The 69,950-nt window shown below is 45.3% G+C and overlaps 2 protein-coding genes and 1 pseudogene across 2 annotated transcripts; all 3 read left to right on the top strand.

The window, feature by feature from the left end:
* Window positions 1-16,052: 16,052 nt before the first annotated feature.
* LOC142076611 (E3 ubiquitin-protein ligase RBBP6-like) lies at window positions 16,053-19,237 on the top strand. Its single transcript, XM_075138897.1, has 4 exons — window positions 16,053-16,098; window positions 18,111-18,199; window positions 18,320-18,416; window positions 19,103-19,237. The coding sequence occupies exons 2-4, from the start codon at window positions 18,162-18,164 to the stop codon at window positions 19,235-19,237; spliced, it is 270 nt and encodes an 89-aa protein (XP_074994998.1). The 5' UTR covers window positions 16,053-16,098; window positions 18,111-18,161.
* Window positions 19,238-40,050: 20,813 nt separating this feature from the next.
* On the top strand, window positions 40,051-44,080 carry LOC142076610 (E3 ubiquitin-protein ligase RBBP6-like). Its single transcript, XM_075138896.1, has 4 exons — window positions 40,051-40,096; window positions 42,109-42,197; window positions 42,318-42,414; window positions 43,101-44,080. Exons 2-4 carry the CDS (start codon window positions 42,160-42,162, stop codon window positions 43,233-43,235), a joined length of 270 nt encoding a protein of 89 aa, XP_074994997.1. The 5' UTR covers window positions 40,051-40,096; window positions 42,109-42,159; the 3' UTR covers window positions 43,236-44,080.
* Window positions 44,081-60,193: 16,113 nt separating this feature from the next.
* LOC142076608 (E3 ubiquitin-protein ligase RBBP6-like) lies at window positions 60,194-67,339 on the top strand (annotated as a pseudogene).
* The last annotated feature ends 2,611 nt before the right edge of the window (window positions 67,340-69,950 follow it).

Raw genomic sequence — 69,950 nt, 5'->3', positions numbered from 1 at the left:
ATTAGGGTTAGGGCTTATTAGGGTTAGGGTTAGGGTTAAGGTTAGAGTTAGGGCTGTGGTTCAGGGTTAGGGTTAGAGTTTGGGATACGGGTTAGGGTTTGGGGTTAGGGTTAGCATTAGGGTTAGGGCTTATCATTAGGGTTAGGGTTAAGGTTAGAGTTAGGGCTGGGCTTCAGGGTTAGGGTTAGAGTTTGGGATACGGATTAGGGTTTGGGGTTAGGGTTAGGGTTAGGGTTAGGGTTAGGGATTAGTGTTATGGTTAGGGGTTATGGTTGGGTTTATGCTTATGGGTTAGGATTTCAGTTTGGGTTAGGGTTAGCATTAAGTATTAGGATTAGGTTTAGGGTTAGGGTTGCAGTTTAGTTTTAGGGTTAGGTTTCGCATTAGGGTTAGGGTGAGGTCTCACGGTTATGGTATTAGGTTTGTGATAGCGTTAGGGTTAGGGCTTAGTGTTATGGTTAGGGGTTACATTGGGTTTACGCTTATGGGTTAGGATTTCAGTTTGGGTTAGGGGTAGCATTAATTTTTAGGGTTAGTATTTAGGTTTAGAGTTGCGGTTTAATTTTAGGATTAGGTTTCGTATTAGGTTTAGGGTGAGGTGTTATGGTTACGGTATTAGGTTTGGGGTAGCATTAGGGTTAGGGTTAGAGTTAGGGTTAGGGTCATTAGGGTTCAGGTTGGGGTTCAGGGTTAGGGTTAGGGTTCGGCATTACGGTTAGGGGTCGGGGTTAGGATTAGCATCAGGGTTAGGGCTTAAAATTAGGATTAGGGGTTAAGGTTAGGGTTATGGTTGGGGTTAAGGTTAGGGTTATGGTTGGGGTTAGGGTTAGGCCTAGGGTTATCGTTGGGGTTAGGATTATGGTTCAGGTTTAGTGTTAGGGATAGGGTTATGGTTTCGTTTTAGGGTTAGGGTTAGCGTTAGGGTTAGGGCGTAGGGTTACAGTTAGGGATAGGCTTAGCGTTAGGGTTAGGGTTTGGGTTAGGGGATAGGGTTAGGGTTTAGTTTTAGGGTTAGGGGTAGGGGTAGGGTTGTGGTGATGTCTTAAGATTACGGTTTGAGGTTGAGTTAGCATTAGGGTTACGGTTAGAATTAGGGGTTCGGTGTTATGTGAGGCTTAGTTTTATGGTTCCGTTTAGGTTTAACGTTAGGGTTATGCCAAAGTGTTAGTGTTACGGTTTGATGTTAGGGTTAGGGTTACGGTTTGGGGTTAGGGTTAGCGTTAGGATTTTGTTTTAGGGTGAGGTTTCGCCTTAGGGTTAGCGTTAGGGCTAGGGTTAGCTTTATGATTCAGGTTAGGCTTAAGGTTAGGTTACGGTTAGGGTTAAGTGTTTGGTTTAGGGTTAAGTGTTAGGCTTAGGGTTAGGTTTAAGTGTTAGGTTTAGGGGTAGGGTTAGGGTTAAGGTTAGAGTTAGGGTTAGGATTAGAGTTAAGGGTTAGAGTTAGGATTCAGTGTTAGGGTTAGGGTGAGGTCTTAATGTTACGCTTAGGGTTTACAGGTAGCGTTAGGGTTAGGTTTAGGGTTAGTGTTAGCGTTAAGGTTAGGGTTAGGGTTTAAGATTGGGTTCAGGGTTAGAGATAGGGTTCGGTATTGGGGTTAGCGTTAGTATAAGGGTGAGGTCTTAGTGTTACAGTTAGGGTTTACGGGTAGCATTAGGGTTAGGGTTAGAGTTAGGGTTAGGGTCATTACGTTAAGGTTAGGGTTGGGGTTCAGGGTTAGGGTTAGGGTTTGGGATTAGGGTTAGGGTTCGGGGTTAGGGTTAACATTAGGGTTAGAGCTTTATGATTCAGGTTAGGCTTAAGGTTAGGTTAGGGTTAGGGTTAGGGTTAAGTGTTCAATTTAGGGTTAAGTGTTAGGGTTAGGGTTAAGGTTAGAGTTAGGCTTAGGACTGGAGTTAAGGGTTAGAGTTAGGGTCCAGTGTTAGGTTTAGGGTGAGGTCTTAATGTTACGCTTAGGGTTTCCGGGTAGCATTAGGGTTAGTTTTAGGGTTAGTGTTAGTGTTAAGTTTAGGGTTAGGGTTTAGGGTTAGGATTGGGGTTCAGGGTTAGAGTTAGGGTTCGGTATTGGGATTAGAGTTAGTATTAGGGTGAGGTCGTAGTGTTATGCGTAGGGTTTACGGGTAGCATTAGGGTTAGGTTTAGGGGTTAGGGTTAGGTTGGGGTTCAGGGTTAGGGTTAGGGTTCAGGATTAGGGCTAGAGTTCGGGGTTAGGGTTAGCATTAGGGTTAGGGGTTAACGTTAGGGTTAGGCGTTAAGGTTAGGGTTATGGTTAGGGGTTAGGTTTAGGGTTAAGGTTAGGGTTATGTTTAGGGTTAGGGTTAGGCTTAGGGTTAGCATTAGTTTTACGGTTGGGTTTAGGATGGTTCGGGTTTAGGGTTAGGGATAGGGTTAGGGTTAGAGTTAGGGTTAGGTTTACGGTTAGGGTTAGCATTTGGGTTAGGGTTCGGGTTAGGGTTGGGGTTCAGGTTTAGGGTTAGGTTTCAGTGTTAGGCTTAGGGTAAGGGTGAGGTCTTAGTGTTATGCATAGGGTTTACGGGTAGTGTTAGGGGTTCGAGTTAGGGTGAGGGTTTGGTGTTAGTGTTAGGATTGGGGTTCTTATTCTTGATCCTCTCTCCCTCTCTTTCTCTCTCTCGTTTTAATTACAAATTATTATTATTATTTTTTTATTATTATTATTATTATTATTGGTGTTATTATTGTTATTATTACTATTATTATTATTATTGGTGTTATTGTTGTTGTTGTTATTATTATTATTGTTTTGTTATTATTGTTATTATTGGTGTTATTATTGGTAATATTATGGTATTATTGGTGTTACTATTATTACTGTTACTAGTATTACTATTATTGCTATTATTATTTTATTTCAAGTATTAAACTCTTCTTATCTCTACCCGTGAGTTTTCTTGCTTTTGCTCTTCTGATTCTCTCCCCCATCCCATTGCTGGGGGGAGGGCGAGTGAGCGGCTGTGTGGTGCTTAGTTGCCGACTGGGGTTAAACCATGACAGGGGTCCACCACAAAGATGGTTGCCATTCTGTCACATCCTCTGAGCTAAAACTGGCTCATCCTGGGACATGGTGCCCCCCACGCACGCAACCTGCAGTCCAGAAGTACCCCTGAAAAGACCTCGACGGCCTGCATTAACACACCGGCATGCACTTCAGATGTAAACACTGCCAAGTCATCTCTTATTTGCAACAGATACGGAGGACCAAATTCTGCAAATCTAGCCTTACTTCTACTGAAACTTTCCTTACAGACAGCTCATCTTCTCTTTTTGTAAACTGTAGTGAAGACCTGTTCTAGCGCAAAGGCTTGAACCCCGCCTACGGTGAAGAAGCCCCAGTTTTCTTTCCTCACTGCTGTCTTGCTTCCCAAAAATCAATCAATACCAAAAGCTCTGTGTGAACATTGCATAAAAAAGCCAATAGCAAATGCTTTTACTTGCTACTAGTTTTGTCAGGGAAGGAACTAGCTTCTCCCGCTAGTTTTGCTACAGTTGCATGACCTTTAAAGACGCCACTTCTTACCTTTGCTACGCCAATACAGCCTCACAGCTCAGCAAAATCATACTGCAGGTAGGAAACCTTCACCATACAAAGACAGGCACGCTACAGGAATACGTCACTCTCAAAGAACAGACTCTTGCAACCACTCCTCCCTTTGCTTAGCAAAGTTTAGGGCGTGTTAGAAAACAACAACAACAACAACAAAGCAGGGTTCTCTCTCACATTTTACGGAGCCCATGATATCAGCTGTTCAACATTAAGTCCAACTCCAGCCTGAACCCCAGAATAAGAAATGCCATCTTAAAATTTCTGGAAAAAGGGAGGGCTTTGAAGCGGCAAGACCAGAGAACGTTCACGAAAGCACCGTCATGGAAGTACACATCCCTTATCACAGACCAACTGCACGGTGACCTAAGTGAGTGACGTTGTCTGCTCATTTGCAGCTCAGGGTCTCTTTTTTCATTAGCGCCGAGCACGTAGGTTGGAGTTGGAGCTGAGAAGAAAACCATATGCAGTCAGTCTGGTCTCGTTCAAGTTCACATTTACTAGGAATCACAGCAGGTCCCATCTGTCTCTCCAGACCCCACCACCACTTCTGTGCAGCGTCCCGAGGAGCAATAAGCGCAGAACAAGAAACCTTCCTTCAAAATAAGGCCCACAGCCTGCTCTTTCAACAGGACGCACAGAGCACCAGCTGAGAACAACCTCTGCTTTAACTATGCCTAGCTCCGCTGCCTACGTAAGGAGACCAGCTCCTAAATGATCCCTAGCCCTAAAACCACAGATCTTCCCTAGGGCAATGCTAAGGAAATACCAGAGCCCAGGGAAACCTGGTCACTCAGCTTCAGTTGTCGGGGAGAAGGACAGTGGACTAGAAAGAGAAAAATATGATGAGAGAAAAGATAGAGGAGCTGAGAGAGAAAGAAAGGTATGGGGAAAAGGCTAGAGAGCTGGAGAAATCAAGAGAAATAGGGATGAGGAGCCCTGCAGAGAGATGGAGGAAGCAGGGAGGGGATGGGTCAGGGAGCAGCAGAGAGAGACAGAAGAGAGATGAACAGGAAGAAGGACAGGGACAGTGGGATACAGAATGGAAAACCGCAGTGACAGTGAGCAGGGCGGGGGGGGGAGGCAGAGAGAGAAGCAGAAGGAGGGAGAAGGGAAGACAAGGACAGGGAGCGGGACATACAGGCAGAGAGAGACAAATCACGACAGGGAACAGGCCAGAGAGACTGTGAAAAACAGAGCGGGATGCAGACCAGGACAAAGAGACAGAGAAGAAACAACAGCAATGTGCTGCAGGGCAGAGACAGAGGAAGGCAAAAAGAGGGACAGGGAGCAGGAGGGAGGGGCAGCAAGAAAAAGACAGGGGCAGGTAGAGCGACAGGGAAAGAGGGACTTGGAGAAGAGAGGACGGGGAGCAGAACACAGCAACAGAAGAAGAGAGGTATGGGGAAGTGAAAAAAATGACACAGAGGGAAATGGGAGGGGGGGGCTGGGAGGGACTGCGATGCAGAAGAGGGGTGACACGGCCCCGAGGGGCTGGGACTCACCGCAGCTCCCGCTCTCTGCACTGCCAGGCAAATGTTACAGTTCAAGCACTTCTTTCTCTGTCCGTCTGTGCTCTCCTCCCTTCCTCTTCGGTAGCTCCACCTGCGTGCCTGTCCTCACCTCAGCTGGGCCGCAGCTGGAGCAGAGCCCGCACCTCCCAAGACCAACATGGCCGCCCAGCAGCCCCGTGCCCCAGGCCTACAGCTCCCGGCATGCCCCGGGAACCAACATGGCCACGCGGCAGCCCGTGCCCCGGGCCTACAGCTCCCAGCATGCCATGGGGCGCGGCTTCCTGCTGCCTGGCCTGAGAGGCGGCTCAGGGCCACGCCAGGGCTGGGGCGCTGCTTCCTGGATCCCGTGGCAGCGATGGGCACAGGGACAGGCTGCCAGATCCCGGGGCCAGGTACGTGTGCGGGCTGTCAGGGTCACCCCTGCCTGGTTTTTCCCAGCGAAGCCCCAGGAGGTGCCGAGGCTGCAGCCCTGGGGCCGAGGCTCCAGGAGCCGGGCATTTCTGCGGGCGCTGCTCCCTGCCAGGCCCCACCGCCAGCTGCCGGCTGCCTGGGGCTTCTCCCCGTTGTCTCCAGCTCTGCTTTCCGCCAGCGCTGGGGGCTCCGCAGGACATCTTGCCCACTCCCCGCCACCGTGCTGACCCACGTCTGCAGCTCGTCTGTGGTGTCCACGTCAGACAGCTCATTTGGGGGTGGCAGGTCTCTCCTGAAGCACCCTGGGAACGGGGACAGAGCAAACCCCATCCCTCCCTTCCGATCTTTGTCCCCAGGGACACCCAGTGGAGACGGACCGTGCGCTGGAGAGCGTCCTGCAGGGAGGTGACAGCCGTTGGCAGAGAGGTGCTGAGAGCCCCCTGACAGCAAAGGCGTCCGGTGGCCGCAGAGCAGCCCAGGTGAGCTGTGAGTTCCCCCGTGAGAGACCCTGCTCCCAGGGAGCACCTCCCCATAGAGCAAAGGCCGTATCCAGCCAGCTGGTGCTGGGTACGGCTACCCCAAGGGGTCTTTGCAGGGGGGACGGGGTCACCTGCCTGGTGGCTCTGACACAGACATGATGAGCTGAAGCCCTGTGGCCATGGCTGGCCGGTTCAAAGTCTCCGAGTGCCTCCGCCTTTCTCCCCAGGAGTGTCCAGCCTGGGCACTTTTTCAGGGCGTGACGGATGATGTGAAGGTGGATGCTGGTGCTGTCCTGGTGGATCTTCCACTTGGGCACGGTGGGCACCCCCACTTCAGAGTTGTGGTGTCTGGGATCTGGGGCCACCTGAAGAGAGAGACCTCCAGGGAGTTTGTGTTCAATGTTTTGATATCTTGGGGCTACAATGTGCTAGGGATATGGGGCGCTAGGGTTCCAGCGTGCTAGGGTTATGGGGTTTGAGGGTTATGGGAGTTTACGCGACTTAGGATTAAAGCATGTTATTGTTATGGTCAGGATCTGGGTTTGCAAGCGCTGGGTTCCTGGGGTTAGGTTGGTTTTGCCTTATGTTGTGTTCTGGGTGGTCTTTTTTTTGGAAAGTCCTTTTGTAGCTTGCTTGCATTTTTAGGGTTTGGATAGGGGTCTTTGGTTTTTGTGTGATGTGTCTTCTGCTTGTTTTTTTGCCGTCCTTGTGGTTTGTGTTGCATTTTCTGTCTTGTAACCACCGTTTGTGGTCTAATCTGTGTGACCGGGCCGGGCAGTGTCACTTCTGTTGTGGTCCAGCTCATTTCCACTGAGTCACTAGGGAGGTGGTTAGGTATGGAGGGCTTGCAGTTTGTGGAGAATGACTGCCAGACGACCGACAGCCACTTCTGGGGTGTGGGAGGAGTTCGGGTCCATAGGTAATGACTGCCGGAGGACTAAGTGTACTTCTGAATTTGTGTGGACTCCCAAAGAAATGGTGGGATGCCACCAGCGGCACAGAAGGACAAGGGCTTCCCCAAGGGTACATGGCTTGTTGGTTATTGCTTTTGAGTAAGCAACTGAGTAATTTTGAGTAAGTCTTGTGAGGGGTAGTGGACTCAAGGGGAGAGCTTGTGTTCCTCATCAGTGCCTCAGGGGTTTCCTGTCATTTTTTGTTTGTTTGCTTTTTGTTTGCTGTGCTGAATTTAAAAGGCTTATTGTAGCTCTTTGGATTTCTGTCCTTAAAGGAAGTCTCTAGGATTTCTACCCAGGAGCGAGATGTCCAGAAGGGACTGTCCTTGTACACTGATGTCAGCCTTCCGTCTAGAGCACTGTCTGGTGGTGGTGTATTTTAATGGTAAGGTAACTCAAATGCATCTTAAATATACAAGCTTTGCCGTTGTTCCTGCTATGCCTGGGGGACGATTCTCAGCAGCTCATGAACAGTGTGTTCTGCTGTGCTTTACCCGTTAGAAATAATCTGTCACCAGAAATGTCTTCCTTAGTGCCTGCACAGAGCAAGAACCTCCAGTAGCAAGGGCATGCTGACCCTTGGGCAGCTTCAAAGCGACGGATAAATGTAAATAGGTTAAAAATCCAGTCCTATGGTAGCAGTGTGTGCGTCAAAGTTCACCTGACTCTCCACGCTGACTCCGCCTGTCACAATGTTTTGCGGGTAAGGGTGGATGAAGTCAGTATAAGCAGGTGTTGTAACTGGCCAGGCAGTTCATCTAAAGAAACGAAACGTTACCTTTGCTTGGAGTGCCATGCCTTTAGATATGGGGGTGTATTGCCTTTCCTTCCCTGGTGTGAGCACAGAGAACTGAGAGGTGTTTCCATCGGGGGGAGGGAAAGCCATCCAACAGTCATCACAAGCCTCAGGGCATGTGGTCCTTGATGGAGGCGTAAGTGCTTGGGACAGTTTTACTTCTAAGCCCTAAGCCTAACCCTAAAACGAAACCCTAAGCCTATCCCTAAGCCTAAACCCGAACCATAATCCTAACCCCGACCCTAACCCTAACCCTAACGATACCCTAAGCCTAAGCCTAACCCTAGCCCCTAACCCTAACATTAAGATAAGGCCAGGAAGCAGGACACGGCGATAGAAAAAAGAGAAGGAGAGGGAGCAGGAGAAAGAGATGGAGAGAAAGGAAAAAATAGCAGCAGGCTATAGGACAGACAGGGAGGAATTAGAAACTACAGACAGGGAGAGAGACAGAGAAAGAGAAAGCAAAAAATAGTGATGGGCTAAAGGCAGAGAGGGAGGAGTTAAAAAATGGGGGCAGGGGACTGGTCTGTGGCCATAAACATAAATGGTCATTGGCTTCTTTGACTGAACTTTCCATGAATGCCACAAGATACACTCAAGCACCCTGAGATGTCCCCTCCCTTTGCCGGCCCTGCACCGCGGGCAGCCGAGCGCCACACGGCCAAGCCCGCTGCATCTGCCCCAGGCTGTCTTGCCCTGGCTGGCTGCTGACAGGAGGGGACACCAGGTGGTGACCGCCTGGGGGGTGACAGGAGGGACACCAGGTGGTGACAGCCTGGGGGGTGACAGGACACCAGGCGGTGATGGGCCCGGGGGGTGACAGGAGGGACACCGGGCAGTGACAGGCCTGGGGGGTGACAGGAGGGACATCAGGTGGTGACAGCCTAGGGGGGTGACAGGAGGGACACTGGGCAGGGACAGGCCTGGGGGGTGACAGGAGGGACACCAGGCAGTGACAGGCCTGGGGGGTGGCAGGACACCGGGTGGTGACAGGCCAGGGGACAGCAGGGAGACCAGCGGCCCGGGGTGGTGACAGGCCCGGGGCTGACGGGCCCCCCCTCCCCTCGGGGGCGCTTGGTGTTAGGATGAAGAGCGCGGGGCCGCCACGCCCACGTGACGCGGGCCTTTTGTCATAATGCGCTGGGTCACGTGAGGCGCGGGGGGTGGGTGCAGTGTGCCGTTGCGTGTGCACAGTGACACGCTCGCAGCGGCCCGTGCGGTTGTCGGCCAGGAAGGCCATGGCGGAGCGCCGCAGCCTCTGAGCGCCGCCGGCCCGCTCGAGCTCAGCCCGCGCTGCTTGCCCTGGCCTCCTCGGTGGAGGAGGAACCGCCGCGGGCCCTCACCTGGCACAGCGGCCGCGACGCTGTCTGCCGCGGTAGACGCCATCACGGAGCAGGCACCTCCTGGCCCCAACTACAAGTTCGCCTCCAAGCTGAACCATGACATGGTCACCTTCAACGGCCTCCACATCTCCCGGTGTGACCTCAAGCACCAGATCATGGGCCGCGAGGAGCTGAAGGCGGCCAGCTGCGACCTGCAGATCACCAACGCCCAGACCAAAGAAGGTGCGCGGGGGCGGCGGGCGCGGGGCCTCGGGCACCGCCCGGCTGGCGGCGTCGCAGACCACCCTGCGTCGGCCGTGGCCTGTGGGAGCCGCGCTCTGCTCTTTGTGGGTCATCCCCACGTAGCGTGAGTCAGGCTGGGGCCCATGCCGCCAGCATGCGGCAGGACCGGGAGGGCAAGCGGCGCTGGGCATTAAGTGGGGTGGGAAGCCATAATGCGATTCGGCCACCATCGGTAGCTGTGACTTGTGTTGGGGGCCTCACAGAGCTGTTCTTCTGTAGTTGCTGTTCTGACAACTACCTTCAGATCTGTGTTGTAGACATGGAGCTAGGCGTAGAAGAGTACGTGGTTGATGTGTGACATACGGCGCTTACAAAAGCTTTGGTTTCCTGGAATTCTTCTAGGTAAAATGAGAAGGAAATGTGGGAGCATATCTTGTAATAACCAACTTGCCAGATTTCTTTGAAATGTGGTGGAGAAAGCTGAAAGTGATAGAAATAAAAGAGATGGCTAATTTGAAGAAAAGAAACCACCTGGATTTGGTGAATTTCGTGACTTAATTTTGACTTCAACTTGTTTTACTCCACTGCATTGGAAAATGGGTTTTGCGGCTGTTGCAGAAACTGCCCACTAGCAACATTTTGGATCAGGAGCGTATCTGTGAGTTAAAATCTGTGCAGACCCTTGAAAGCCGTCTTGCGCATGAGTGTTCTCCGTATCTAAATTATACTTTGGAATTTCTTGTTAATATAACTTCTTTTCCACACCAAAGACATGGTCATTCAGATGCTATTGAGCATCATTTCATCATTCGTTTCTAAGGGTGGTTTTTTTTCCTGTACTACATGTTAACCGTATCAGGGCAGTACTGAAGTTTTATGGCAGAACGTTTATGGTGGATATACGTAAGAAATGTTCTTAGAGACATCATAAATTCTTTTAAATCTAACAAATGGTGCTTGATTCTTAGAGATGATAATGGTTTCGTATTACTTAGTAGGATATTTCAGTTTGGTAATCTGCCATCTCGATAAGTTTGAATGTGATTAAAGACTTTGGGATGTGACTTTTCAGAAATAAAAAGACTTGTAAAGTGTTTTCATTCCTTAAACATTACATTTCTTTTTTTTTTTTTTTCCCCCTGTGGTTCTGTGACACTCTTACAACAGGCTTTTCTTTAAAATGTGTACTAGTGTTTTTTTTCCTCTTCCTGTTTCATGTCTAAAACTTAAAGAGAGTAGTATGTACACTGCGGTAACTGTAACTTCAGCCCTAGCCTTTAAAGTGGTTGGACCTAAAGCTTGCTGTTTATCTGCAGATACTTAAACTATTTTCAGGAGAGTGTCTGTGAAGAGCCTTAACAGCACAACGTTAGGGGTCTTAGGGATGCCACCTGACAGGGCTTGACGATGTATACAGTATCTTTGGTTTTCAGACCATTGTTCTGATTCGCTCTGCAAAGGTAAGGGCTTTGAATATTTAAAACTGTAGGCAGATTACAGGGGATGCCTGCTGATAGTGCTTTAAAATATTCAGTCCTATCCAGCTTGTGTAAGTACAATAGAAAAAGCATTCTCCTTGGAGAGATCTTTGCATTTTAAGCTTACTCAGTCCAAGTGTCTCAGGTAGTTGGTTTTTTTTGTTTGGGCCTTATGTAAAAGGTCAGAAGGCTTTCCTCCTCTTCAGAAGACTAACAGGGTGCAAGCCAAGGCAAAGCATGGAGAGCTTCAGGCACACGCTGTTCCTGAAAGGCTTTTCAAGGCTGTCTTCCTAAGTAATTTCGTTTGGGCCTCTCTGCTCTGCAAAAAGGGAATGGATCGAACGAATTCACGTCCCTTTGGTTAATTCAAACTAGATGATTAGCTTAAGAGGGGAGATACCACTTGAGTTTGAGCCAATTCTGCCCTACTTGTGAAAGCAAGCTCAAAAAAACCCCAAAATGTCTGTGATCCAAATTCTAGCACTGCCAGTTCTGTTTCCATTTAAACGTAAAGCCCTGAGCAGCTGAGAAGTGTGGTTGTTGATGGATTAAGCTCCAAGAAACAGGCAGAGGCGGCAGGCTCTCTTCTGTGTTCTGTCAGGCTTGAGCACTGGCAGCACAGGTGACTGGTTTTTAGTTAACAGCTATGAAAGCAATGGCGCAGAGTTCTCGTGCTTTAGCTAAGTGCCTGTTTGGTTGCAGGGCAAGCTAGTCAGACTTTAGAATCTGGTTTAGGCAGGTGAGACTTTGCTGTGGTTTGTTTTTCTCCAAAGATCTATGGGTTTTGTAGCCTAACGGAAGCAAAAGCAACTTTAAGCTAGGTCAGGAAAGAACCTCGTGCATTAGCAGACTCTCCTTTAGTGACCTTTGAGTCCATTTTGCTGTTGGCATTCAAACTGTTTTAAAAAAAGGAAAAAGATTTTGCTGCTTGTGTTTGATTCTCAAACCCCAAGATTTCTTGAAATATACTGTTAGTGTGTTGAGACGATGAAAGCGTGATGTTACATATAAAATTTTGCTTTTGTATCTGTAAAGGGATTCTGCGAAGTGCTACGTAATTACATATGAGCATGCATTCTTACGAATTGACTGATGTTTTTCTCTGTATTTATGTTGTTTTCAGAATACACAGATGAGAATGCCCTGATTCCTAAGAACTCATCGGTAATTGTTAGAAGAATCCCTGTTGGAGGAGTTAAAGCTACCGGCAAAACCGATGTTATGTAAGTATCCATAAAGCATTGTATTCTTTGTTAGGGGTTTCAGTGTGTTAACTTTTTTTATGGATATTAGTTTACAGAGGCGTTCTTTCTTGTTAAAGCTGCTGTTAATTTTTGTTGGCATGGGGTAGATTTTAATGTATGTGTCCGAAAGTGGACTTACATTTTTAGGCCTGCTGGGACATGGGGTTCGAACTCCAACCATGGTAACTTTTAAGATTATTCTATTGGGTTTGTTCTTGGGGTTGATTGTTCTGAGACCCAAGTTGTAGATCCTGTTTCCTCGACGTGCAGAGATTCCTTATTATATGTGTTGGCTTTTATGGCTTTTATAGTAAAGACAGATACGCATTGTAGCGTAAACGCATACTTTGTTCCCGTCTCAGAAGAGCCTGATTCTCAGTGTTTGACTATTTCTGGCATTTGGGGGGGATATGGCAGGTATTCTTACGCCCCAAATCTGGGTTTTTTGCATACTAGCTATAGAGGAAAGACCAAGGTTTACCAGTTGGCGAACGATGCAAACAAGAAGTTCCATTCGTAAGCGATTCCTATGCGTTTCCTCAAGACAATGTCCGTTTCAGGCAAGAGAAAAAGAACAGTATCCTAAAGTGTATTGCCTTTTGTGCAAGTACGATGAAGGAATAGTTAATCCTTTCCAAACTTGAAACTCAGTAAGCAGTTTAGCACATTACCAAATGTTACTAGTTATCTTGCTACGTCTGTTTTTACCCTAAGCTGGTATCTGTGCTCCGGGTTTTGGTTCTGTATTCCTAAGATTTACGGAGGACAGAGAATCAGGTGTATTGATTAAAATTACAGCTATTCCAATGCAGTGCTGACTAGAGGATTACTGCTGTCATTTATGTATTCATACAGTCCAGTTCTATATCAGCTACATTAGCATTGTTTGAACGGTCATGTTTTCCAGCCGCCTTAAAGATAGGTCTCTCCACCACAATTAGTAGATATTATTAGCTTGTGGTTTTGCCATGTCTTTCTAATGTTGGTTCTCAATAAATCAAGTAGACGGATGAGTTACACTGTGTCTCGAACAAAGAGTACAGCAGCCTCCCGGTACCCACGAGGCATCTGCAAGCAAAAAACCCTGAATTTATGTGGCTCTGCATCTCAACTTTGGGCGTATTCCTGCAGTAGTTGTTGCAGTGTTTTCAGGCACCCTCTAGTAATTCTGGACACCGCAGCACTGTGCTTATAAACATGGCCTTGTTTTGGGGGTTAATTTAAACACGTCTGCTTAGTGCTGTCTTGTCAGTGCATCCTCTGTTTCGGGCACCCTCTCCTGGTATTGTAATGCTGCCCTAAAATGAGAGGATAGATGCGGCTAGCATCAAAGGTCAGATACATACCTGTATGTATAAGGGGATAAGGAAGGAACGGCACCGCTATTCTAGCGCTGAAAATTAACCAGGCAGATTAGCTTTCTAGTCTTTCAGCTGTGAACATTGCAGAAACAACTGGTAGAGTGGTGGATGTTTGGGAATGATGAATGTATGCTGTAATGGTGGAGAGGCCTTCAAAAATGCGTTACTCTCCTTTTAGTACGCTCTTGAAGGTAAATGTATGAAGAATCCATGCTGTGGTAATCTAAAGGATGTCCTTGTCCTTCCTCAACTTCAGGAGGTACGTGGCTGTCGTTGCGAGCCTGGTGGTGTTCTAGCAGTGGCAGGGAGCGTGCGCCTTTCTATTTGTACACCAGTTGCACAGCAGCCTTTGAATTGCCTCTGCTCATGGGACACTTTGGATGATGTGTGAATTGTTTGTTAACGACATCAATGGTTGCATGGCGGATTCATGATGAGTAGCGTGCAGATACAGATCAATGAGTATGTGGAATCTCAGCAAGTTTTCAAATTTAATAAATATTTCCTAAAATATCGTAGCATTTTCAAGATTATCTTGAAGCAAATTCTGGCAACCAAGACCTTTTTTTTTTGTCACAGGTCTCCTAAATCGCACAAAGGCCTAGGACCTGCTTTCAGGTGACATTTCTACTACTGTTTTTAGTCCATATAGCATATGTAACACATTTAGTGGTTTGGCACTTTCATGGCTAAGATATCTGAACACAGTGCTTGGGCTTCCACAGAGAAACACTGTTCTAAAGACGATGCTGCTGACATTGTTGTCATTTGTCAGATGACTGATTTTTTTCACTTAAGTAAAGGTGCACTTGGAAGTGTCTAGACTATCACTGTTCTTTCTTAGAAACTAAAGGACTCCATCTGGTACCTATTTGTAATACTAGCGATACACAGATTGGCTAAAGTTACCTTCGTATTTTGATGGTTGATTATTTATGAACACAAAACTGTAGTACAGACTTCCTGGTTTTGATACTTATGTAGCAGAGACAAACTATCTGAGGACTTCCCCTTGCACGGTCGTGTTCTATATCCGTAAGCCTTAGAGTAATTTGTGACAAAGTAGAAATGGGATTCTGGGGGGTTTTTTTAGTTGCACTGAATGTACCAAGAGACAACGGTTTATGTATATGAGTAAATTTCCAGATTCACTCGACTATCAGAACATAAAGTTTTGATGTTCAGGTTTTATAATCTGTTTTCAGTGCTTTATGTTTTTGGTACAAGTGCTGTATTTGAAGTTCTGATCACCTTTATTTCTTCTTCTAGAAGTCAAACTGAGCCAGTAAGTGGAACATCAAAAGCAGTATATAAAAACACAGTCTCACACTTTTTGCTGCACGCTGCACTTAAGGTAGCCTTGGATTAATTTTCCAAACATTAACTTAATAGCTTTTCCAGTAAAACATAGTATATGTTGTAAATACAATGTATTTGATTCAGCATAGTAGAAACGGAGTAATGCCATCATTTGCACAGTTCTATCTAATGTGAATATTGGTGTTTGTGCCTAGTAATGCATTGTATTTCATACTGGATATGCTAGACTATTTCCTGAACGACTTTGTGTTGTACAGATAATGTACAATCGTTTTTAGATCACGTAGGTTCAAGGTTTGCACAACTGAACATGGTTTTTGAAAATGTTATCAAAAACCACTGAGAAACCATTATTGTTAAACATGGTACTGTTTCTTACTTTTGACTTGGGGGTTCAAACAAATACCAAAACCAACATGTCCCACACGTTTTGAGGACAGTTCTGTGCAGCTAAATGCTTCCTTTTCATGTCCTTAAAGACTTGGGTATTTGTTCCTGAAACTGTATAATTGAAGCGATATTGTTTGAGTGCATAACTGAGTGCATAACTGTCTTTAATAGATTGCTGTGAATTTAAATATCGTTGCTACACAAAGTGGTATTCTAAAGTTCTACATTTGACCTTTCCGCTTTATCAGATGAAGCAGTTCAGTTTAATAGTTTGTCTGCAAATGAAAATACGTAAAACCCAGTGTACAAATTTTGGCACAAGGTTAGAGCCTGGTGCATTTGTAAAGGGTAAAATCCCTGTCATTTTTCTTAACCTCCGCCTGCAGTACGTTTTTGGATCTGGGTGACTTCAGGGCTGGATGCTGCTTTAATTTCCCAAAGGCTAAGCTTTTCTTTAGGATACTGCCACTTTGAATTTACATTTGGAAAAGGGGCAGCGTTTTTCTTCAGGTTTGAAGACACTGTCGTTCTGCTGCTAAAACAGAAATAAGTAACACAAGGAAATACTTGGCTGATTAGTTTACAAACCACACTGAAAAGAAGTTTCCTGTAGTGATGCTTCCTTTTCAAATAAATATTTTTTAAAAATCCTTTTTAGCTGAAAATTGATAGCTTCCTTACCCCTTCGACTTTTAAGCAGCTGTGAGCATTTGACAAGGGTCCCTCTCTGAGATATTCTGGAGCAATAAGTTGATCTCCAGCGGGTTTGGTTAGTTTAGCTTCTTCTCCTTAACCACATAGGCACTCTTAAGCTGTCACAGGTTTGGACTTTGTTTTGAACAAATACCAACTACACTAGGTTGGAAATGGCTCTTTCAGTGACACTCGGAGGATATAGTGCAGACTGTCAGACTACAGTAGAGGTTAACTATTGCTCTGTTTTTGATTGTAGAACTTGAATGTGAGTTTAATTTTTTGTGAACAGATTGATGACTCTTCTGCATCTATTTCTCTGGCCCAGCTGACTAAGGTACATATATATTCCTAAAAAAAAGTGTTTGCTTTGTATTTTTAAATCTTATACTGTGATCTATAGCTGGAGAACTGTTGTCATGTGAACAAACCTTTAATTTAATTTTTAATAATTTAAAGTATTTCTTTTAACTTTAAAATGTGTGTATATTTTGATACTATCCTGGTAAAGAGTAGTTGCCAGTTTGGGAAGATAGAAGGGGGAGGACCTTATCAGCCGCAACGTAATGTTGCAGTATTACTCATCTTCAAGACACAAAGAAGAAGCACTTCAGCAGCTGTTTACCGTTTTTCATACTTTTCGTTCATTTTGCATTGGAAACTAACACAATTTTCACAGAAGAATTTAATTGGCTGTAAGTGACGGACATTTCAGGGGGGTTTGCAAGAGCCAAAATAGAAGCGTTTCTGGAACACGGACAACTGCATGGCTATTTTTGAATTTCTAGGCGCTACAGTTATAGATCCATGCTTTGAATGCTGCACAATTTCATACACTGTAGTATATATACAGTGGACAACACAATCTAATTTGTTTGATCGCAGACTGTGTAAATTGTGTAAATGCACCTAATTGTTTACAGGAAAATACTGATGCGTATGGGTGGCATATTAGCAAACGTGACCTTCTGAAACTGTTGTAATGCCATGTTTTGCTATGGAACTGCTTGCATTTTTTGCTCAACAACATGTAACTTTGTCTGGGAAAGCACTAGGGATTGCACTTTGTGAAAAGGCGTAGTGCTAGCCAATTAAATTACTAGTCTTTAAAGTTACAAAGATTAGAGAAGGCAGGGCCTAATGCAGAGGAGCTAGTCCTTTCTTCTGAAAATAAAGGCTGGAGTTCCTTTCCCAGAAAGAAAAATCTCTTCCCACTGGTAACTTCTTCCCTCTCTCACTGCAGAAATTAAATTGTGGACATTTGGTAAGAAAAAAAAAATAGTTTGGAAGGTAGCCACCAGGAGAAATTGGTCTCTGTTAGCGCTGTCCCTAAACATGTCCTTGGTTCTGTAAACTCAGGTGAAGTTTTACTCTAAAATGTGAAAAACTGTCCAAGTGGTGTACACATTTAAGCTTTTGAGAAAATGTAAGTATTTCAGAAAAATAGAGGAACATAGGATAAAGCAGCTCCAAACGGTTCCTTACTCTAACCTCCTCAGTGCAGACTGGCTTAGCATGGAGGCAATGTGTTGTAAAAAGTTTTCTGTTTTATTATGCATTAAATGCCATCTTGAATTTTGGTCTATTCCTAGTAATGTCTTGTGGGTTTTGGATGTGTTTTGTAAACGGCTTGGGTTCAAACAAATTAGTCAAGTATCTGTAAAATCTTCTGTAAATGTTAATGGAAATGACTTCATAGATGTCCATCTGGATTATGTTACAGTTGAGAAAAAGCTGTGTATATGAAACAGCCCTTTAACAAAATGCTGAAACAAGTTGGTTGCTTTTGTGAATGAATGCATCTAAAACCAAAACCATGAGTGGTTGATCTGAATGATAGGTGCTTGAGGGTCCAAATCATTTACAGTCACTCCCTTAGACCCTGCTTGTATCTGTACTAGTGTGTAATAAAAACATTTGAACAAATACTACTTTAAAAAAATCAGCTGGCTTCAATAATTTGAAGATCCAGTTCTGCATAACATTTATATTACAATTTGTATGTTAAAAGGACACGGTCAACTGGAAAAAAACTGCAGGTTTTGCTTATTGTAGTTAACTTGCTTCCTATGAAGAAGTTAGTGGGGGGGAACATGAAGAGCCTAAGGTTTTGAGTGGCCAGGAATGCTCTTTTCAAGTAGGTTAACAGGCACATAAACATCCTGTGATGACGTAAGGACTCCCCAGAACATCTTTTGGACAACTCTGTTTCATATGAGCAGCTGTTTTCATGCAACCTCAGCTGGCGTTGTGCTGCTCTTTACAGGGTTGGGTGAGTGGTGTTCTCTTTGGCAGTGTGGGCTTAAATGTGTTTCTAATGTATGTGTCAAATAATTACCTGTTAAACAGAGTGCCAATCTGGCTGAAGCCAATGCTTCCGAAGAAGATAAAATAAAAGCTATGATGCTACAGTCTTGCCAGGAATATGATCCAATCAAGTAAGTCAAATGATAATGTCAAATCTGTTCTTTGAAGATTATGGAAAAATTGTAGAGAAGTTTGTTTTAACGAGAGAGACACGTGCATACCTTTTTCTTCTTTGCCGCAAACCCTTTTAGTTACATGAAGAAACCCTGGGGTCCACCTCCACCATCATCTGCTTGCTCTCGTTGCGGAAAACCTGGCGACTGTATAAAGAACTGCCCAACAAATGGGGTAAGACTGTGGGGGACTTCTGGTGTTCCTTAGCTTTTCAGTTTTTTACCTTGGCAGTTACGTAACAAATCCATGAATACTCATATTAAGAATTGTTTCTCTTGGGGTGAAAGACAGAGGTTCATAGGGCAATGTTGCAAAGCCCTTCAAAATCCAAGGGAAACCTGGCATTATAAATGTAAACTTTTCTTTTTTCTAGGTCATAGACATTAAGTATGTCCACAGATCTTGCTCTGTGCACTTTCATGCATATTTTTATATATTTCAATATTACTGGAAATGTTTCTGGTTTTAACTCTGTTTAATGACAGTTCACAGTTTTTAGTATTTCATGTAAAACCAAGATGTTTCTGTTGACCCCATCTATTGAATATTTGTGCTCTGAATTGCGCTTTGGAGGAGGAGCGGGTTTGTATCTCTTTTCTGAGGGGATGGTGAGCTAAGGGATATTTCACCCTTAAAGAACCTGAACTTAAGCCAAAGAACGGAATGAGTTCAAAACACTGCTCAAGCCTTTGGAACATCCTGGCTATATTCATTTAGGAAAATAAGTATTTTAGTCGAGCAACCCTTATGCTGGGTAAAAGGAGAGGATTAAAGGCTTTTGCTGCTTAAAATAATCATTGAAATGTCATTTTAAGTGTGGGTCTTAAAAGGAGATATGTCTGCATTTCTTTTCTTAACAGGACAAAAATGTTGAGCCTGTTCCCAGAATTAAAGAGCACAGGAATTCCAAGGAGTTTCATGATGGAGGTGAAAGACCCCAATACAAAGGGTGCTATGCTGACAAACACTGGAAAATACGCAATACCAACTATTAATGCGTAAGTATGGAATTAATTGGACTGGCCAAAAAGTGAGCGAGAGAAACCATGCGTGCATGTCTGAGTGGCTATGCAACCAAGTTGGCCAGCATCTGTAATTACGGGGCAGGAAGCACTGTCATTGTGCTTAACCATAGAATCTGGGATACTTTTGAATATTAAAATAGGGTGGTCCTGCTGTTCGTGCCCCTGGAAGTTGGTTAAACGTGTGGTATGCTAAGAATCTGTATTTCTGCAAAACATTTCAGTAGTGTTTGCAGTGGAGTCGTTCTCTCTGAAAGCTCGTTTTGCTTTTGGTTTATGTTTCAAAGGCTTCTTGCAAAATTTAACAAGTAGCTGTTGGACTGAGATTTCCGCCCCCTCTGACTTTTATCAAATCCCATGTGTGAAACAGACTGAAGTTTTCCTGTTGCTATAAACTAAGAAAATACTGCTGTGTGCTGACAGGAGTGGCTGTTTTAAAATGCACTTGGTAGCACTTCTGTGTTTCTGTCATGGATCTCGTTTTGTAGGAAATAGACTTCTTCCATTTATAAAATGTAGTTACTCGGAGACGAACTTTACCCTGAGCCTGCAATTTACATTTACCCTCTGGCAAAGGAGAGGTGGGATTCATTTCTCTCATAGAAAATGATATAGCCAACTCTGGTGACTTACTGTGGTCTGCAACAAACGGATAGTTAGGCATTTAATCCACATTCTTCTCCACGGGAGAGTTGGTTAAAACCTTCAGAACTCAAGCCTACTAATGGTTTTTTGAGATGTCTATCAGGTTCCCGTACAAAGACAACCAGCATTACCAAGTCTTCTGGGCCCCCAAGGACAAGCAATACCCACAACTGGTGTCCTAGTTTCGGCAGGGATAGGGTTAAATTTCTTCCTAGTGCTGTGTTTTGGATTTAGTATGAGGAGAATGGTGATAACACACTGATGTTTTCAGTTGTTGCTAAGTGCCCTCCTAGTCCAAGGACAGTTCCCGTGCCTACTGACTGAGCTAGGTACACAAGATGGGAGGGAACATAATCAGGACAGCCAGCCCAGCTGGCCAATGGGGTATTCCATGCCATGTGACGTCATGCTCAGTATATGAACGGTAGGCGTGATCCAGGAAGTACCGATCGCTACTTGGTTATCGGTCAGCGCGGGTGGTGAGCAATTGCATTGTGCATCACTCATTTTGTATATTCTATCATTATTTATTATCATTATTCTCCCTTTTCTGTTCTATTAAACTGTCTTTATCTCAACCCACGAGTGTTTCTCACTCTTACCCTTCCGATTCTCTCCCCGTCCCACTGGGGGGCGGGGGGAGTGAGTGAACGGCTGCATGGTATTTGGCTGCCTGCCAGGTTAAACCACGACACTGGTAAGTAACTGTAACTTCAGAATTTCTTTAAAAAAATTACCTTCAGAGGAACTGAATGGGATTTCTTTCTTTTTCCTCTCCCCACTCCAAAAGGTCATCCAATGAGAGCCAGTCCAGTTCGCTCAGCAGGTGGCAGACCAGGCTGGGAAGTGTAAGTATTCTACAGAAATTCAATAGATGACTCCTTGTCACCTGTTAAAAGAGGCTGTATAACGCATAACTTATACAACAGCTGATTTATAATGAAGCAAGTATGCACAGATAGTTGTGGAGAATCCAAGTGGTAATTAATTTTTAAATGGCTTCATTTGAATTGGCTTTTACAAAGGGCATCTGTGCTTCCACTAAGGTTATTTAAAATAAAACTCCGGTACATGACTGAAAACAGGACTCTGAGAAATGAACGCTTTTTGAGGAAACCATAATTGCCTATAAAAATTAAAGATAATTAAAGGATCAGATGGAAAGCCACCTTTTCCATTACTGGCTGAATAGGGCTGAAGAAATTGATTTCCCAATAGGAATCAGCCTCCAACATTCTTTTTTTAACAACTTAGTTGATACTGCATGAGCAAATGGTTGGAAAAGTCAACACTGTTCTTTTATGACAATTTTGAATTTCTTCAATTTAGTCATCTCACATAGCCAAGACGCTTTCTCTCAGTTGGAGAGAGAGGAGTCTGTTTTACCTATTACTGCAGCGTCAAGCTAGTCCTTCCTTTCGCTATATGTTTGTTATAGACAGATTGTAAGAGTGCATTGTGTTTATAAAATCTTAAAGGTAAATCAAAAGAAAAACCAGGATCCATCCCACAGGTTGTCTGATATCTCCAATTCAGTCAGCAAGAAAACAACAATTCAGGGACAGGACCAGGCCAAATACCTCATGATGAGGCAACAACATAGGAAGCGTATGTGGAAGAAGTTAAAAGAAGTTCCAGAGAAGATTAGTTAATATCTGTGCAGTACTTGGAAGATCAGAAGTGTGATGTATTAAGTGTATCAAGGAGTGGCAGAGGAGCAGTGGGCACTTGGCCCACGGGAGATGGGAGTCTCTTTCAAGTGTGGGCAGCCTCCATCCACAGGTGCAAAGCTGAGTATAAGGAGAGAAGACTGAATGAACTGTTGGGGGTGAGGATGTGGAAGGCAAGTATGAGGATCAGGAAATGAGCGTAGTCTCTAATGAACAGAAAGCAGGGAGAAAAATGCTTAAGTTGGCAGGATGCCATTGGCCTCCCTTATCTAGGGAGGAGTTTTACAGAGAACAGCGGAGACTTAAAGAGGAGGAAGTATTTGGCTCAATGAAGTTGCCTTGTTTTTCACGTTTGTATTTCAACAGCATATCGGACTGCAGTTACACTAAAGTGCATCTGACATAAGGAAAAATGACAGTGTTTTTTCCAATAGAATTTTTTGTTGCAGATAGTAAGCATGCATAACTAAAACAAGACAAATGGAATTGAAAAATGTTATCAAATTCCTCAATTTGCAGTAGCATTATGTCAGCAGCTGAAAGAAGCTTTGACATAAGCGTATGGAGAGGAGAAAAAACCCAAACCAAATTTGGGAGGAAAAAAATTGGGGAGAATGACTGTTTTGAATTAACTTCATTTCTTTTTCTGTGTGTTGTGGTTTTTTCCAGGTCCAAGTCTCCTTATAGTGCTTCACCTTACTCTACAAGTTCGTCTACCTGCTCCACATCAAGATCAGGTTCTTCCCGCACTCGCTCCTACTCTCGCTCATTTAGTCCTTCCCATTCTCGTTCCTACTCGCGATTGCTGCCGTATCCAAGAAGAGGCAAAGGGAAGAGGCGTAACTATCGTTCTAGGTCAAGGTCACACGGTTATCAGCGTTCAGGGTCAAGGTCACCCCCATACAGAAGATGCCATTCACGGTCAAGGTCTCCAGTATTTAGAGGCCAGTCTCCCACTAAACAGACTATACCTCAAGGGGAAGGAGGAAGGGAGTATTTTAACAGATACAGAGGAGTTCCACCATATGATCTGAAAGCTTACTATGGCAGATCTCTTGACTTTAGAGATCCATTTGAAAAGGCAAGGTACAGGGAATGGGAAAGGAACTACAGAGAATGGCATGGAAAGTTTTACAAGGGCTATGCTGTTGGCGCTCAACCTCACCCTCCAGTAAACAGAGAGAACTTTTCTCCAGGTAGGTTTGGTCCACCTGGGACCAGACAAGAGAATTCACCATATGCTCGGGGACGTAGGGAGGATTATCCTGCTTGGCAGAGCCACCAAAATCACAATATAGCTGGAAATTACTCTGAAAAACCTTCTGAAAGAGAGAGCCATGGCATCAAGGATCCTACCAAATCAAAAGAGAAGGAGGTGAAAAATCCACTAGGAGATGGCCAAGGAAATAAGCATAAAAAGAGAAGAAAAAGGGATGAGGATGAAGGATTTCCCAATACTGAGTTGTTAGCAGGTGCGAGAAAACCAAGAGAGCCAGTTCCAGCAGAAGACGTTAAAATGGACTCCCTGTTCATGGCCCAAGCAGAGATGATGCCACCCCTGTGAGAGATGAGCCTATGGAAGCAGATTCTATTGCTTTCAAACCGATGTCTGAAAAGGAGAAAAAAGAGAAGGATAAGCCAAAAGCAAAAATTGACAAGACAAAGCGGAAAGTAGAAGTGGCTGTTCCTCCTAAGACAGACAATATAATAAAACTAGCTAAAGCTTCCTCGAACGGAAATCTCGAACGGAAGAGAGAAAGCAAGAAGAGAGAAGGGAAGAGAGAAAGCAAGGATTTAAAGAACCTGACTTGCTGCCCTGATATTGCTCATTTACATCAGTTATAGTGTTTGTGATTAAGTTTAGGGTTAGGGTTAGGGTTAGGGCTCAGTGTTACGGTGAGGGTTAGGTTTAGGGTTAGGGTTAACATTAGGGTTAGGGCTTATCATTAGGGTTATGGTTAGGGGCAGGGGTTAGGTTTAAGGTTAGGGTTAGGGTTAGGTTTAGGGTTAGGCTTAGGGTTATCGTTAGGGTTAGGGATAGGGTTGGGGTTAGGATTATGGTTTGGGTTTAGGGTTAGGGATCGGGTTAGGGTTTCATTTTAGGGTTAGGTTTAGGGTTAGGGTTAGGGCTTGGGGTTACGGTTAGGGTTAGGGTTAGTTTTAGGGTTAGGGTTAGGGTTTGGGTTAGGGTTTAGGGTTAGGGTTTAGGGTTAGAGTTAGGGCTGGGGTTCGGGCTGGGGTTCAGGGTTAGGGTTAGAGTTCGGGATATGGGTTAGGGTTAGGGTTAGAATTAGGGTTAGGGCTTATCATTAGGGTTATGGTTAGGGGTTGGGGTTAGGTTTAGGGTTAGGGTTAGGTTTAGGGTTAGGCTTAGGGTTATCGTTAGGGTTAGGGAGAGGGTTGGGGTTAGGATTATGGTTTGGGTTTAGGGTTAGGGATCAGGTTAGGGATTCATTTTAGGGTTAGGGTTAGGGTTAGGGCTTAGGGTTATGGTTAGGTTTAGGGTTAGGGTTAGCGTTTGGGTTAGGGTTTAGGGTTAGGGTTTAGTTTTAAGGTTAGGGTTAGGGTAAAGGTTAGTGTTAGGTTTAAGGTTAGAGTTAGGGCTGGGGTTCAGGGTTAGGGTTAGAGTTTGGGATACGGGTTAGGGTTTGGCGTTAGGGTTAGCATTAGGGTTAGGGCTTATCATTAGGGTTAGGGTTAGGGTTAAGGTTAGAGTTAGGGCTGGGCTTCAGGGTTAGGGTTAGAGTTTGGGATACGGATTAGGGTTTGGGGTTAGGGTTAGGGTTAGGGTTAGGGTTAGGGATTAGTGTTATGGTTAGGGGTTATGGTTGGGTTTATGCTTATGGGTTAGGATTTCAGTTTGGGTTAGGGTTAGCATTAAGTATTAGGATTAGGTTTAGGGTTAGGGTTGCAGTTTAGTTTTAGGGTTAGGTTTCGCATTAGGGTTAGGGTGAGGTCTCACGGTTATGGTATTAGGTTTGTGATAGCGTTAGGGTTAGGGCTTAGTGTTATGGTTAGGGGTTACATTGGGTTTACGCTTATGGGTTAGGATTTCAGTTTGGGTTAGGGGTAGCATTAATTTTTAGGGTTAGGGTTTAGGTTTAGAGTTGCGGTTTAATTTTAGGATTAGGTTTCGCATTAGGTTTAGGGTGAGGTGTTATGGTTACGGTATTAGGTTTGCGGTAGCATTAGGGTTAGGGTTAGAGTTAGGGTTAGGGTCATTAGGGTTCAGGTTGGAGTTCAGGGTTAGGGTTAGGGTTCGGGATTACGGTTAGGGGTCGGGGTTAGGATTAGCATCGGGGTTAGGATTAGCATCAGGGTTAGGGCTTGAAATTAGGATTAGGGGTTAAGGTTAGGGTTATGGTTGGGGTTAAGGTTAGGGTTATGGTTGGGGTTAGGGTTAGGCCTAGGGTTATCGTTGGGGTTAGGATTATGGTTCAGGTTTAGTGTTAGGGATAGGGTTATGGTTTCGTTTTAGGGTTAGGGTTAGCGTTAGGGTTAGGGCGTAGGGTTACAGTTAGGGATAGGCTTAGCGTTAGGGTTAGGGTTTGGGTTAGGGGATAGGGTTAGGGTTTAGTTTTAGGGTTAGGGGTAGGGGTAGGGTTGTGGTGATGTCTTAAGATTACGGTTTGAGGTTGAGTTAGCATTAGGGTTACGGTTAGAATTAGGGGTTCGGTGTTATGTGAGGGTTAGTTTTATGGTTCCGTTTAGGTTTAACGTTAGGGTTATGCCAAAGTGTTAGTGTTACGGTTTGATGTTAGGGTTAGGGTTACGGTTTGGGGTTAGGGTTAGCGTTAGGATTTTGTTTTAGGGTGAGGTTTCGCCTTAGGGTTAGGGTTAGGGCTAGGGTTAGCTTTATGATTCAGGTTAGGCTTAAGGTTAGGTTACGGTTAGGGTTAAGTGTTCGGTTTAGGGTTAAGTGTTAGGCTTAGGGTTAGGTTTAAGTGTTAGGTTTAGGGGTAGGGTTAGGGTTAAGGTTAGAGTTAGGGTTAGGATTAGAGTTAAGGGTTAGAGTTAGGATTCAGTGTTAGGGTTAGGGTGAGGTCTTAATGTTACGCTTAGGGTTTACAGGTAGCGTTAGGGTTAGGTTTAGGGTTAGTGTTAGCGTTAAGGTTAGGGTTAGGGTTTAAGATTGGGTCAGGGTTAGAGATAGGGTTCGGTATTGGGGTTAGCGTTAGTATAAGGGTGAGGTCTTAGTGTTACAGTTAGGGTTTACGGGTAGCATTAGGGTTAGGGTTAGAGTTAGGGTTAGGGTCATTACGTTAAGGTTAGGGTTGGGGTTCAGGGTTAGGGTTAGGGTTTGGGATTAGGGTTAGGGTTCGGGGTTAGGGTTAACATTAGGGTTAGAGCTTTATGATTCAGGTTAGGCTTAAGGTTAGGTTAGGGTTAGGGTTAGGGTTAAGTGTTCAATTTAGGGTTAAGTGTTAGGGTTAGGGTTAAGGTTAGAGTTAGGCTTAGGACTGGAGTTAAGGGTTAGGGTTAGTATTAGGGTGAGGTCGTAGTGTTATGCGTAGGGTTTACGGGTAGCATTAGGGTTAGGTTTAGGGGTTAGGGTTAGGTTGGGGTTCAGGGTTAGGGTTAGGGTTCAGGATTAGGGCTAGAGTTCGGGGTTAGGGTTAGCATTAGGGTTAGGGGTTAACGTTAGGGTTAGGCGTTAAGGTTAGGGTTATGGTTAGGGGTTAGGTTTAGGGTTAAGGTTAGGGTTATGTTTAGGGTTAGGGTTAGGCTTAGGGTTAGCATTAGTTTTACGGTTGGGTTTAGGATGGTTCGGGTTTAGGGTTAGGGATAGGGTTAGTGTTAGAGTTAGGGTTAGGTTTACGGTTAGGGTTAGCATTTGGGTTAGGGTTCGGGTTAGGGTTGCGGTTCAGGTTTAGGGTTAGGTTTCGCTGTTAGGCTTAGGGTAAGGGTGAGGTCTTAGTGTTATGCATAGGGTTTATGGGTAGCGTTAGGGGTTCGAGTTAGGGTGAGGGTTTGGTGTTAGTGTTAGGATTGGGGTTCTTATTCTTGATCCTCTCTCCCTCTCTTTCTCTCTCTCGTTTTAATTACAAATTATTATTATTTATTATTAATATTATTATTATTCTTATTGGTGTTATTATTGTCATTATTACTATTATTATTATTATTGGTGTTATTATTGTTGTTGTTATTATTATTATTGTTATTGTTATTATTGTTATTATTGGTGTTATTATTGGTAATATTATGGTATTATTGGTGTTACTATTATTACTGTTACTAGTATTACTATTATTGCTATTATTATTTTATTTCAAGTATTAAACTCTTCTTATCTCTACCCGTGAGTTTTCTTGCTTTTGCTCTTCTGATTCTCTCCCCCATCCCATTGCTGGGGGGAGGGCGAGTGAGCAGCTGTGTGGTGCTTAGTTGCCGACTGGGGTTAAACCATGACAGGGGTCCACCACAAAGATGGTTGCCATTCTGTCACATCCTCTGAGCTAAAACTGGCTCATCCTGGGACATGGTGCCCCCCACGCACGCAACCTGCAGTCCAGAAGTACCCCTGAAAAGACCTCGACGGCCTGCATTAACACACCGGCATGCACTTCAGATGTAAACACTGCCAAGTCATCTCTTATTTGCAACAGATACGGAGGACCAAATTCTGCAAATCTAGCCTTACTTCTACTGAAACTTTCCTTACAGACAGCTCATCTTCTCTTTTTGTAAACTGTAGTGAAGACCTGTTCTAGCGCAAAGGCTTGAACCCCGCCTACGGTGAAGAAGCCCCAGTTTTCTTTCCTCACTGCTGTCTTGCTTCCCAAAAATCAATCAATACCAAAAGCTCTGTGTGAACATTGCATAAAAAAGCCAATTGCAAATGCTTTTACTTGCTACTAGTTTTGTCAGGGAAGGAACTAGCTTCTCCCGCTAGTTTTGCTACAGTTTCGTGACCTTTAAAGACGCCACTTCTTACCTTTGCTACGCCAATACAGCCTCACAGCTCAGCAAAATCATACTGCAGGTAGGAAACCTTCACCATACAAAGACAGGCACGCTACAGGAATACGTCACTCTCAAAGAACAGACTCTTGCAACCACTCCTCCCTTTGCTTAGCAAAGTTTAGGGCGTGTTAGAAAACAACAACAACAACAACAAAGCAGGGTTCTCTCTCACATTTTACGGAGCCCATGATATCAGCTGTTCAACATTAAGTCCAACTCCAGCCTGAACCCCAGAATAAGAAATGCCATCTTAAAATTTCTGGAAAAAGGGAGGGCTTTGAAGCGGCAAGACCAGAGAACGTTCACGAAAGCACCGTCATGGAAGTACACATCCCTTATCACAGACCAACTGCACGGTGACCTAAGTGAGTGACGTTGTCTGCTCATTTGCAGCTCAGGGTCTCTTTTTTCATTAGCGCCGAGCACGTAGGTTGGAGTTGGAGCTGAGAAGAAAACCATATGCAGTCAGTCTGGTCTCGTTCAAGTTCACATTTACTAGGAATCACAGCAGGTCCCATCTGTCTCTCCAGACCCCACCACCACTTCTGTGCAGCGTCCCGAGGAGCAATAAGCGCAGAACAAGAAACCTTCCTTCAAAATAAGGCCCACAGCCTGCTCTTTCAACAGGACGCACAGAGCACCAGCTGAGAACAACCTCTGCTTTAACTATGCCTAGCTCCGCTGCCTACGTAAGGAGACCAGCTCCTAAATGATCCCTAGCCCTAAAACCACAGATCTTCCCTAGGGCAATGCTAAGGAAATACCAGAGCCCAGGGACACCTGGTCACTCAGCTTCAGTTGACGGGGAGAAGGACAGTGGACTAGAAAGAGAAAAATATGATGAGAGAAAAGATAGAGGAGCTGAGAGAGAAAGAAAGGTATGGGGAAAAGGCTAGAGAGCTGGAGAAATCAAGAGAAATAGGGATGAGGAGCCCTGCAGAGAGATGGAGGAAGCAGGGAGGGGATGGGTCAGGGAGCAGCAGAGAGAGACAGAAGAGAGATGAACAGGAAGAAGGACAGGGACAGTGGGATACAGAATGGAAAACCGCAGTGACAGTGAGCAGGGCGGGGGGGGGAGGCAGAGAGAGAAGCAGAAGGAGGGAGAAGGGAAGACAAGGACAGGGAGCGGGACATACAGGCAGAGAGAGACAAATCACGACAGGGAACAGGCCAGAGAGACTGTGAAAAACAGAGCGGGATGCAGACCAGGACAAAGAGACAGAGAAGAAACAACAGCAATGTGCTGCAGGGCAGAGACAGAGGAAGGCAAAAAGAGGGACAGGGAGCAGGAGGGAGGGGCAGCAAGAAAAAGACAGGGGCAGGTAGAGCGACAGGGAAAGAGGGACTTGGAGAAGAGAGGACGGGGAGCAGAACACAGCAACAGAAGAAGAGAGGTATGGGGAAGTGAAAAAAATGACACAGAGGGAAATGGGAGGGGGGGGCTGGGAGGGACTGCGATGCAGAAGAGGGGTGACACGGCCCCGAGGGGCTGGGACTCACCGCAGCTCCCGCTCTCTGCACTGCCAGGCAAATGTTACAGTTCAAGCACTTCTTTCTCTGTCCGTCTGTGCTCTCCTCCCTTCCTCTTCGGTAGCTCCACCTGCGTGCCTGTCCTCACCTCAGCTGGGCCGCAGCTGGAGCAGAGCCCGCACCTCCCAAGACCAACATGGCCGCCCAGCAGCCCTGTGCCCCAGGCCTACAGCTCCCGGCATGCCCCGGGAACCAACATGGCCACGCGGCAGCCCGTGCCCCGGGCCTACAGCTCCCAGCATGCCATGGGGCACGGCTTCCTGCTGCCTGGCCTGAGAGGCGGCTCAGGGCCACGCCAGGGCTGGGGCGCTGCTTCCTGGATCCCGTGGCAGCGATGGGCACAGGGACAGGCTGCCAGATCCCGGGGCCAGGTACGTGTGCGGGCTGTCAGGGTCACCCCTGCCTGGTTTTTCCCAGCGAAGCCCCAGGAGGTGCCGAGGCTGCAGCCCTGGGGCCGAGGCTCCAGGAGCCGGGCATTTCTGCGGGCGCTGCTCCCTGCCAGGCCCCACCGCCAGCTGCCGGCTGCCTGGGGCTTCTCCCCGTTGTCTCCAGCTCTGCTTTCCGCCAGCGCCGGGGGCTCCGCAGGACATCTTGCCCACTCCCCGCCACCGTGCTGACCCACGTCTGCAGCTCGTCTGTGGTGTCCACGTCAGACAGCTCATTTGGGGGTGGCAGGTCTCTCCTGAAGCACCCTGGGAACGGGGACAGAGCAAACCCCATCCCTCCCTTCCGATCTTTGTCCCCAGGGACACCCAGTGGAGACGGACCGTGCGCTGGAGAGCGTCCTGCAGGGAGGTGACAGCCGTTGGCAGAGAGGTGCTGAGAGCCCCCTGACAGCAAAGGCGTCCGGTGGCCGCAGAGCAGCCCAGGTGAGCTGTGAGTTCCCCCGTGAGAGACCCTGCTCCCAGGGAGCACCTCCCCATAGAGCAAAGGCCGTATCCAGCCAGCTGGTGCTGGGTACGGCTACCCCAAGGGGTCTTCGCAGGGGGGACAGGGTCACCTGCCTGGTGGCTCTGACACAGACATGATGAGCTGAAGCCCTGTGGCCATGGCTGGCCGGTTCAAAGTCTCCGAGTGCCTCCGCCTTTCTCCCCAGGAGTGTCCAGCCTGGGCACTTTTTCAGGGCGTGACGGATGATGTGAAGGTGGATGCTGGTGCTGTCCTGGTGGATCTTCCACTTGGGCACGGTGGGCACCCCCACTTCAGAGTTGTGGTGTCTGGGATCTGGGGCCACCTGAAGAGAGAGACCTCCAGGGAGTTTGTGTTCAATGTTTTGATATCTTGGGGCTACAATGTGCTAGGGATATGGGGCGCTAGGGTTCCAGCCTGCTAGGGTTATGGGGTTTGAGGGTTATGGGAGTTTACGCGACTTAGGATTAAAGCATGTTATTGTTATGGTCAGGATCTGGGTTTGCAAGCGCTGGGTTCCTGGGGTTAGGTTGGTTTTGCCTTATGTTGTGTTCTGGGTGGTCTTTTTTTTGGAAAGTCCTTTTGTAGCTTGCTTGCATTTTTAGGGTTTGGATAGGGGTCTTTGGTTTTTGTGTGATGTGTCTTCTGCTTGTTTTTTTGCCGTCCTTGTGGTTTGTGTTGCATTTTCTGTCTTGTAACCACCGTTTGTGGTCTAATCTGTGTGACCGGGCCGGGCAGTGTCACTTCTGTTGTGGTCCAGCTCATTTCCACTGAGTCACTAGGTAGGTGGTTAGGTATGGAGGGCTTGCAGTTTGTGGAGAATGACTGCCAGACGACCGACAGCCACTTCTGGGGTGTGGGAGGAGTTCGGGTCCATAGGTAATGACTGCCGGAGGACTAAGTGTACTTCTGAATTTGTGTGGACTCCCAAAGAAATGGTGGGATGCCACCAGCGGCACAGAAGGACAAGGGCTTCCCCAAGGGTACATGGCTTGTTGGTTATTGCTTTTGAGTAAGCAACTGAGTAATTTTGAGTAAGTCTTGTGAGGGGTAGTGGACTCAAGGGGAGACCTTGTGTTCCTCATCAGTGCCTCAGGGGTTTCCTGTCATTTTTTGTTTGTTTGCTTTTTGTTTGCTGTGCTGAATTTAAAAGGCTTATTGTAGCTCTTTGGATTTCTGTCCTTAAAGGAAGTCTCTAGGATTTCTACCCAGGAGCGAGATGTCCAGAAGGGACTGTCCTTGTACACTGATGTCAGCCTTCCGTCTAGAGCACTGTCTGGTGGTGGTGTATTTTAATGGTAAGGTAACTCAAATGCATCTTAAATATACAAGCTTTGCCGTTGTTCCTGCTATGCCTGGGGGACGATTCTCAGCAGCTCATGAACAGTGTGTTCTGCTGTGCTTTACCCGTTAGAAATAATCTGTCACCAGAAATGTCTTCCTTAGTGCCTGCACAGAGCAAGAACCTCCAGTAGCAAGGGCATGCTGACCCTTGGGCAGCTTCAAAGCGACGGATAAATGTAAATAGGTTAAAAATCCGGTCCTATGGTAGCAGTGTGTGCGTCAAAGTTCACCTGACTCTCCACGCTGACTCCGCCTGTCACAATGTTTTGCGGGTAAGGGTGGATGAAGTCAGTATAAGCAGGTGTTGTAACTGGCCAGGCAGTTCATCTAAAGAAACGAAACGTTACCTTTGCTTGGAGTGCCATGCCTTTAGATATGGGGGTGTATTGCCTTTCCTTCCCTGGTGTGAGCACAGAGAACTGAGAGGTGTTTCCATCGGGGGGCGGGAAAGCCATCCAACAGTCATCACAAGCCTCAGGGCATGTGGTCCTTGATGGAGGCGTAAGTGCTTGGGACAGTTTTACTTCTAAGCCCTAAGCCTAACCCTAAAACGAAACCCTAAGCCTATCCCTAAGCCTAAACCCGAACCATAATCCTAACCCCGACCCTAACCCTAACCCTAACGATACCCTAAGCCTAACCCTAACCCTAGCCCCTAACCCTAACATTAAGATAAGGCCAGGAAGCAGGACACGGCGATAGAAAAAAGAGAAGGAGAGGGAGCAGGAGAAAGAGATGGAGAGAAAGGAAAAAATAGCAGCAGGCTATAGGACAGACAGGGAGGAATTAGAAACTACAGACAGGGAGAGAGACAGAGAAAGAGAAAGCAAAAAATAGTGATGGGCTAAAGGCAGAGAGGGAGGAGTTAAAAAATGGGGGCAGGGGACTGGTCTGTGGCCATAAACATAAATGGTCATTGGCTTCTTTGACTGAACTTTCCATGAATGCCACAAGATACACTCAAGCACCCTGAGATGTCCCCTCCCTTTGCCGGCCCTGCACCGCGGGCAGCCGAGCGCCACACGGCCAAGCCCGCTGCATCTGCCCCAGGCTGTCTTGCCCTGGCTGGCTGCTGACAGGAGGGGACACCAGGTGGTGACCGCCTGGGGGGTGACAGGAGGGACACCAGGTGGTGACAGCCTGGGGGGTGACAGGACACCAGGCGGTGATGGGCCCGGGGGGTGACAGGAGGGACAGCGGGCAGTGACAGGCCTGGGGGGTGACAGGAGGGACATCAGGTGGTGACAGCCTAGGGGGGTGACAGGAGGGACACTGGGCAGGGACAGGCCTGGGGGGTGACAGGAGGGACACCAGGCAGTGACAGGCCTGGGGGGTGGCAGGACACCGGGTGGTGACAGGCCAGGGGACAGCAGGGAGACCAGCGGCCCGGGGTGGTGACAGGCCCAGGGCTGACGGGCCCCCCCTCCCCTCGGGGGCGCTTGGTGTTAGGATGAAGAGCGCGGGGCCGCCACGCCCACGTGACGCGGGCCTTTTGTCATAATGCGCTGGGTCACGTGAGGCGCGGGGGGTGGGTGCAGTGTGCCGTTGCGTGTGCACAGTGACACGCTCGCAGCGGCCCGTGCGGTTGTCGGCCAGGAAGGCCATGGCGGAGCGCCGCAGCCTCTGAGCGCCGCCGGCCCGCTCGAGCTCAGCCCGCGCTGCTTGCCCTGGCCTCCTCGGTGGAGGAGGAACCGCCGCGGGCCCTCACCTGGCACAGTGGCCGCGACGCTGTCTGCCGCGGTAGACGCCATCACGGAGCAGGCACCTCCTGGCCCCAACCACGTCGTGCGTCCACTACAAGTTCGCCTCCAAGCTGAACCATGACATGGTCACCTTCAACGGCCTCCACATCTCCCGGTGTGACCTCAAGCACCAGATCATGGGCCGCGAGGAGCTGAAGGCGGCCAGCTGCGACCTGCAGATCACCAACGCCCAGACCAAAGAAGGTGCGCGGGGGCGGCGGGCGCGGGGCCTCGGGCACCGCCCGGCTGGCGGCGGCGCAGACCACCCTGCGTCGGCCGTGGCCTGTGGGAGCCGCGCTCTGCTCTTTGTGGGTCATCCCCACGTAGCGTGAGTCAGGCTGGGGCCCATGCCGCCAGCATGCGGCAGGACCGGGAGGGCAAGCGGCGCTGGGCATTAAGTGTGGTGGGAAGCCATAATGCGATTCGGCCACCATCGGTAGCTGTGACTTGTGTTGGGGGCCTCACAGAGCTGTTCTTCTGTAGTTGCTGTTCTGACAACTACCTTCAGATCTGTGTTGTAGACATGGAGCTAGGCGTAGAAGAGTACGTGGTTGATGTGTGACATACGGCGCTTACAAAAGCTTTGGTTTCCTGGAATTCTTCTAGGTAAAATGAGAAGGAAATGTGGGAGCATATCTTGTAATAACCAACTTGCCAGATTTCTTTGAAATGTGGTGGAGAAAGCTGAAAGTGATAGAAATAAAAGAGATGGCTAATTTGAAGAAAAGAAACCACCTGGATTTGGTGAATTTCGTGACTTAATTTTGACTTCAACTTGTTTTACTCCACTGCATTGGAAAATGGGTTTTGCGGCTGTTGCACAAACTGCCCACTAGCAACATTTTGGATCAGGAGCGTATCTGTGAGTTAAAATCTGTGCAGACCCTTGAAAGCCGTCTTGCGCATGAGTGTTCTCCGTATCTAAATTATACTTTGGAATTTCTTGTTAATATAACTTCTTTTCCACACCAAAGACATGGTCATTCAGATGCTATTGAGCATCATTTCATCATTCGTTTCTAAGGGTGGTTTTTTTTCCTGTACTACATGTTAACCGTATCAGGGCAGTACTGAAGTTTTATGGCAGAACGTTTATGGTGGATATACGTAAGAAATGTTCTTAGAGACATCATAAATTCTTTTAAATCTAACAAATGGTGCTTGATTCTTAGAGATGATAATGGTTTCGTATTACTTAGTAGGATATTTCAGTTTGGTAATCTGCCATCTCGATAAGTTTGAATGTGATTAAAGACTTTGGGATGTGACTTTTCAGAAATAAAAAGACTTGTAAAGTGTTTTCATTCCTTAAACATTACATTTCTTTTTTTTTTTTTTTCCCCCCTGTGGTTCTGTGACACTCTTACAACAGGCTTTTCTTTAAAATGTGTACTAGTGTTTTTTTTCCTCTTCCTGTTTCATGTCTAAAACTTAAAGAGAGTAGTATGTACACTGCGGTAACTGTAACTTCAGCCCTAGCCTTTAAAGTGGTTGGACCTAAAGCTTGCTGTTTATCTGCAGATACTTAAACTATTTTCAGGAGAGTGTCTGTGAAGAGCCTTAACAGCACAACGTTAGGGGTCTTAGGGATGCCACCTGACAGGGCTTGACGATGTATACAGTATCTTTGGTTTTCAGACCATTGTTCTGATTCGCTCTGCAAAGGTAAGGGCTTTGAATATTTAAAACTGTAGGCAGATTACAGGGGATGCCTGCTGATAGTGCTTTAAAATATTCAGTCCTATCCAGCTTGTGTAAGTACAATAGAAAAAGCATTCTCCTTGGAGAGATCTTTGCATTTTAAGCTTACTCAGTCCAAGTGTCTCAGGTAGTTGGTTTTTTTTGTTTGGGCCTTATGTAAAAGGTCAGAAGGCTTTCCTCCTCTTCAGAAGACTAACAGGGTGCAAGCCAAGGCAAAGCATGGAGAGCTTCAGGCACACGCTGTTCCTGAAAGGCTTTTCAAGGCTGTCTTCCTAAGTAATTTCGTTTGGGCCTCTCTGCTCTGCAAAAAGGGAATGGATCGAACGAATTCACGTCCCTTTGGTTAATTCAAACTAGATGATTAGCTTAAGAGGGGAGATACCACTTGAGTTTGAGCCAATTCTGCCCTACTTGTGAAAGCAAGCTCAAAAAAACCCCAAAATGTCTGTGATCCAAATTCTAGCACTGCCAGTTCTGTTTCCATTTAAACGTAAAGCCCTGAGCAGCTGAGAAGTGTGGTTGTTGATGGATTAAGCTCCAAGAAACAGGCAGAGGCGGCAGGCTCTCTTCTGTGTTCTGTCAGGCTTGAGCACTGGCAGCACAGGTGACTGGTTTTTAGTTAACAGCTATGAAAGCAATGGCGCAGAGTTCTCGTGCTTTAGCTAAGTGCCTGTTTGGTTGCAGGGCAAGCTAGTCAGACTTTAGAATCTGGTTTAGGCAGGTGAGACTTTGCTGTGGTTTGTTTTTCTCCAAAGATCTATGGGTTTTGTAGCCTAACGGAAGCAAAAGCAACTTTAAGCTTGGTCAGGAAAGAACCTCGTGCATTAGCAGACTCTCCTTTAGTGACCTTTGAGTCCATTTTGCTGTTGGCATTCAAACTGTTTTAAAAAAAGGAAAAAGATTTTGCTGCTTGTGTTTGATTCTCAAACCCCAAGATTTCTTGAAATATACTGTTAGTGTGTTGAGACGATGAAAGCGTGATGTTACATATAAAATTTTGCTTTTGTATCTGTAAAGGGATTCTGCGAAGTGCTACGTAATTACATATGAGCATGCATTCTTACGAATTGACTGATGTTTTTCTCTGTATTTATGTTGTTTTCAGAATACACAGATGAGAATGCCCTGATTCCTAAGAACTCATCGGTAATTGTTAGAAGAATCCCTGTTGGAGGAGTTAAAGCTACCGGCAAAACCGATGTTATGTAAGTATCCATAAAGCATTGTATTCTTTGTTAGGGGTTTCAGTGTGTTAACTTTTTTTATGGATATTAGTTTACAGAGGCGTTCTTTCTTGTTAAAGCTGCTGTTAATTTTTGTTGGCATGGGGTAGATTTTAATGTATGTGTCCGAAAGTGGACTTACATTTTTAGGCCTGCTGGGACATGGGGTTCGAACTCCAACCATGGTAACTTTTAAGATTATTCTATTGGGTTTGTTCTTGGGGTTGATTGTTCTGAGACCCAAGTTGTAGATCCTGTTTCCTCGACGTGCAGAGATTCCTTATTATATGTGTTGGCTTTTATGGCTTTTATAGTAAAGACAGATACGCATTGTAGCGTAAACGCATACTTTGTTCCCGTCTCAGAAGAGCCTGATTCTCAGTGTTTGACTATTTCTGGCATTTGGGGGGGATATGGCAGGTATTCTTACGCCCCAAATCTGGGTTTTTTGCATACTAGCTATAGAGGAAAGACCAAGGTTTACCAGTTGGCGAACGATGCAAACAAGAAGTTCCATTCGTAAGCGATTCCTATGCGTTTCCTCAAGACAATGTCCGTTTCAGGCAAGAGAAAAAGAACAATATCCTAAAGTGTATTGCCTTTTGTGCAAGTACGATGAAGGAATAGTTAATCCTTTCCAAACTTGAAACTCAGTAAGCAGTTTAGCACATTACCAAATGTTACTAGTTATCTTGCTACGTCTGTTTTTACCCTAAGCTGGTATCTGTGCTCCGGGTTTTGGTTCTGTATTCCTAAGATTTACGGAGGACAGAGAATCAGGTGTATTGATTAAAATTACAGCTATTCCAATGCAGTGCTGACTAGAGGATTACTGCTGTCATTTATGTATTCATACAGTCCAGTTCTATATCAGCTACATTAGCATTGTTTGAACGGTCATGTTTTCCAGCCGCCTTAAAGATAGGTCTCTCCACCACAATTAGTAGATATTATTAGCTTGTGGTTTTGCCATGTCTTTCTAATGTTGGTTCTCAATAAATCAAGTAGACGGATGAGTTACACTGTGTCTCGAACAAAGAGTACAGCAGCCTCCCGGTACCCACGAGGCATCTGCAAGCAAAAAACCCTGAATTTATGTGGCTCTGCATCTCAACTTTGGGCGTATTCCTGCACTAGTTGTTGCAGTGTTTTCAGGCACCCTCTAGTAATTCTGGACACCGCAGCACTGTGCTTATAAACATGGCCTTGTTTTGGGGGTTAATTTAAACACGTCTGCTTAGTGCTGTCTTGTCAGTGCATCCTCTGTTTCGGGCACCCTCTCCTGGTATTGTAATGCTGCCCTAAAATGAGAGGATAGATGCGGCTAGCATCAAAGGTCAGATACATACCTGTATGTATAAGGGGATAAGGAAGGAACGGCACCGCTGTTCTAGCGCTGAAAATTAACCAGGCAGATTAGCTTTCTAGTCTTTCAGCTGTGAACATTGCAGAAACAACTGGTAGAGTGGTGGATGTTTGGGAATGATGAATGTATGCTGTAATGGTGGAGAGGCCTTCAAAAATGCGTTACTCTCCTTTTAGTACGCTCTTGAAGGTAAATGTATGAAGAATCCATGCTGTGGTAATCTAAAGGATGTCCTTGTCCTTCCTCAACTTCAGGAGGTACGTGGCTGTCGTTGCGAGCCTGGTGGTGTTCTAGCAGTGGCAGGGAGCGTGCGCCTTTCTATTTGTACACCAGTTGCACAGCAGCCTTTGAATTGCCTCTGCTCATGGGACACTTTGGATGATGTGTGAATTGTTTGTTAACGACATCAATGGTTGCATGGCTGATTCATGATGAGTAGCGTGCAGATACAGATCAATGAGTATGTGGAATCTCAGCAAGTTTTCAAATTTAATAAATATTTCCTAAAATATCGTAGCATTTTCAAGATTATCTTGAAGCAAATTCTGGCAACCAAGACCTTTTTTTTTTGTCACAGGTCTCCTAAATCGCACAAAGGCCTAGGACCTGCTTTCAGGTGACATTTCTACTACTGTTTTTAGTCCATATAGCATATGTAACACATTTAGTGGTTTGGCACTTTCATGGCTAAGATATCTGAACACAGTGCTTGGGCTTCCACAGAGAAACACTGTTCTAAAGACGATGCTGCTGACATTGTTGTTATTTGTCAGATGACTGATTTTTTTCACTTAAGTAAAGGTGCACTTGGAAGTGTCTAGACTATCACTGTTCTTTCTTAGAAACTAAAGGACTCCATCTGGTACCTATTTGTAATACTAGCGATACACAGATTGGCTAAAGTTACCTTCGTATTTTGATGGTTGATTATTTATGAACACAAAACTGTAGTACAGACTTCCTGGTTTTGATACTTATGTAGCAGAGACAAACTATCTGAGGACTTCCCCTTGCACGGTCGTGTTCTATATCCGTAAGCCTTAGAGAAATTTGTGACAAAGCAGAAATGGGATTCTGGGGGGTTTTTTTAGTTGCACTGAATGTACCAAGAGACAATGGTTTATGTATATGAGTAAATTTCCAGATTCACTCGACTATCAGAACATAAAGTTTTGATGTTCAGGTTTTATAATCTGTTTTCAGTGCTTTATGTTTTTGGTACAAGTGCTGTATTTGAAGTTCTGATCACCTTTATTTCTTCTAGAAGTCAAACTGAGCCAGTAAGTGGAACATCAAAAGCAGTATATAAAAACACAGTCTCACACTTTTTGCTGCACGCTGCACTTAAGGTAGCCTTGGATTAATTTTCCAAACATTAACTTAATAGCTTTTCCAGTAAAACATAGTATATGTTGTAAATACAATGTATTTGATTCAGCATAGTAGAAACGGAGTAATGCCATCATTTGCACAGTTCTATCTAATGTGAATATTGGTGTTTGTGCCTAGTAATGCATTGTATTTCATACTGGATATGCTAGACTATTTCCTGAACGACTTTGTGTTGTACAGATAATGTACAATCGTTTTTAGATCACGTAGGTTCAAGGTTTGCACAACTGAACATGGTTTTTGAAAATGTTATCAAAAACCACTGAGAAACCATTATTGTTAAACATGGTACTGTTTCTTACTTTTGACTTGGGGGTTCAAACAAATACCAAAACCAACATGTCCCACACGTTTTGAGGACAGTTCTGTGCAGCTAAATGCTTCCTTTTCATGTCCTTAAAGACTTGGGTATTTGTTCCTGAAACTGTATAATTGAAGCGATATTGTTTGAGTGCATAACTGAGTGCATAACTGTCTTTAATAGATTGCTGTGAATTTAAATATCGTTGCTACACAAAGTGGTATTCTAAAGTTCTACATTTGACCTTTCCGCTTTATCAGATGAAGCAGTTTAGTTTAATAGTTTGTCTGCAAATGAAAATACGTAAAACCCAGTGTACAAATTTTGGCACAAGGTTAGAGCCTGGTGCATTTGTAAAGGGTAAAATCCCTGTCATTTTTCTTAACCTCCGCCTGCAGTACGTTTTTGGATCTGGGTGACTTCAGGGCTGGATGCTGCTTTAATTTCCCAAAGGCTAAGCTTTTCTTTAGGATACTGCCACTTTGAATTTACATTTGGAAAAGGGGCAGCGTTTTTCTTCAGGTTTGAAGACACTGTCGTTCTGCTGCTAAAACAGAAATAAGTAACACAAGGAAATACTTGGCTGATTAGTTTACAAACCACACTGAAAAGAAGTTTCCTGTAGTGATGCTTCCTTTTCAAATAAATATTTTTTAAAAATCCTTTTTAGCTGAAAATTGATAGCTTCCTTACCCCTTCGACTTTTAAGCAGCTGTGAGCATTTGACAAGGGTCCCTCTCTGAGATATTCTGGAGCAATAAGTTGATCTCCAGCGGGTTTGGTTAGTTTAGCTTCTTCTCCTTAACCACATAGGCACTCTTAAGCTGTCACAGGTTTGGACTTTGTTTTGAACAAATACCAACTACACTAGGTTGGAAATGGCTCTTTCAGTGACACTCGGAGGATATAGTGCAGACTGTCAGACTACAGTAGAGGTTAACTATTGCTCTGTTTTTGATTGTAGAACTTGAATGTGAGTTTAATTTTTTGTGAACAGATTGATGACTCTTCTGCATCTATTTCTCTGGCCCAGCTGACTAAGGTACATATATATTCCTAAAAAAAAGTGTTTGCTTTGTATTTTTAAATCTTATACTGTGATCTATAGCTGGAGAACTGTTGTCATGTGAACAAACCTTTAATTTAATTTTTAATAATTTAAAGTATTTCTTTTAACTTTAAAATGTGTGTATATTTTGATACTATCCTGGTAAAGAGTAGTTGCCAGTTTGGGAAGATAGAAGGGGGAGGACCTTATCAGCCGCAACGTAATGTTGCAGTATTACTCATCTTCAAGACACAAAGAAGAAGCACTTCAGCAGCTGTTTACCGTTTTTCATACTTTTCGTTCATTTTGCATTGGAAACTAACACAATTTTCACAGAAGAATTTAATTGGCTGTAAGTGACGGACATTTCAGGGGGGTTTGCAAGAGCCAAAATAGAAGCGTTTCTGGAACACGGACAACTGCATGGCTATTTTTGAATTTCTAGGCGCTACAGTTATAGATCCATGCTTTGAATGCTGCACAATTTCATACACTGTAGTATATATACAGTGGACAACACAATCTAATTTGTTTGATCGCAGACTGTGTAAATTGTGCAAATGCACCTAATTGTTTACAGGAAAATACTGATGCGTATGTGTGGCATATTAGCAAACGTGACCTTCTGAAACTGTTGTAATGCCATGTTTTGCTATGGAACTGCTTGCATTTTTTGCTCAACAACATGTAACTTTGTCTGGGAAAGCACTAGGGATTGCACTTTGTGAAAAGGCGTAGTGCTAGCCTATTAAATTACTAGTCTTTAAAGTTACAAAGATTAGAGAAGGCAGGGCCTAATGCAGAGGAGCTAGTCCTTCCTTCTGAAAATAAAGGCTGGAGTTCCTTTCCCAGAAAGAAAAATCTCTTCCCACTGGTAACTTCTTCCCTCTCTCACTGCAGAAATTAAATTGTGGACATTTGGTAAGAAAAAAAAAATAGTTTGGAAGGTAGCCACCAGGAGAAATTGGTCTCTGTTAGCGCTGTCCCTAAACATGTCCTTGGTTCTGTAAACTCAGGTGAAGTTTTACTCTAAAATGTGAAAAACTGTCCAAGTGGTGTACACATTTAAGCTTTTGAGAAAATGTAAGTATTTCAGAAAAATAGAGGAACATAGGATAAAGCAGCTCCAAACGGTTCCTTACTCTAACCTCCTCAGTGCAGACTGGCTTAGCATGGAGGCAATGTGTTGTAAAAAGTTTTCTGTTTTATTATGCATTAAATGCCATCTTGAATTTTGGTCTATTCCTAGTAATGTCTTGTGGGTTTTGGATGTGTTTTGTAAACGGCTTGGGTTCAAACAAATTAGTCAAGTATCTGTAAAATCTTCTGTAAATGTTAATGGAAATGACTTCATAGATGTCCATCTGGATTATGTTACAGTTGAGAAAAAGCTGTGTATATGAAACAGCCCTTTAACAAAATGCTGAAACAAGTTGGTTGCTTTTGTGAATGAATGCATCTAAAACCAAAACCATGAGTGGTTGATCTGAATGATAGGTGCTTGAGGGTCCAAATCATTTACAGTCACTCCCTTAGACCCTGCTTGTATCTGTACTAGTGTGTAATAAAAACATTTGAACAAATACTACTTTAAAAAAATCAGCTGGCTTCAATAATTTGAAGATCCAGTTCTGCATAACATTTATATTACAATTTGTATGTTAAAAGGACACGGTCAACTGGAAAAAAACTGCAGGTTTTGCTTATTGTAGTTAACTTGCTTCCTATGAAGAAGTTAGTGGGGGGGAACATGAAGAGCCTAAGGTTTTGAGTGGCCAGGAATGCTCTTTTCAAGTAGGTTAACAGGCACATAAACATCCTGTGATGACGTAAGGACTCCCCAGAACATCTTTTGGACAACTCTGTTTCATATGAGCAGCTGTTTTCATGCAACCTCAGCTGGCGTTGTGCTGCTCTTTACAGGGTTGGGTGAGTGGTGTTCTCTTTGGCAGTGTGGGCTTAAATGTGTTTCTAATGTATGTGTCAAATAATTACCTGTTAAACAGAGTGCCAATCTGGCTGAAGCCAATGCTTCCGAAGAAGATAAAATAAAAGCTATGATGCTACAGTCTTGCCAGGAATATGATCCAATCAAGTAAGTCAAATGATAATGTCAAATCTGTTCTTTGAAGATTATGGAAAAATTGTAGAGAAGTTTGTTTTAACGAGAGAGACACGTGCATACCTTTTTCTTCTTTGCCGCAAACCCTTTTAGTTACATGAAGAAACCCTGGGGTCCACCTCCACCATCATCTGCTTGCTCTCGTTGCGGAAAACCTGGCGACTGTATAAAGAACTGCCCAACAAATGGGGTAAGACTGTGGGGGACTTCTGGTGTTCCTTAGCTTTTCATTTTTTTACCTTGGCAGTTACGTAACAAATCCATGAATACTCATATTAAGAATTGTTTCTCTTGGGGTGAAAGACAGAGGTTCATAGGGCAATGTTGCAAAGCCCTTCAAAATCCAAGGGAAACCTGGCATTATAAATGTAAACTTTTCTTTTTTCTAGGTCATAGACATTAAGTATGTCCACAGATCTTGCTCTGTGAACTTTCATGCATATTTTTATATATTTCAATATTACTGGAAATGTTTCTGGTTTTAACTCTGTTTAATGACAGTTCACAGTTTTTAGTATTTCATGTAAAACCAAGATGTTTCTGTTGACCCCATCTATTGAATATTTGTGCTCTGAATTGCGCTTTGGAGGAGGAGCGGGTTTGTATCTCTTTTCTGAGGGGATGGTGAGCTAAGGGATATTTCACCCTTAAAGAACCTGAACTTAAGCCAAAGAACGGAATGAGTTCAAAACACTGCTCAAGCCTTTGGAACATCCTGGCTATATTCATTTAGGAAAATAAGTATTTTAGTCGAGCAACCCTTATGCTGGGTAAAAGGAGAGGATTAAAGGCTTTTGCTGCTTAAAATAATCATTGAAATGTCATTTTAAGTGTGGGTCTTAAAAGGAGATATGTCTGCATTTCTTTTCTTAACAGGACAAAAATGTTGAGCCTGTTCCCAGAATTAAAGAGCACAGGAATTCCAAGGAGTTTCATGATGGAGGTGAAAGACCCCAATACAAAGGGTGCTATGCTGACAAACACTGGAAAATACGCAATACCAACTATTAATGCGTAAGTATGGAATTAATTGGACTGGCCAAAAAGTGAGCGAGAGAAACCATGCGTGCATGTCTGAGTGGCTATGCAACCAAGTTGGCCAGCATCTGTAATTACGGGGCAGGAAGCACTGTCATTGTGCTTAACCATAGAATCTGGGATACTTTTGAATATTAAAATAGGGTGGTCCTGCTGTTCGTGCCCCTGGAAGTTGGTTAAACGTGTGGTATGCTAAGAATCTGTATTTCTGCAAAACATTTCAGTAGTGTTTGCAGTGGAGTCGTTCTCTCTGAAAGCTCGTTTTGCTTTTGGTTTATGTTTCAAAGGCTTCTTGCAAAATTTAACAAGTAGCTGTTGGACTGAGATTTCCGCCCCCTCTGACTTTTATCAAATCCCATGTGTGAAACAGACTGAAGTTTTCCTGTTGCTATAAACTAAGAAAATACTGCTGTGTGCTGACAGGAGTGGCTGTTTTAAAATGCACTTGGTAGCACTTCTGTGTTTCTGTCATGGATCTCGTTTTGTAGGAAATAGACTTCTTCCATTTATAAAATGTAGTTACTCGGAGACGAACTTTACCCTGAGCCTGCAATTTACATTTACCCTCTGGCAAAGGAGAGGTGGGATTCATTTCTCTCATAGAAAATGATATAGCCAACTCTGGTGACTTACTGTGGTCTGCAACAAACGGATAGTTAGGCATTTAATCCACATTCTTCTCCACGGGAGAGTTGGTTAAAACCTTCAGAACTCAAGCCTACTAATGGTTTTTTGAGATGTCTATCAGGTTCCCGTACAAAGACAACCAGCATTACCAAGTCTTCTGGGCCCCCAAGGACAAGCAATACCCACAACTGGTGTCCTAGTTTCGGCAGGGATAGGGTAAAATTTCTTCCTAGTGCTGTGTTTTGGATTTAGTATGAGGAGAATGGTGATAACACACTGATGTTTTCAGTTGTTGCTAAGTGCCCTCCTAGTCCAAGGACAGTTCCCGTGCCTACTGACTGAGCTAGGTACACAAGATGGGAGGGAACATAATCAGGACAGCCAGCCCAGCTGGCCAATGGGGTATTCCATGCCATGTGACGTCATGCTCAGTATATGAACGGTAGGCGTGATCCAGGAAGTACCGATCGCTACTTGGTTATCGGTCAGCGCGGGTGGTGAGCAATTGCATTGTGCATCACTCATTTTGTATATTCTATCATTATTTATTATCATTATTCTCCCTTTTCTGTTCTATTAAACTGTCTTTATCTCAACCCACGAGTGTTTCTCACTCTTACCCTTCCGATTCTCTCCCCGTCCCACTGGGGGGCGGGGGGAGTGAGTGAGCGGCTGCATGGTATTTGGCTGCCTGCCAGGTTAAACCACGACACTGGTAAGTAACTGTAACTTCAGAATTTCTTTAAAAAAATTACCTTCAGAGGAACTGAATGGGATTTCTTTCTTTTTCCTCTCCCCACTCCAAAAGGTCATCCAATGAGAGCCAGTCCAGTTCGCTCAGCAGGTGGCAGACCAGGCTGGGAAGTGTAAGTATTCTACAGAAATTCAATAGATGACTCCTTGTCACCTGTTAAAAGAGGCTGTATAACGCATAACTTATACAACAGCTGATTTATAATGAAGCAAGTATGCACAGATAGTTGTGGAGAATCCAAGTGGTAATTAATTTTTAAATGGCTTCATTTGAATTGGCTTTTACAAAGGGCATCTGTGCTTCCACTAAGGTTATTTAAAATAAAACTCCGGTACATGACTGAAAACAGGACTCTGAGAAATGAACGCTTTTTGAGGAAACCATAATTGCCTATAAAAATTAAAGATAATTAAAGGATCAGATGGAAAGCCACCTTTTCCATTACTGGCTGAATAGGGCTGAAGAAATTGATTTCCCAATAGGAATCAGCCTCCAACATTCTTTTTTTAACAACTTAGTTGATACTGCATGAGCAAATGGTTGGAAAAGTCAACACTGTTCTTTTATGACAATTTTGAATTTCTTCAATTTAGTCATCTCACATAGCCAAGACGCTTTCTCTCAGTTGGAGAGAGAGGAGTCTGTTTTACCTATTACTGCAGCGTCAAGCTAGTCCTTCCTTTCGCTATATGTTTGTTATAGACAGATTGTAAGAGTGCATTGTGTTTATAAAATCTTAAAGGTAAATCAAAAGAAAAACCAGGATCCATCCCACAGGTTGTCTGATATCTCCAATTCAGTCAGCAAGAAAACAACAATTCAGGGACAGGACCAGGCCAAATACCTCATGATGAGGCAACAACATAGGAAGCGTATGTGGAAGAAGTTAAAAGAAGTTCCAGAGAAGATTAGTTAATATCTGTGCAGTACTTGGAAGATCAGAAGTGTGATGTATTAAGTGTATCAAGGAGTGGCAGAGGAGCAGTGGGCACTTGGCCCACGGGAGATGGGAGTCTCTTTCAAGTGTGGGCAGCCTCCATCCACAGGTGCAAAGCTGAGTATAAGGAGAGAAGACTGAATGAACTGTTGGGGGTGAGGATGTGGAAGGCAAGTATGAGGATCAGGAAATGAGCGTAGTCTCTAATGAACAGAAAGCAGGGAGAAAAATGCTTAAGTTGGCAGGATGCCATTGGCCTCCCTTATCTAGGGAGGAGTTTTACAGAGAACAGCGGAGACTTAAAGAGGAGGAAGTATTTGGCTCAATGGAGTTGCCTTGTTTTTCACGTTTGTATTTCAACAGCATATCGGACTGCAGTTACACTAAAGTGCATCTGACATAAGGAAAAATGACAGTGTTTTTTCCAATAGAATTTTTTGTTGCAGATAGTAAGCATGCATAACTAAAACAAGACAAATGGAATTGAAAAATGTTATCAAATTCCTCAATTTGCAGTAGCATTATGTCAGCAGCTGAAAGAAGCTTTGACATAAGCGTATGGAGAGGAGAAAAAACCCAAACCAAATTTGGGAGGAAAAAAATTGGGGAGAATGACTGTTTTGAATTAACTTCATTTCTTTTTCTGTGTGTTGTGGTTTTTTCCAGGTCCAAGTCTCCTTATAGTGCTTCACCTTACTCTACAAGTTCGTCTACCTGCTCCACATCAAGATCAGGTTCTTCCCGCACTCGCTCCTACTCTCGCTCATTTAGTCCTTCCCATTCTCGTTCCTACTCGCGATTGCTGCCGTATCCAAGAAGAGGCAAAGGGAAGAGGCGTAACTATCGTTCTAGGTCAAGGTCACACGGTTATCAGCGTTCAGGGTCAAGGTCACCCCCATACAGAAGATGCCATTCACGGTCAAGGTCTCCAGTATTTAGAGGCCAGTCTCCCACTAAACAGACTATACCTCAAGGGGAAGGAGGAAGGGAGTATTTTAACAGATACAGAGGAGTTCCACCATATGATCTGAAAGCTTACTATGGCAGATCTCTTGACTTTAGAGATCCATTTGAAAAGGCAAGGTACAGGGAATGGGAAAGGAACTACAGAGAATGGCATGGAAAGTTTTACAAGGGCTATGCTGTTGGCGCTCAACCTCACCCTCCAGTAAACAGAGAGAACTTTTCTCCAGGTAGGTTTGGTCCACCTGGGACCAGACAAGAGAATTCACCATATGCTCGGGGACGTAGGGAGGATTATCCTGCTTGGCAGAGCCACCAAAATCACAATATAGCTGGAAATTACTCTGAAAAACCTTCTGAAAGAGAGAGCCATGGCATCAAGGATCCTACCAAATCAAAAGAGAAGGAGGTGAAAAATCCACTAGGAGATGGCCAAGGAAATAAGCATAAAAAGAGAAGAAAAAGGGATGAGGATGAAGGATTTCCCAATACTGAGTTGTTAGCAGGTGCGAGAAAACCAAGAGAGCCAGTTCCAGCAGAAGACGTTAAAATGGACTCCCTGTTCATGGCCCAAGCAGAGATGATGCCACCCCTGTGAGAGATGAGCCTATGGAAGCAGATTCTATTGCTTTCAAACCGATGTCTGAAAAGGAGAAAAAAGAGAAGGATAAGCCAAAAGCAAAAATTGACAAGACAAAGCGGAAAGTAGAAGTGGCTGTTCCTCCTAAGACAGACAATATAATAAAACTAGCTAAAGCTTCCTCGAACGGAAATCTCCTCGAACGGAAGAGAGAAAGCAAGAAGAGAGAAGGGAAGAGAGAAAGCAAGGATTTAAAGAACCTGACTTGCTGCCCTGATATTGCTCATTTACATCAGTTATAGTGTTTGTGATTAAGTTTAGGGTTAGGGTTAGGGTTAGGGCTCAGTGTTACGGTGAGGGTTAGGTTTAGGGTTAGGGTTAACATTAGGGTTAGGGCTTATCATTAGGGTTATGGTTAGGGGCAGGGGTTAGGTTTAAGGTTAGGGTTAGGGTTAGGTTTAGGGTTAGGCTTAGGGTTATCGTTAGGGTTAGGGATAGGGTTGGGGTTAGGATTATGGTTTGGGTTTAGGGTTAGGGATCGGGTTAGGGTTTCATTTTAGGGTTAGGTTTAGGGTTAGGGTTAGGGCTTGGGGTTACGGTTAGGGTTAGGGTTAGTTTTAGGGTTAGGGTTAGGGTTTGGGTTAGGGTTTAGGGTTAGGGTTTAGGGTTAGAGTTAGGGCTGGGGTTCGGGCTGGGGTTCAGGGTTAGGGTTAGAGTTCGGGATATGGGTTAGGGTTAGGGTTAGAATTAGGGTTAGGGCTTATCATTAGGGTTATGGTTAGGGGTTGGGGTTAGGTTTAGGGTTAGGGTTAGGTTTAGGGTTAGGCTTAGGGTTATCGTTAGGGTTAGGGAGAGGGTTGGGGTTAGGATTATGGTTTGGGTTTAGGGTTAGGGATCAGGTTAGGGATTCATTTTAGGGTTAGGGTTAGGGTTAGGGCTTAGGGTTATGGTTAGGTTTAGGGTTAGGGTTAGCGTTTGGGTTAGGGTTTAGGGTTAGGGTTTAGTTTTAAGGTTAGGGTTAGGGTAAAGGTTAGTGTTAGGTTTAAGGTTAGAGTTAGGGCTGGGGTTCAGGGTTAGGGTTAGAGTTTGGGATACGGGTTAGGGTTTGGCGTTAGGGTTAGCATTAGGGTTAGGGCTTATCATTAGGGTTAGGGTTAGGGTTAAGGTTAGAGTTAGGGCTGGGCTTCAGGGTTAGGGTTAGAGTTTGGGATACGGATTAGGGTTTGGGGTTAGGGTTAGGGTTAGGGTTAGGGTTAGGGATTAGTGTTATGGTTAGGGGTTATGGTTGGGTTTATGCTTATGGGTTAGGATTTCAGTTTGGGTTAGGGTTAGCATTAAGTATTAGGATTAGGTTTAGGGTTAGGGTTGCAGTTTAGTTTTAGGGTTAGGTTTCGCATTAGGGTTAGGGTGAGGTCTCACGGTTATGGTATTAGGTTTGTGATAGCGTTAGGGTTAGGGCTTAGTGTTATGGTTAGGGGTTACATTGGGTTTACGCTTATGGGTTAGGATTTCAGTTTGGGTTAGGGGTAGCATTAATTTTTAGGGTTAGGGTTTAGGTTTAGAGTTGCGGTTTAATTTTAGGATTAGGTTTCGCATTAGGTTTAGGGTGAGGTGTTATGGTTACGGTATTAGGTTTGCGGTAGCATTAGGGTTAGGGTTAGAGTTAGGGTTAGGGTCATTAGGGTTCAGGTTGGAGTTCAGGGTTAGGGTTAGGGTTCGGGATTACGGTTAGGGGTCGGGGTTAGGATTAGCATCGGGGTTAGGATTAGCATCAGGGTTAGGGCTTGAAATTAGGATTAGGGGTTAAGGTTAGGGTTATGGTTGGGGTTAAGGTTAGGGTTATGGTTGGGGTTAGGGTTAGGCCTAGGGTTATCGTTGGGGTTAGGATTATGGTTCAGGTTTAGTGTTAGGGATAGGGTTATGGTTTCGTTTTAGGGTTAGGGTTAGCGTTAGGGTTAGGGCGTAGGGTTACAGTTAGGGATAGGCTTAGCGTTAGGGTTAGGGTTTGGGTTAGGGGATAGGGTTAGGGTTTAGTATAAGGGTTAGGAGTAGGGGTAGGGGTAGGGTTAGGGGTAGGGGTAGGGGTAGGGTTGTGGTGATGTCTTAAGATTACGGTTTGAGGTTGAGTTAGCATTAGGGTTACGGTTAGAATTAGGGGTTCGGTGTTATGTGAGGGTTAGTTTTATGGTTCCGTTTAGGTTTAACGTTAGGGTTATGCCAAAGTGTTAGTGTTACGGTTTGATGTTAGGGTTAGGGTTACGGTTTGGGGTTAGGGTTAGCGTTAGGATTTTGTTTTAGGGTGAGGTTTCGCCTTAGGGTTAGGGTTAGGGCTAGGGTTAGCTTTATGATTCAGGTTAGGCTTAAGGTTAGGTTACGGTTAGGGTTAAGTGTTCGGTTTAGGGTTAAGTGTTAGGCTTAGGGTTAGGTTTAAGTGTTAGGTTTAGGGGTAGGGTTAGGGTTAAGGTTAGAGTTAGGGTTAGGATTAGAGTTAAGGGTTAGAGTTAGGATTCAGTGTTAGGGTTAGGGTGAGGTCTTAATGTTACGCTTAGGGTTTACAGGTAGCGTTAGGGTTAGGTTTAGGGTTAGTGTTAGCGTTAAGGTTAGGGTTAGGGTTTAAGATTGGGTCAGGGTTAGAGATAGGGTTCGGTATTGGGGTTAGCGTTAGTATAAGGGTGAGGTCTTAGTGTTACAGTTAGGGTTTACGGGTAGCATTAGGGTTAGGGTTAGAGTTAGGGTTAGGGTCATTACGTTAAGGTTAGGGTTGGGGTTCAGGGTTAGGGTTAGGGTTTGGGATTAGGGTTAGGGTTCGGGATTAGGGTTAACATTAGGGTTAGAGCTTTATGATTCAGGTTAGGCTTAAGGTTAGGTTAGGGTTAGGGTTAGGGTTAAGTGTTCAATTTAGGGTTAAGTGTTAGGGTTAGGGTTAAGGTTAGAGTTAGGCTTAGGACTGGAGTTAAGGGTTAGGGTTAGTATTAGGGTGAGGTCGTAGTGTTATGCGTAGGGTTTACGGGTAGCATTAGGGTTAGGTTTAGGGGTTAGGGTTAGGTTGGGGTTCAGGGTTAGGGTTAGGGTTCAGGATTAGGGCTAGAGTTCGGGGTTAGGGTTAGCATTAGGGTTAGGGGTTAACGTTAGGGTTAGGCGTTAAGGTTAGGGTTATGGTTAGGGGTTAGGTTTAGGGTTAAGGTTAGGGTTATGTTTAGGGTTAGGGTTAGGGTTAGGCTTAGGGTTAGCATTAGTTTTACGGTTGGGTTTAGGATGGTTCGGGTTTAGGGTTAGGGATAGGGTTAGGGTTAGAGTTAGGGTTAGGTTTACGGTTAGGGTTAGCATTTGGGTTAGGGTTCGGGTTAGGGTTGCGGTTCAGGTTTAGGGTTAGGTTTCGCTGTTAGGCTTAGGGTAAGGGTGAGGTCTTAGTGTTATGCATAGGGTTTATGGGTAGCGTTAGGGGTTCGAGTTAGGGTGAGGGTTTGGTGTTAGTGTTAGGATTGGGGTTCTTATTCTTGATCCTCTCTCCCTCTCTTTCTCTCTCTCGTTTTAATTACGAATTATTATTATTTATTATTAATATTATTATTATTCTTATTGGTGTTATTATTGTCATTATTACTATTATTATTATTATTGGTGTTATTATTGTTTTTGTTATTATTATTATTGTTATTGTTATTATTGTTATTATTGGTGTTATTATTGGTAATATTATGGTATTATTGGTGTTACTATTATTACTGTTACTAGTATTACTATTATTGCTATTATTATTTTATTTCAAGTATTAAACTCTTCTTATCTCTACCCGTGAGTTTTCTTGCTTTTGCTCTTCTGATTCTCTCCCCCATCCCATTGCTGGGGGGAGGGCGAGTGAGCAGCTGTGTGGTGCTTAGTTGCCGACTGGGGTTAAACCATGACAGGGGTCCACCACAAAGATGGTTGCCATTCTGTCACATCCTCTGAGCTAAAACTGGCTCATCCTGGGACATGGTGCCCCCCACGCACGCAACCTGCAGTCCAGAAGTACCCCTGAAAAGACCTCGACGGCCTGCATTAACACACCGGCATGCACTTCAGATGTAAACACTGCCAAGTCATCTCTTATTTGCAACAGATACGGAGAACCAAATTCTGCAAATCTAGCCTTACTTCTACTGAAACTTTCCTTACAGACAGCTCATCTTCTCTTTTTGTAAACTCTAGTGAAGACCTGTTCTAGCGCAAAGGCTTGAACCCCGCCTACGGTGAAGAAGCCCCAGTTTTCTTTCCTCACTGCTGTCTTGCTTCCCAAAAATCAATCAATACCAAAAGCTCTGTGTGAACATTGCATAAAAAAGCCAATTGCAAATGCTTTTACTTGCTACTAGTTTTGTCAGGGAAGGAACTAGCTTCCCCCGCTAGTTTTGCTACAGTTTCGTGACCTTTAAAGACGCCACTTCTTACCTTTGCTACGCCAATACAGCCTCACAGCTCAGCAAAATCATACTGCAGGTAGGAAACCTTCACCATACAAAGACAGGCACGCTACAGGAATACGTCACTCTCAAAGAACAGACTCTTGCAACCACTCCTCCCTTTGCTTAGCAAAGTTTAGGGCGTGTTAGAAAACAACAACAACAACAACAAAGCAGGGTTCTCTCTCACATTTTACGGAGCCCATGATATCAGCTGTTCAACATTAAGTCCAACTCCAGCCTGAACCCCAGAATAAGAAATGCCATCTTAAAATTTCTGGAAAAAGGGAGGGCTTTGAAGCGGCAAGACCAGAGAACGTTCACGAAAGCACCGTCATGGAAGTACACATCCCTTATCACAGACCAACTGCACGGTGACCTAAGTGAGTGATGTTGTCTGCTCATTTGCAGCTCAGGGTCTCTTTTTTCATTAGCGCCGAGCACGTAGGTTGGAGTTGGAGCTGAGAAGAAAACCATATGCAGTCAGTCTGGTCTCGTTCAAGTTCACATTTACTAGGAATCACAGCAGGTCCCATCTGTCTCTCCAGACCCCACCACCACTTCTGTGCAGCGTCCCGAGGAGCAATAAGCGCAGAACAAGAAACCTTCCTTCAAAATAAGGCCCACAGCCTGCTCTTTCAACAGGACGCACAGAGCACCAGCTGAGAACAACCTCTGCTTTAACTATGCCTAGCTCCGCTGCCTATGTAAGGAGACCAGCTCCTAAATGATCCCTAGCCCTAAAACCACAGATCTTCCCTAGGGCAATGCTAAGGAAATACCAGAGCCCAGGGACACCTGGTCACTCAGCTTCAGTTGACGGGGAGAAGGACAGTGGACTAGAAAGAGAAAAATATGATGAGAGAAAAGATAGAGGAGCTGAGAGAGAAAGAAAGGTATGGGGAAAAGGCTAGAGAGCTGGAGAAATCAAGAGAAATAGGGATGAGGAGCCCTGCAGAGAGATGGAGGAAGCAGGGAAGGGATGGGTCAGGGAGCAGCAGAGAGAGACAGAAGAGAGATGAACAGGAAGAAGGACAGGGACAGTGGGATACAGAATGGAAAACCGCAGTGACAGTGAGCAGGGCGGGGGGGGGAGGCAGAGAGAGAAGCAGAAGGAGGGAGAAGGGAAGACAAGGACAGGGAGCGGGACATACAGGCAGAGAGAGACAAAGCAGGACAGGGAACAGGCCAGAGAGACTGTGAAAAACAGAGCGGGATGCAGACCAGGACAAAGAGACAGAGAAGAAACAACAGCAATGTGCTGCAGGGCAGAGACAGAGGAAGGCAAAAAGAGGGACAGGGAGCAGGAGGGAGGGGCAGCAAGAAAAAGACAGGGGCAGGTGGAGCGACAGGGAAAGAGGGACTTGGAGAAGAGAGGACGGGGAGCAGAACACAGCAACAGAAGAAGAGAGGTATGGGGAAGTGAAAAAAATGACACAGAGGGAAATGGGAGGGGGGGGCTGGGAGGGACTGCGATGCAGAAGAGGGGTGACACGGCCCCGAGGGGCTGGGACTCACCGCAGCTCCCGCTCTCTGCACTGCCAGGCAAATGTTACAGTTCAAGCACTTCTTTCTCTGTCCGTCTGTGCTCTCCTCCCTTCCTCTTCGGTAGCTCCACCTGCGTGCCTGTCCTCACCTCAGCTGGGCCGCAGCAGGAGCAGAGCCCGCACCTCCCAAGACCAACATGGCTGCCCAGCAGCCCCGTGCCCCAGGCCTACAGCTCCCGGCATGCCCCGGGAACCAACATGGCTGCCCGGCAGCCTGTGCCCCGGGCCTACAGCTCCCGGCATGCCCCGGGAACCAACATGGCCACGCAGCAGCCCGTGCCCCGGGCCTACAGCTCCCAGCATGCCATGGGGCGCGGCTTCCTGCTGCCTGGCCTGAGAGGCGGCTCAGGGCCACGCCAGGGCTGGGGCGCTGCTTCCTGGATCCCGTGGCAGCGATGGGCACAGGGACAGGCTGCCAGATCCCGGGGCCAGGTACGTGTGCGGGCTGTCAGGGTCACCCCTGCCTGGTTTTTCCCAGCGAAGCCCCAGGAGGTGCCGAGGCTGCAGCCCTGGGGCCGAGGCTCCAGGAGCCGGGCATTTCTGCGGGCGCTGCTCCCTGCCAGGCCCCACCGCCAGCTGCCGGCTGCCTGGGGCTTCTCCCCGTTGTCTCCAGCTCTGCTTTCCGCCAGCGCCGGGGGCTCCGCAGGACATCTTGCCCACTCCCCGCCACCGTGCTGACCCACGTCTGCAGCTCGTCTGTGGTGTCCACGTCAGACAGCTCATTTGGGGGTGGCAGGTCTCTCCTGAAGCACCCTGGGAACGGGGACAGAGCAAACCCCATCCCTCCCTTCCGATCTTTGTCCCCAGGGACACCCAGTGGAGACGGACCGTGCGCTGGAGAGCGTCCTGCAGGGAGGTGACAGCCGTTGGCAGAGAGGTGCTGAGAGCCCCCTGACAGCAAAGGCGTCCGGTGGCCGCAGAGCAGCCCAGGTGAGCTGTGAGTTCCCCCGTGAGAGACCCTGCTCCCAGGGAGCACCTCCCCATAGAGCAAAGGCCGTATCCAGCCAGCTGGTGCTGGGTACGGCTACCCCAAGGGGTCTTCGCAGGGGGGACAGGGTCACCTGCCTGGTGGCTCTGACACAGACATGATGAGCTGAAGCCCTGTGGCCATGGCTGGCCGGTTCAAAGTCTCCGAGTGCCTCCGCCTTTCTCCCCAGGAGTGTCCAGCCTGGGCACTTTTTCAGGGCGTGACGGATGATGTGAAGGTGGATGCTGGTGCTGTCCTGGTGGATCTTCCACTTGGGCACGGTGGGCACCCCCACTTCAGAGTTGTGGTGTCTGAGATCTGGGGCCACCTGAAGAGAGAGACCTCCAGGGAGTTTGTGTTCAATGTTTTGATATCTTGGGGCTACAATGTGCTAGGGATATGGGGCGCTAGGGTTCCAGCCTGCTAGGGTTATGGGGTTTGAGGGTTATGGGAGTTTACGCGACTTAGGATTAAAGCATGTTATTGTTATGGTCAGGATCTGGGTTTGCAAGCGCTGGGTTCCTGGGGTTAGGTTGGTTTTGCCTTATGTTGTGTTCTGGGTGGTCTTTTTTTTGGAAAGTCCTTTTGTAGCTTGCTTGCGTTTTTAGGGTTTGGATAGGGGTCTTTGGTTTTTGTGTGATGTGTCTTCTGCTTGTTTTTTTGCTGTCCTTGTGGTTTGTGTTGCATTTTCTGTCTTGTGACCACCGTTTGTGGTCTAATCTGTGTGACCGGGCCGGGCAGTGTCACTTCTGTTGTGGTCCAGCTCATTTCCACTGAGTCACTAGGTAGGTGGTTAGGTATGGAGGGCTTGCAGTTTGTGGAGAATGACTGCCAGACGACCGACAGCCACTTCTGGGGTGTGGGAGGAGTTCGGGTCCATAGGTAATGACTGCCGGAGGACTAAGTGTACTTCTGAATTTGTGTGGACTCCCAAAGAAATGGTGGGATGCCACCAGCGGCACAGAAGGACAAGGGCTTCCCCAAGGGTACATGGCTTGTTGGTTATTGCTTTTGAGTAAGCAACTGAGTAATTTTGAGTAAGTCTTGTGAGGGGTAGTGGACTCAAGGGGAGAGCTTGTGTTCCTCATCAGTGCCTCAGGGGTTTCCTGTCATTTTTTGTTTGTTTGCTTTTTGTTTGCTGTGCTGAATTTAAAAGGCTTATTGTAGCTCTTTGGATTTCTGTCCTTAAAGGAAGTCTCTAGGATTTCTACCCAGGAGCGAGATGTCCAGAAGGGACTGTCCTTGTACACTGATGTCAGCCTTCCGTCTAGAGCACTGTCTGGTGGTGGTGTATTTTAATGGTAAGGTAACTCAAATGCATCTTAAATATACAAGCTTTGCCGTTGTTCCTGCTATGCCTGGGGGACGATTCTCAGCAGCTCATGAACAGTGTGTTCTGCTGTGCTTTACCCGTTAGAAATAATCTGTCACCAGAAATGTCTTCCTTAGTGCCTGCACAGAGCAAGAACCTCCAGTAGCAAGGGCATGCTGACCCTTGGGCAGCTTCAAAGCGACGGATAAATGTAAATAGGTTAAAAATCCAGTCCTATGGTAGCAGTGTGTGCATCAAAGTTCACCTGACTCTCCACGCTGACTCAGCCTGTCACAATGTTTTGCGGGTAAGGGTGGATGAAGTCAGTATAAGCAGGTGTTGTAACTGGCCAGGCAGTTCATCTAAAGAAACGAAACGTTACCTTTGCTTGGAGTGCCATGCCTTTAGATATGGGGGTGTATTGCCTTTCCTTCCCTGGTGTGAGCACAGAGAACTGAGAGGTGTTTCCATCGGGGGGCGGGAAAGCCATCCAACAGTCATCACAAGCCTCAGGGCATGTGGTCCTTGATGGAGGCGTAAGTGCTTGGGACAGTTTTACTTCTAAGCCCTAAGCCTAACCCTAAAACGAAACCCTAAGCCTATCCCTAAGCCTAAACCCGAACCATAATCCTAACCCCGACCCTAACCCTAACCCTAACGATACCCTAAGCCTAACCCTAACCCTAGCCCCTAACCCTAACATTAAGATAAGGCCAGGAAGCAGGACACGGCGATAGAAAAAAGAGAAGGAGAGGGAGCAGGAGAAAGAGATGGAGAGAAAGGAAAAAATAGCAGCAGGCTATAGGACAGACAGGGAGGAATTAGAAACTACAGACAGGGAGAGAGACAGAGAAAGAGAAAGCAAAAAATAGTGATGGGCTAAAGGCAGAGAGGGAGGAGTTAAAAAATGGGGGCAGGGGACTGGTCTGTGGCCATAAACATAAATGGTCATTGGCTTCTTTGACTGAACTTTCCATGAATGCCACAAGATACACTCAAGCACCCTGAGATGTCCCCTCCCTTTGCCGGCCCTGCACCGCGGGCAGCCGAGCGCCACACGGCCAAGCCCGCTGCATCTGCCCCAGGCTGTCTTGCCCTGGCTGGCTGCTGACAGGAGGGGACACCAGGTGGTGACCGCCTGGGGGGTGACAGGAGGGACACCAGGTGGTGACAGCCTGGGGGGTGACAGGACACCAGGCGGTGATGGGCCCGGGGGGTGACAGGAGGGACACCGGGCAGTGACAGGCCTGGGGGGTGACAGGAGGGACATCAGGTGGTGACAGCCTAGGGGGGTGACAGGAGGGACACTGGGCAGGGACAGGCCTGGGGGGTGACAGGAGGGACACCAGGCAGTGACAGGCCTGGGGGGTGGCAGGACACCGGGTGGTGACAGGCCAGGGGACAGCAGGGAGACCAGCGGCCCGGGGTGGTGACAGGCCCGGGGCTGACGGGCCCCCCCTCCCCTCGGGGGCGCTTGGTGTTAGGATGAAGAGCGCGGGGCCGCCACGCCCACGTGACGCGGGCCTTTTGTCATAATGCGCTGGGTCACGTGAGGCGCGGGGGGTGGGTGCAGTGTGCCGTTGCGTGTGCACAGTGACACGCTCGCAGCGGCCCGTGCGGTTGTCGGCCAGGAAGGCCATGGCGGAGCGCCGCAGCCTCTGAGCGCCGCCGGCCCGCTCGAGCTCAGCCCGCGCTGCTTGCCCTGGCCTCCTCGGTGGAGGAGGAACCGCCGCGGGCCCTCACCTGGCACAGCGGCCGCGACGCTGTCTGCCGCGGTAGACGCCATCACGGAGCAGGCACCTCCTGGCCCCAACCACGTCGTGCGTCCACTACAAGTTCGCCTCCAAGCTGAACCATGACATGGTCACCTTCAACGGCCTCCACATCTCCCGGTGTGACCTCAAGCACCAGATCATGGGCCGCGAGGAGCTGAAGGCGGCCAGCTGCGACCTGCAGATCACCAACGCCCAGACCAAAGAAGGTGCGCGGGGGCGGCGGGCGCGGGGCCTCGGGCACCGCCCGGCTGGCGGCGTCGCAGACCACCCTGCGTCGGCCGTGGCCTGCGGGAGCCGGGCTCTGCTCTTTGTGGGTCATCCCCACGTAGCGTGAGTCAGGCTGGGGCCCATGCCGCCAGCATGCGGCGGGACCGGGAGGGCAAGCGGCGCTGGGCATTAAGTGGGGTGGGAAGCCATAATGCGATTCGGCCACCATCGGTAGCTGTGACTTGTGTTGGGGGCCTCACAGAGCTGTTCTTCTGTAGTTGCTGTTCTGACAACTACCTTCAGATCTGTGTTGTAGACATGGAGCTAGGCGTAGAAGAGTACGTGGTTGATGTGTGACATACGGCGCTTACAAAAGCTTTGGTTTCCTGGAATTCTTCTAGGTAAAATGAGAAGGAAATGTGGGAGCATATCTTGTAATAACCAACTTGCCAGATTTCTTTGAAATGTGGTGGAGAAAGCTGAAAGTGATAGAAATAAAAGAGATGGCTAATTTGAAGAAAAGAAACCACCTGGATTTGGTGAATTTCGTGACTTAATTTTGACTTCAACTTGTTTTACTCCACTGCATTGGAAAATGGGTTTTGCGGCTGTTGCACAAACTGCCCACTAGCAACATTTTGGATCAGGAGCGTATCTGTGAGTTAAAATCTGTGCAGACCCTTGAAAGCCGTCTTGCGCATGAGTGTTCTCCGTATCTAAATTATACTTTGGAATTTCTTGTTAATATAACTTCTTTTCCACACCAAAGACATGGTCATTCAGATGCTATTGAGCATCATTTCATCATTCGTTTCTAAGGGTGGTTTTTTTTCCTGTACTACATGTTAACCGTATCAGGGCAGTACTGAAGTTTTATGGCAGAACGTTTATGGTGGATATACGTAAGAAATGTTCTTAGAGACATCATAAATTCTTTTAAATCTAACAAATGGTGCTTGATTCTTAGAGATGATAATGGTTTCGTATTACTTAGTAGGATATTTCAGTTTGGTAATCTGCCATCTCGATAAGTTTGAATGTGATTAAAGACTTTGGGATGTGACTTTTCAGAAATAAAAAGACTTGTAAAGTGTTTTCATTCCTTAAACATTACATTTCTTTTTTTTTTTTTTCCCCCCCTGTGGTTCTGTGACACTCTTACAACAGGCTTTTCTTTAAAATGTGTACTAGTGTTTTTTTTCCTCTTCCTGTTTCATGTCTAAAACTTAAAGAGAGTAGTATGTACACTGCGGTAACTGTAACTTCAGCCCTAGCCTTTAAAGTGGTTGGACCTAAAGCTTGCTGTTTATCTGCAGATACTTAAACTATTTTCAGGAGAGTGTCTGTGAAGAGCCTTAACAGCACAACGTTAGGGGTCTTAGGGATGCCACCTGACAGGGCTTGACGATGTATACAGTATCTTTGGTTTTCAGACCATTGTTCTGATTCGCTCTGCAAAGGTAAGGGCTTTGAATATTTAAAACTGTAGGCAGATTACAGGGGATGCCTGCTGATAGTGCTTTAAAATATTCAGTCCTATCCAGCTTGTGTAAGTACAATAGAAAAAGCATTCTCCTTGGAGAGATCTTTGCATTTTAAGCTTACTCAGTCCAAGTGTCTCAGGTAGTTGTTTTTTTTTGTTTGGGCCTTATGTAAAAGGTCAGAAGGCTTTCCTCCTCTTCAGAAGACTAACAGGGTGTAAGCCAAGGCAAAGCATGGAGAGCTTCAGGCACACGCTGTTCCTGAAAGGCTTTTCAAGGCTGTCTTCCTAAGTAATTTCGTTTGGACCTCTCTGCTCTGCAAAAAGGGAATGGATCGAACGAATTCACGTCCCTTTGGTTAATTCAAACTAGATGATTAGCTTAAGAGGGGAGATACCACTTGAGTTTGAGCCAATTCTGCCCTACTTGTGAAAGCAAGCTCAAAAAAACCCCAAAATGTCTGTGATCCAAATTCTAGCACTGCCAGTTCTGTTTCCATTTAAACGTAAAGCCCTGAGCAGCTGAGAAGTGTGGTTGTTGATGGATTAAGCTCCAAGAAACAGGCAGAGGCGGCAGGCTCTCTTCTGTGTTCTGTCAGGCTTGAGCACTGGCAGCACAGGTGACTGGTTTTTAGTTAACAGCTATGAAAGCAATGGCGCAGAGTTCTCGTGCTTTAGCTAAGTGCCTGTTTGGTTGCAGGGCAAGCTAGTCAGACTTTAGAATCTGGTTTAGGCAGGTGAGACTTTGCTGTGGTTTGTTTTTCTCCAAAGATCTATGGGTTTTGTAGCCTAACGGAAGCAAAAGCAACTTTAAGCTAGGTCAGGAAAGAACCTCGTGCATTAGCAGACTCTCCTTTAGTGACCTTTGAGTCCATTTTGCTGTTGGCATTCAAACTGTTTTAAAAAAAGGAAAAAGATTTTGCTGCTTGTGTTTGATTCTCAAACCCCAAGATTTCTTGAAATATACTGTTAGTGTGTTGAGACGATGAAAGCGTGATGTTACATATAAAATTTTGCTTTTGTATCTGTAAAGGGATTCTGCGAAGTGCTACGTAATTACATATGAGCATGCATTCTTACGAATTGACTGATGTTTTTCTCTGTATTTATGTTGTTTTCAGAATACACAGATGAGAATGCCCTGATTCCTAAGAACTCATCGGTAATTGTTAGAAGAATCCCTGTTGGAGGAGTTAAAGCTACCGGCAAAACCGATGTTATGTAAGTATCCATAAAGCATTGTATTCTTTGTTAGGGGTTTCAGTGTGTTAACTTTTTTTATGGATATTAGTTTACAGAGGCGTTCTTTCTTGTTAAAGCTGCTGTTAATTTTTGTTGGCATGGGGTAGATTTTAATGTATGTGTCCGAAAGTGGTCTTACATTTTTAGGCCTGCTGGGACATGGGGTTCGAACTCCAACCATGGTAACTTTTAAGATTATTCTATTGGGTTTGTTCTTGGGGTTGATTGTTCTGAGACCCAAGTTGTAGATCCTGTTTCCTCGACGTGCAGAGATTCCTTATTATATGTGTTGGCTTTTATGGCTTTTATAGTAAAGACAGATACGCATTGTAGCGTAAACGCATACTTTGTTCCCGTCTCAGAAGAGCCTGATTCTCAGTGTTTGACTATTTCTGGCATTTGGGGGGGATATGGCAGGTATTCTTACGCCCCAAATCTGGGTTTTTTGCATACTAGCTATAGAGGAAAGACCAAGGTTTACCAGTTGGCGAACGATGCAAACAAGAAGTTCCATTCGTAAGCGATTCCTATGCGTTTCCTCAAGACAATGTCCGTTTCAGGCAAGAGAAAAAGAACAATATCCTAAAGTGTATTGCCTTTTGTGCAAGTACGATGAAGGAATAGTTAATCCTTTCCAAACTTGAAACTCAGTAAGCAGTTTAGCACATTACCAAATGTTACTAGTTATCTTGCTACGTCTGTTTTTACCCTAAGCTGGTATCTGTGCTCCGGGTTTTGGTTCTGTATTCCTAAGATTTACGGAGGACAGAGAATCAGGTGTATTGATTAAAATTACAGCTATTCCAATGCAGTGCTGACTAGAGGATTACTGCTGTCATTTATGTATTCATACAGTCCAGTTCTATATCAGCTACATTAGCATTGTTTGAACGGTCATGTTTTCCAGCCGCCTTAAAGATAGGTCTCTCCACCACAATTAGTAGATATTATTAGCTTGTGGTTTTGCCATGTCTTTCTAATGTTGGTTCTCAATAAATCAAGTAGACGGATGAGTTACACTGTGTCTCGAACAAAGAGTACAGCAGCCTCCCGGTACCCACGAGGCATCTGCAAGCAAAAAACCCTGAATTTATGTGGCTCTGCATCTCAACTTTGGGCGTATTCCTGCAGTAGTTGTTGCAGTGTTTTCAGGCACCCTCTAGTAATTCTGGACACCGCAGCACTGTGCTTATAAACATGGCCTTGTTTTGGGGGTTAATTTAAACACGTCTGCTTAGTGCTGTCTTGTCAGTGCATCCTCTGTTTCGGGCACCCTCTCCTGGTATTGTAATGCTGCCCTAAAATGAGAGGATAGATGCGGCTAGCATCAAAGGTCAGATACATACCTGTATGTATAAGGGGATAAGGAAGGAACGGCACCGCTGTTCTAGCGCTGAAAATTAACCAGGCAGATTAGCTTTCTAGTCTTTCAGCTGTGAACATTGCAGAAACAACTGGTAGAGTGGTGGATGTTTGGGAATGATGAATGTATGCTGTAATGGTGGAGAGGCCTTCAAAAATGCGTTACTCTCCTTTTAGTACGCTCTTGAAGGTAAATGTATGAAGAATCCATGCTGTGGTAATCTAAAGGATGTCCTTGTCCTTCCTCAACTTCAGGAGGTACGTGGCTGTCGTTGCGAGCCTGGTGGTGTTCTAGCAGTGGCAGGGAGCGTGCGCCTTTCTATTTGTACACCAGTTGCACAGCAGCCTTTGAATTGCCTCTGCTCATGGGACACTTTGGATGATGTGTGAATTGTTTGTTAACGACATCAATGGTTGCATGGCTGATTCATGATGAGTAGCGTGCAGATACAGATCAATGAGTATGTGGAATCTCAGCAAGTTTTCAAATTTAATAAATATTTCCTAAAATATCGTAGCATTTTCAAGATTATCTTGAAGCAAATTCTGGCAACCAAGACCTTTTTTTTTTGTCACAGGTCTCCTAAATCGCACAAAGGCCTAGGACCTGCTTTCAGGTGACATTTCTACTACTGTTTTTAGTCCATATAGCATATGTAACACATTTAGTGGTTTGGCACTTTCATGGCTAAGATATCTGAACACAGTGCTTGGGCTTCCACAGAGAAACACTGTTCTAAAGACGATGCTGCTGACATTGTTGTTATTTGTCAGATGACTGATTTTTTTCACTTAAGTAAAGGTGCACTTGGAAGTGTCTAGACTATCACTGTTCTTTCTTAGAAACTAAAGGACTCCATCTGGTACCTATTTGTAATACTAGCGATACACAGATTGGCTAAAGTTACCTTCGTATTTTGATGGTTGATTATTTATGAACACAAAACTGTAGTACAGACTTCCTGGTTTTGATACTTATGTAGCAGAGACAAACTATCTGAGGACTTCCCCTTGCACGGTCGTGTTCTATATCCGTAAGCCTTAGAGAAATTTGTGACAAAGCAGAAATGGGATTCTGGGGGGTTTTTTTAGTTGCACTGAATGTACCAAGAGACAATGGTTTATGTATATGAGTAAATTTCCAGATTCACTCGACTATCAGAACATAAAGTTTTGATGTTCAGGTTTTATAATCTGTTTTCAGTGCTTTATGTTTTTGGTACAAGTGCTGTATTTGAAGTTCTGATCACCTTTATTTCTTCTAGAAGTCAAACTGAGCCAGTAAGTGGAACATCAAAAGCAGTATATAAAAACACAGTCTCACACTTTTTGCTGCACGCTGCACTTAAGGTAGCCTTGGATTAATTTTCCAAACATTAACTTAATAGCTTTTCCAGTAAAACATAGTATATGTTGTAAATACAATGTATTTGATTCAGCATAGTAGAAACGGAGTAATGCCATCATTTGCACAGTTCTATCTAATGTGAATATTGGTGTTTGTGCCTAGTAATGCATTGTATTTCATACTGGATATGCTAGACTATTTCCTGAACGACTTTGTGTTGTACAGATAATGTACAATCGTTTTTAGATCACGTAGGTTCAAGGTTTGCACAACTGAACATGGTTTTTGAAAATGTTATCAAAAACCACTGAGAAACCATTATTGTTAAACATGGTACTGTTTCTTACTTTTGACTTGGGGGTTCAAACAAATACCAAAACCAACATGTCCCACACGTTTTGAGGACAGTTCTGTGCAGCTAAATGCTTCCTTTTCATGTCCTTAAAGACTTGGGTATTTGTTCCTGAAACTGTATAATTGAAGCGATATTGTTTGAGTGCATAACTGAGTGCATAACTGTCTTTAATAGATTGCTGTGAATTTAAATATCGTTGCTACACAAAGTGGTATTCTAAAGTTCTACATTTGACCTTTCCGCTTTATCAGATGAAGCAGTTCAGTTTAATAGTTTGTCTGCAAATGAAAATACGTAAAACCCAGTGTACAAATTTTGGCACAAGGTTAGAGCCTGGTGCATTTGTAAAGGGTAAAATCCCTGTCATTTTTCTTAACCTCCGCCTGCAGTACGTTTTTGGATCTGGGTGACTTCAGGGCTGGATGCTGCTTTAATTTCCCAAAGGCTAAGCTTTTCTTTAGGATACTGCCACTTTGAATTTACATTTGGAAAAGGGGCAGCGTTTTTCTTCAGGTTTGAAGACACTGTCGTTCTGCTGCTAAAACAGAAATAAGTAACACAAGGAAATACTTGGCTGATTAGTTTACAAACCACACTGAAAAGAAGTTTCCTGTAGTGATGCTTCCTTTTCAAATAAATATTTTTTAAAAATCCTTTTTAGCTGAAAATTGATAGCTTCCTTACCCCTTCGACTTTTAAGCAGCTGTGAGCATTTGACAAGGGTCCCTCTCTGAGATATTCTGGAGCAATAAGTTGATCTCCAGCGGGTTTGGTTAGTTTAGCTTCTTCTCCTTAACCACATAGGCACTCTTAAGCTGTCACAGGTTTGGACTTTGTTTTGAACAAATACCAACTACACTAGGTTGGAAATGGCTCTTTCAGTGACACTCGGAGGATATAGTGCAGACTGTCAGACTACAGTAGAGGTTAACTATTGCTCTGTTTTTGATTGTAGAACTTGAATGTGAGTTTAATTTTTTGTGAACAGATTGATGACTCTTCTGCATCTATTTCTCTGGCCCAGCTGACTAAGGTACATATATATTCCTAAAAAAAAGTGTTTGCTTTGTATTTTTAAATCTTATACTGTGATCTATAGCTGGAGAACTGTTGTCATGTGAACAAACCTTTAATTTAATTTTTAATAATTTAAAGTATTTCTTTTAACTTTAAAATGTGTGTATATTTTGATACTATCCTGGTAAAGAGTAGTTGCCAGTTTGGGAAGATAGAAGGGGGAGGACCTTATCAGCCGCAACGTAATGTTGCAGTATTACTCATCTTCAAGACACAAAGAAGAAGCACTTCAGCAGCTGTTTACCGTTTTTCATACTTTTCGTTCATTTTGCATTGGAAACTAACACAATTTTCACAGAAGAATTTAATTGGCTGTAAGTGACGGACATTTCAGGGGGGTTTGCAAGAGCCAAAATAGAAGCGTTTCTGGAACACGGACAACTGCATGGCTATTTTTGAATTTCTAGGCGCTACAGTTATAGATCCATGCTTTGAATGCTGCACAATTTCATACACTGTAGTATATATACAGTGGACAACACAATCTAATTTGTTTGATCGCAGACTGTGTAAATTGTGCAAATGCACCTAATTGTTTACAGGAAAATACTGATGCGTATGGGTGGCATATTAGCAAACGTGACCTTCTGAAACTGTTGTAATGCCATGTTTTGCTATGGAACTGCTTGCATTTTTTGCTCAACAACATGTAACTTTGTCTGGGAAAGCACTAGGGATTGCACTTTGTGAAAAGGCGTAGTGCTAGCCAATTAAATTACTAGTCTTTAAAGTTACAAAGATTAGAGAAGGCAGGGCCTAATGCAGAGGAGCTAGTCCTTTCTTCTGAAAATAAAGGCTGGAGTTCCTTTCCCAGAAAGAAAAATCTCTTCCCACTGGTAACTTCTTCCCTCTCTCACTGCAGAAATTAAATTGTGGACATTTGGTAAGAAAAAAAAAATAGTTTGGAAGGTAGCCACCAGGAGAAATTGGTCTCTGTTAGCGCTGTCCCTAAACATGTCCTTGGTTCTGTAAACTCAGGTGAAGTTTTACTCTAAAATGTGAAAAACTGTCCAAGTGGTGTACACATTTAAGCTTTTGAGAAAATGTAAGTATTTCAGAAAAATAGAGGAACATAGGATAAAGCAGCTCCAAACGGTTCCTTACTCTAACCTCCTCAGTGCAGACTGGCTTAGCATGGAGGCAATGTGTTGTAAAAAGTTTTCTGTTTTATTATGCATTAAATGCCATCTTGAATTTTGGTCTATTCCTAGTAATGTCTTGTGGGTTTTGGATGTGTTTTGTAAACGGCTTGGGTTCAAACAAATTAGTCAAGTATCTGTAAAATCTTCTGTAAATGTTAATGGAAATGACTTCATAGATGTCCATCTGGATTATGTTACAGTTGAGAAAAAGCTGTGTATATGAAACAGCCCTTTAACAAAATGCTGAAACAAGTTGGTTGCTTTTGTGAATGAATGCATCTAAAACCAAAACCATGAGTGGTTGATCTGAATGATAGGTGCTTGAGGGTCCAAATCATTTACAGTCACTCCCTTAGACCCTGCTTGTATCTGTACTAGTGTGTAATAAAAGCATTTGAACAAATACTACTTTAAAAAAATCAGCTGGCTTCAATAATTTGAAGATCCAGTTCTGCATAACATTTATATTACAATTTGTATGTTAAAAGGACACGGTCAACTGGAAAAAAACTGCAGGTTTTGCTTATTGTAGTTAACTTGCTTCCTATGAAGAAGTTAGTGGGGGGGAACATGAAGAGCCTAAGGTTTTGAGTGGCCAGGAATGCTCTTTTCAAGTAGGTTAACAGGCACATAAACAGCCTGTGATGATGTAAGGACTCCCCAGAACATCTTTTGGACAACTCTGTTTCATATAAGCAGCTGTTTTCATGCAACCTCAGCTGGCGTTGTGCTGCTCTTTACAGGGTTGGGTGAGTGGTGTTCTCTTTGGCAGTGTGGGCTTAAATGTGTTTCTAATGTATGTGTCAAATAATTACCTGTTAAACAGAGTGCCAATCTGGCTGAAGCCAATGCTTCCGAAGAAGATAAAATAAAAGCTATGATGCTACAGTCTTGCCAGGAATATGATCCAATCAAGTAAGTCGAATGATAATGTCAAATCTGTTCTTTGAAGATTATGGAAAAATTGTAGAGAAGTTTGTTTTAACGAGAGAGACACGTGCATACCTTTTTCTTCTTTGCCGCAAACCCTTTTAGTTACATGAAGAAACCCTGGGGTCCACCTCCACCATCATCTGCTTGCTCTCGTTGCGGAAAACCTGGCGACTGTATAAAGAACTGCCCAACAAATGGGGTAAGACTGTGGGGGACTTCTGGTGTTCCTTAGCTTTTCATTTTTTTACCTTGGCAGTTACGTAACAAATCCATGAATACTCATATTAAGAATTGTTTCTCTTGGGGTGAAAGACAGAGGTTCATAGGGCAATGTTGCAAAGCCCTTCAAAATCCAAGGGAAACCTGGCATTATAAATGTAAACTTTTCTTTTTTCTAGGTCATAGACATTAAGTATGTCCACAGATCTTGCTCTGTGAACTTTCATGCATATTTTTATATATTTCAATATTACTGGAAATGTTTCTGGTTTTAACTCTGTTTAATGACAGTTCACAGTTTTTAGTATTTCATGTAAAACCAAGATGTTTCTGTTGACCCCATCTATTGAATATTTGTGCTCTGAATTGCGCTTTGGAGGAGGAGCGGGTTTGTATCTCTTTTCTGAGGGGATGGTGAGCTAAGGGATATTTCACCCTTAAAGAACCTGAACTTAAGCCAAAGAACGGAATGAGTTCAAAACACTGCTCAAGCCTTTGGAACATCCTGGCTATATTCATTTAGGAAAATAAGTATTTTAGTCGAGCAACCCTTATGCTGGGTAAAAGGAGAGGATTAAAGGCTTTTGCTGCTTAAAATAATCATTGAAATGTCATTTTAAGTGTGGGTCTTAAAAGGAGATATGTCTGCATTTCTTTTCTTAACAGGACAAAAATGTTGAGCCTGTTCCCAGAATTAAAGAGCACAGGAATTCCAAGGAGTTTCATGATGGAGGTGAAAGACCCCAATACAAAGGGTGCTATGCTGACAAACACTGGAAAATACGCGATACCAACTATTAATGCGTAAGTATGGAATTAATTGGACTGGCCAAAAAGTGAGCGAGAGAAACCATGCGTGCATGTCTGAGTGGCTATGCAACCAAGTTGGCCAGCATCTGTAATTACGGGGCAGGAAGCACTGTCATTGTGCTTAACCATAGAATCTGTGATACTTTTGAATATTAAAATAGGGTGGTCCTGCTGTTCGTGCCCCTGGAAGTTGGTTAAACGTGTGGTATGCTAAGAATCTGTATTTCTGCAAAACATTTCAGTAGTGTTTGCAGTGGAGTCGTTCTCTCTGAAAGCTCGTTTTGCTTTTGGTTTATGTTTCAAAGGCTTCTTGCAAAATTTAACAAGTAGCTGTTGGACTGAGATTTCCGCCCCCTCTGACTTTTATCAAATCCCATGTGTGAAACAGACTGAAGTTTTCCTGTTGCTATAAACTAAGAAAATACTGCTGTGTGCTGACAGGAGTGGCTGTTTTAAAATGCACTTGGTAGCACTTCTGTGTTTCTGTCATGGATCTCGTTTTGTAGGAAATAGAAAGGATTCTCGCGTGTGAGTTGGCCGGGCTCATCGAGAGGGCTTTAAACTAGATTCGAAGGGGGACGGGGATAAAACCAGGCTCTCTAGAGAAGAGCCTAGGGTTTGCACGCCATTGTCGGGGGAGAAATCGGCAGCCCAGCTCAAGTGCATCTATACCAATGCACGCAGCATGGGCGGCAAACAGGAGGAGCTGGAAGCCATTGTGCAGCGGGGTAGCTATGACTTAGTCGCCATCACGGAAACGTGGTGGGATGAGTCTCACGATTGGAGTGCTGCAATGGACGGCTATAAGCTTTTCAGAAGGAACAGGCGAGGAAGGAGAGGCGGTGGAGTAGCCCTGTATGTTAGGGAATGCTTCGACTGTCTAGAGCTCAATGATAGTGATGACGAGGTCGAGTGCTTGTGGGTAAGGATGAGGGGGAAGGCCAACAAGGCAGATATCCTGCTGGGGGTCTGTTATAGACCACCTGGCCAGGAAGAGGAGGCAGACGAAATATTCTACCAGAGGCTGGCAGAAGTCTCCCAGTCGCTAGCCCTTGTTCTTGTGGGGGACTTCAACTTTCCGGATGTCTGCTGGAAATACCACATGGCAGAGAGGAAACAGTCGAGGAGGTTCCTGGAGTGTGTGGAGGATAACTTCCTGACGCAGCTGGTAAGCGAGCCCACCAGGGGAGATGCCTCGCTTGACCTGCTGTTCACGAACAGAGAAGGGCTGGTGGGAGATGTGGTGGTCGGAGGCCGGCTTGGGCTTAGCGACCATGAAATGGTAGAATTTTCGATACTTGGTGAAGTAAAGAGGGGGGCCAGCAAAACCGCTACCATGGACTTCCGGCGGGCGGACTTTGGCCTGCTCAGGACACTGGTCGAGAGGATCCCTTGGGAGACGGTCCTGAAGGGCAAAGGGGTCCAGGGAGGCTGGACGTTCTTCAAGAAGGAAGTCTTAAAGGCGCAGGAGCGGGCTGTCCCCATGTGCCGCAAGAAGTACGGGCGGGGAAGGCGACCGGCCTGGCTGAACGGGGAGCTCTGGCTGGGACTCAGGGAAAAAAGGAGAGTTTATCACTTGTGGAGGAAGGGTCAGGCAACTCAGGAAGAGTACAGGGATCGCGTTAGGTCGTGCAGAGAGGAAATTAGAAAGGCAAAAGCCCAGCTAGAACTCAACCTGGCCACTGTCGTGAGAGACAACAAAAAATGCTTTTATAAGTATGTTAATGACAAAAGGAGAGCCAAGGAGAATCTCCATCCTCTATTGGATGCGGGGGGGAACGTTGCCACCAAGGATGAGGAAAAGGCTGAGGTACTCAACGCCTTCTTTGCCTCAGTCTTTAGTAGTCAGAATGGTTATCCTCAGGGTACTCAGCCCCCTGAGCTGGAAGACAGGGACGACAAGCAGGATAAACCCCCCATAATTCAAGAGGATGAAGTTCATGACCTGCTATGCCACCTGGATGTTCACAAGTCTATGGGGCCGGATGGGATCCACCCGAGGGTTCTGAGGGAGCTAGCGGAGGAGCTTGCCGAGCCGCTCTCCATCATTTACCAGAAGTCCTGGTTAACTGGGGAAGTCCCGGACGACTGGAGGCTCGCCAATGTGACTCCCATCTACAAGAAGGGCCGGAAGGAGGATCCGGGGAACTACAGGCCGGTCAGCCTGACCTCGGTGCCGGGGAAGATCATGGAGCGGTTGGTTTTGAGGGTGCTCACGAGCCATGTCCGGGACAACCAGGGGATCAGGCCCAGCCAGCACGGGTTCATGGAAGGCAGGTCCTGCTTGACCAACCTGATCTCCTTCTATGACCAGGTGACCCGCCTAGTGGATGAGGGAAAGGCAGTGGATGTGGTCTACTTGGACTTCAGTAAGGCCTTTGACACTGTCTCCCACAGCATTCTCCTAGAGAAGCTGGCGGCTCACGGCCTAGACAGGTACACTCTTCGCTGGGTAAAAAACTGGCTGGACGGCCGAGCCCAGAGAGTTGTGGTGAACGGAGTTAAATCCAGTTGGCGGCCGGTCACGAGCGGTGTTCCCCAGGGCTCAGTTTTGGGGCCGGTCCTGTTCAATATCTTCATCAATGATCTGGACGAGGGGATCGAGTGCT

The sequence above is a fragment of the Calonectris borealis genome, unplaced genomic scaffold (genome assembly GCF_964195595.1).
Source record: "Calonectris borealis unplaced genomic scaffold, bCalBor7.hap1.2 HAP1_SCAFFOLD_73, whole genome shotgun sequence".
In the NCBI taxonomy this organism is placed as follows: domain Eukaryota; kingdom Metazoa; phylum Chordata; class Aves; order Procellariiformes; family Procellariidae; genus Calonectris; species Calonectris borealis.
Note: the sequence above shows the minus strand (reverse complement) of the source record. Positions and strands in the feature narration are given on the sequence as shown.

What these genes read in the sequence shown, in the direction of transcription:
- LOC142076611 (XM_075138897.1), top strand. Translation starts at nt 18,162, where the DNA reads ATGATGCTACAGTCTTGCCAGGAATATGATCCAATCAA. An exon ending in CAGGAATATGATCCAATCAA is followed by an intron (nt 18,200 to 18,319) that starts GTAAGTCAAATG and finishes AAACCCTTTTAG; the next exon opens with TTACATGAAGAAACCCTGGG. An exon ending in AGAACTGCCCAACAAATGGG is followed by an intron (nt 18,417 to 19,102) that starts GTAAGACTGTGG and finishes TTTTCTTAACAG; the next exon opens with GACAAAAATGTTGAGCCTGT.
- LOC142076610 (XM_075138896.1), top strand. Translation starts at nt 42,160, where the DNA reads ATGATGCTACAGTCTTGCCAGGAATATGATCCAATCAA. An exon ending in CAGGAATATGATCCAATCAA is followed by an intron (nt 42,198 to 42,317) that starts GTAAGTCAAATG and finishes AAACCCTTTTAG; the next exon opens with TTACATGAAGAAACCCTGGG. An exon ending in AGAACTGCCCAACAAATGGG is followed by an intron (nt 42,415 to 43,100) that starts GTAAGACTGTGG and finishes TTTTCTTAACAG; the next exon opens with GACAAAAATGTTGAGCCTGT.